This window comes from Musa acuminata, chromosome BXJ1-11 (genome assembly GCF_036884655.1).
Source record: "Musa acuminata AAA Group cultivar baxijiao chromosome BXJ1-11, Cavendish_Baxijiao_AAA, whole genome shotgun sequence".
Classification (NCBI taxonomy): Eukaryota; Viridiplantae; Streptophyta; class Magnoliopsida; order Zingiberales; family Musaceae; genus Musa; species Musa acuminata.
The window spans coordinates 11,603,507-11,675,595 of NC_088337.1; the positions used below are offsets into that span (position 1 = coordinate 11,603,507).

General features: G+C 39.9%; 2 protein-coding genes and 1 long non-coding RNA gene across 7 annotated transcripts; 1 reads left to right on the forward strand and 2 right to left on the reverse strand.

Moving 5' to 3' along the window:
• Positions 1-1,680: 1,680 nt before the first annotated feature.
• Positions 1,681-49,066, reverse strand: LOC135597211 (uncharacterized). Of its 3 annotated transcripts, none has more exons than XM_065089859.1 (12): positions 48,853-49,066; positions 48,706-48,768; positions 48,280-48,414; positions 47,331-47,433; positions 46,016-46,086; positions 45,838-45,942; positions 13,925-13,958; positions 5,658-5,758; positions 4,505-4,564; positions 4,172-4,369; positions 3,985-4,077; positions 1,681-1,988 (listed from the first exon to the last, which is right to left on the reverse strand). In XM_065089859.1, the coding sequence occupies exons 1-11, from the start codon at positions 48,970-48,972 to the stop codon at positions 3,988-3,990; spliced, it is 1,080 nt and encodes a 359-aa protein (XP_064945931.1). In that variant the 5' UTR covers positions 48,973-49,066; the 3' UTR covers positions 1,681-1,988; positions 3,985-3,987. The 3 variants fall into 3 exon arrangements, with proteins under 3 accessions (XP_064945931.1, XP_064945930.1, XP_064945932.1); XM_065089858.1 differs by lacking the exon at positions 1,681-1,988 and adding an exon at positions 2,075-2,853; XM_065089860.1 differs by lacking the exons at positions 1,681-1,988; positions 4,505-4,564 and adding an exon at positions 2,075-2,853.
• A 1,751-nt stretch (positions 49,067-50,817) lies between these two features.
• On the forward strand, positions 50,818-55,522 carry LOC103972782 (protein CHUP1, chloroplastic). 3 transcript variants are annotated; one of them, XM_009387143.3, is made up of 10 exons: positions 50,818-50,953; positions 51,032-51,178; positions 51,261-51,331; positions 51,410-52,177; positions 52,946-54,283; positions 54,360-54,491; positions 54,565-54,746; positions 54,828-54,939; positions 55,048-55,191; positions 55,307-55,522. In XM_009387143.3, exons 2-10 carry the CDS (start codon positions 51,082-51,084, stop codon positions 55,403-55,405), a joined length of 2,943 nt encoding a protein of 980 aa, XP_009385418.2. In that variant the 5' UTR covers positions 50,818-50,953; positions 51,032-51,081; the 3' UTR covers positions 55,406-55,522. The 3 variants fall into 3 exon arrangements, with proteins under 3 accessions (XP_009385418.2, XP_064945933.1, XP_009385419.2); XM_065089861.1 differs by lacking the exon at positions 50,818-50,953 and having other exon boundaries at positions 50,965-51,178; XM_009387144.2 differs by lacking the exon at positions 50,818-50,953 and having other exon boundaries at positions 50,965-51,178; positions 51,413-52,177.
• Positions 55,307-60,223, reverse strand: LOC135597212 (uncharacterized). The gene is made up of 3 exons (XR_010481155.1): positions 59,907-60,223; positions 56,141-58,914; positions 55,307-56,069 (listed from the first exon to the last, which is right to left on the reverse strand). It is a non-coding gene; the product is annotated as an uncharacterized LOC135597212 (long non-coding RNA).
• Positions 60,224-72,089: the final 11,866 nt, after the last annotated feature.

A 72,089-nucleotide genomic window follows, 5' to 3' on the forward strand; every position in this document is an offset into this window, starting at 1 on the left:
TGTGAATCATTCTGAGATGTTGCTAAATTCTTTCTTCTCAACTTTTTATTCAACAAACTGCTTGTTACTTGACTCATAGTGACAACACCATCTGGCGTAGAATTACTGAGGGAAACCACCAGTGTCTCCCAACTTTCTAGTAATGAACTGAGAAGTAACAATGTCTGCAACTCATCATCAATAGACATTTTCATAGAGGATAACTGGTTAGTAATACTCTGCATTTCATTCAAATGCTCAGTAATAGAAACACCCTCTCTATATTTTAGGTTTACAAGTTTTCTAATAAAAAAAGCTTTGTTACTAGCTGTTTTTCTTTCATAGAGACCTTCCAATTTTTTCCAAAGAGAATATGTATAACTTTCAGTAGAAACATGGTGAAAGACACTATCATCAAGCCACTATCGAATAAACCCAACTGTTTTTCGATCTAACCTCTTTCACTCATCATCTGTCATAGTTGTGGGTTTTGCACTATCCCCCTGCAAAGGTCCATACAAATCATTGCAATACAAGATATCTTCCATTCTTGGTTTCTATATCATCCAATTGTTTCCATTTAAACTAATCATGCAAGAAACATTACTGGCCTCTATGTTCAAATACAAATATTAAATCACCACAACCCTGCTCTGATACCAGCTGATGGGATATAAAGAGAAATAAACTTTTATATATGAATAAATACTAGTAAGCTATAATACGCAACGGAATTAAATGGAATCACAATCAAATATAACACCAAGATATACGTGGAAAACCCCTCTAATGTGAAGGGTAAAAACCATAAGGCAAACTAGAAATAATCCACTATAAAAATAATGAATATACAAATCTCAATCTTTTGCCCAAAACCCTAGCAACAATCACAAGAGAATAACTGTGATACAAGGATCACGTCACTGTGTTCAAAATTTAAATCTTCCTTAATTCTCCCCAAGTAATTGAGAACTGTCTCTCTGTATTATCCTTATTTTCTTCCATTTCTTTCTCCTTAGATTTCTGTCTTTTTCTCCTCCATTTTGCTGCTGCCAAAATGTGTCATGCTGCCCTCGTTGTTGCTCTTTTGTGCTTATTTTTATAGCCACCACACCCCCCTTTTAATATGAATTAGGATTAGATTAAGAGAGGGTAAGCTCTGGGCTGATAAAGCCTACCTTGGACTGAATGTGGGCAACATATATGACTAGTTAATGTTTAATATAGTTGTTTCTTACGCTTCACAAAAACGGACTCAACCAGGCACAAACCTATAGCTCACTCGTGTCAGATGGATGGATGAAGAAACATGTAACTCGAATGTTCAACTTACAAGAAATAGCGTGGGGATTTCCGGGCAAGAGAACGTTCACATTCAACAAGATTGTTCTGATGCTCAAGTTATTCGATCGTCGAATAATCAGAGTCTAAATCTACCTTAGGAGCTCGTGTCATGATAGGGTCTTTCTTGCGCACATACTGCAAGCTTTACCAGTAAATAACAATTATTTGATATTATCATCGTATGGTCCAAGGTTGATGTATCAAGTCTACTTGCTCATACATTGACTAGGAGAAGTTCACATTCCTCCTCCACCACTGGACGAAGAAATGTCACATCGATTTGCTCGGAGATGAAGTGAGAAGAACATACACATGTTGAGAAGTAAATGTCTACGCAAGATGACAACCATAATAAATTTCCCGTTATTTCATCGCTCGGATCCATGATAGCCACTTCTTACACAATTGACATCAAGACTTAGCTATTCTCTTGTGTTCATCAACAAATAAAATCTTGCGTCTTGTTTTGCTTCTTTATATTTCAAACAAAAGATGAATGGTCTTCTAAACTTCCTCTACCATGAAACTTGTGGAAAGGTTTGTCATGTTTACTTATGACAAGAGTTGGTTTCCTTCTTTATATCTGAAACAAGAGATAAATGTAAACTTCCACTACCATGAAACTTCTGGAATGCTTGTCATGTTTAGTGTCCCATGGTGTCGACCTACAAAAGAAGGGATGTAATAGAGAGAGCAACTGAAGGCAGTTAAGAAGCAAGCATAAGAGCATTCAGTCTATAGCAACCATCAGTTTCTTATAATCTCATGTTATATAGAATATTCTAGCAATGTATTAGGCCACTCTTTTTCTTGAATCATGTTCTTGTTGTTCCTCACAGAATTGTGGTTAAATTAGGTAACATAATTAAGATTGAAGAAGACTTTATTCTAAACAATAAACATGGGATGGGGGAGAGTTTTCCACCTGCTCTGGTAAATTGTAGTTTTCCTTTTTGCAGAAAGCAAAAAACGAAAACATAGCAGACACCAAATGTGGAACTAATCATGGTAAAAACACCCACATGAAGAATTTGCCTCCAATCTCAAGTTCTCCAGGGGTTTGGCCTCATGGAGCAGAGAATTGATTGCATGAACTGTGGGCAGGTGTTGAAGGTGCCAAGATAAGTGTGGCTTCTCATCCCAAGAGAACAACCATATTGCCTGTCTTCTCTTTCTGTAAGAATGATGGTAGGGAGTCCACAAATCATTATAACAAACTTCAATCAGTTCCATATTCTTACTTAGCACATGAAGGGGCCCAAGTTATGCTTGATCCAAAACAAGATGAGGAAAAGTCATCGAGGCTTCCCGCAACGTCGTCTCATTTCTTCTTCCCGCAAAGTCGTCGAGGCTCCACACGGATGAGGAAAAGTCGTCGCCTCAGACAAGGAGAAGGCAACATCTCATCTACGACGCCTGGCGGTAGAGGGCGACGACGGATCGATATCGTTGAGGGAGAGCGACGCCGAATCTCCATATTTTCCCTTTTCTTCTCCTTCTCCCTCTTCTTCCTTCTCCCTCGGTTAATACCTACGAGACAACGACGATCTCACTAATCAATTTCGTGTGGTAATAAGACGAAAACAATCCCAATCGACGGTATCACCAAGTAGCGAGCGGTCCGTATACTAGTCTACTGGCGAATCAATACGTACCGCTAGATACGAGCGATATGATTCGAAATTAAAAATCTTGAATGGAACAACCAATAGAAGATGGAAAACCAAACTACCATTAAAGATAAGATCTATATTTGATGTGTGCTTGTGAGCATATCTAATAAGGTTTTTAGTTTCAGGTATAGGCATACCATGTGTCAATGTACCAGTGCACGACGAGTTCAAAAAAAAACTGAAAAGAAACTGAAAAATTATAAAGTTACTATCTGATACAAGTCCTATACCGAGCGATGCAAATGCTGCACTGAGTGTATTGAACAGTAGAAGTCCCGTATCAGTTGGTACATGTCCTGTACAGAGCATACTATTTGGTTTATCCTGATTTACATGTCAGGAAGCTGTCAAACTGATAAAATCCTCCTATACCAAACCAGAGCGAACGGTTTTGTAAACCTTGACATACAACACCAAAATGAACTTGTTGTTTATACAAAATGCAGATAAAAATTTAGAGCAGGTAGACTGATAGTAGTTTCAAATTTAAAAGTAAAAGAGACCCTTGTGCTGGAAAGTCGTACCAATGTTGTGAACATTGAAGTGCTGAATAGATGTGAAGATCATAGAACAAGAGTATAACAGTTTTTTTTTCTTTTTTGTTTCAGCAACATAGAAAACATTGGTCCATCAAAAAGAAGAGAATTTGAAACATCGGATATCAAAAGCACAAGAACCATCGATAACATCTAAAAAAACTCCAGCTCTGCAGTCATGGAGGTTGAACTTTCTTCAGTAAAAGAATATGGAAGAGATGAATGAAATTTTGTTCAGATATGAAGCCTTCAACGAAGCCTCAAGCAAGGTTATTTTAACAAGCTAGGGACAATAACAAATTGGAACTTGGATATGAGGTCAGGCCATGTCATGAGAAGAGCTGCACATTTCTAATTTCTGACCAATGAAAACAACTGAAAATGCAGTTGGCCAACGGAAATAAAGAAAAAGTGAGAAACTTTTGCATGTAATAGCAAAGTTTTGGAATAACCTCCTACAGTAGCTTCAGCTTCTGACCCCGCAAGCCATTCCAAAAATCACGAGCGCTCATTGCCTTCTTTCCTGGAGGCTGGAGCTCCAGTATCTGGTAAAGTTAACAGCAAAAGGATCATCAGATAATGGTTTACCAAACAAAGGTTCAAATGTGAAGTGTGAACGTGTAATAGAGAGAGAGAGACCTCAAGCCAAGAATGTCCGGCACATGGAACCAACAATGCACTTCCAACAAAAGTTATCTCATCTCTGCTTTCCTTTGAGCCAGAAGCATCAGAAACCCTTGTGGTGATGATTTTTATCTCAAGATCATTGGGATGACCATTCATGTCAATGACTTGAAATTTGGCCCGAGTTCCTGGCCACCCTGCAAATGCCCGTACCTGGAGAAGTGTATCGTAGTCACTAATACAGATGTACTGAAACTCATCATATTTACCTTGCCATGTTTACCTGTGAATGAAATCCATGAGAAGTGGATTCATAATCACTTATAAATATGTACACATCAACTTTACCTTGTTATGTATCACTTTAGCTTCTTGGTCAAATGATAGCCATGATTCATCATTGCTTAACTATAAAAAGGAAATAAAGGATGAGGTATCACTGTGTGTAATGTAAGGACATTCTAAAATTACTAACTTCAATAGAGATACCTCAGCAAAGGTATTAAACAGAAACTAAAGAGTTAAGCCTTCAATTAATATCAAGCTTGACTATTTATTATATCAAAAGAGAGCCAAAAACTAATGTCAAACAGCTTTTGCATTTTTATTTCTTAAACTTCATAAATAACCAACCAAAGCTTTTTGAAAATTTATTTCAGATGATCTGAAGATAATATAAGGTAACCTAGATCTTTATAAAAATTAATTTATGGTTGCCAGCACAAAGTTGGTTTACTTGCTTCAGCATACTGGGTAGTATCAACAGCTACTATCTATAACAGTTCCTTATACATTTATCTTTTAGCCTCTTCGTGGCTTGTTTGACTCTTTGACCTAATTGTATCTAACATAGAACCATGTTAACCAAGATGGATGATGATATCCACTTTTCGTGTCTTCTTCTTTATTTCATTCAAATACTTTCATCTCTTACCAATTATCCCCCTCAATTAAGCTTTCTGAACCTTAGATTCACTTATGGGAGCCTTCCTTACAGTCTTCTTTTTGCTGACAAAGCACCTTCAAACTTCTGACATTGCAGTTTTTGCATCTAAAAATGTCACAGTTTGGTATTTGTATTGGTCATAATCTGCTGCAGCTTTTGCATGTAATAATTCAGGAAAATGTCACTTTTATAAATTTGTATATCAACATTGATTTTAACACCAAGATTTGTATCTGAATGTATATATGGCTCCATAGATTTGCTGCACCTCCTCTATATTCAAATTATTGACCATGATGTTTACCCATCAACAGGGTTTTCTGATGTGCTATTTATCAGAAAAATTTTCTTCCCTGGAAACATCATTGATGAATATTACATGCAGATCCAAGCCTAATAAGCTGACCCAAAATGAACCTTTTGAAACAAAATCAACTTTCCATTTCCTATTCCAAAGGCTTGCTAAAAATCAACCAAAAATCAAATCTGAAACAAAATAAAAAAAAAGCAATTTGATTGCTTAAGCCATCAACTTTCATTTCCACCCTTCATTACCTTTGGAGCCATAGTAGCTTTAGTGTGATCTTGTGGTTGTGCTTTCAATCTTGCAGTTCCATCAAATATAGATGGAAGTTTGCGAAGAAGAATTGTTGAACCTATAAAAGCCAAGAAAATGCAAATGCCTTAAAATGTTGAAAAGGAATTACCAAGTTTGTAGAACTTAAATGCAAGCTGTTAAGCTTTCATGTGGTTTTTCATACTATGACTCGGTAGAAGTGCATCTATGCAAGAGAGAAGTTAAGATACAAGATTTAGTGTCACAAAACCAACTAAAACACAAAAGAAATTTGGATTTTAATCTGTTAGTAACAGCTTAAACATAATAATTTATGAAAGGAGACATTACAGACAAGAAATATAAAGCATGCTAGGACCTTTTCTTGTTGTCATTGAAGACTCCTTGCATGCATATTGTAGTGTTTGGGACTTATGGACAAAGATCCAATATTTTAGAGATAACAAAGCAGATCGTGTATAAAATAATAATAAATTACGGATCAATATAGAGTTTGACTTTAAGGTAGATGATGTCTCATCAGAACAACTATTGAAAAAAGGAACTGCTACTCAATCAGACATGATAAAGCATCTAAAACAAATTAAATAAGCAATGTTAACAGGACAAAGAAATAAGAAATGAAAAAATGGACAGGAAAGACGAGAGAGCATTTGAAGTTTTGCTATGTAGTGCAATCAACAATATCAGCGCAAGAGAAAGATAGTTACATTTAAAGAAAGCTATTATTAGTTTAGAAATTAGGCTATTCTAGACTCAAATGGCATCCCAGAACAATAAATCAGACACCATTTGGTAATATACCATTGACAGCTATTTTTTACATTTAAGATTTTAAGGCTCAAGGCCTTGAAATGCAGGATTTAAGGTTTGTCTCACAGGGATAAAGAAAAGGCAGGCTTCTCTCGAAGATTCTCAGTCCAAGACAACAAGAAACCAGACAGTGGGTATGCCTCTTTCCTACTCTACTTGGTTCCCCTTTTTTTAGAGGGTACTGAGTAGCATAGTACTGGTCAGTGCTAGTACCTATGATATTTGAATTATCCGATCACCCTATTGGACTCGTGTTCACACAATTGTACATGGGTGTTGGTAGGGGGAATGTATTGAACTCAGAAAAAATAGGCTGGGCTCAGATTATTTAAACTGGAATCAGCTAGTCCAGTGAAGAAGAGATGGAGAAGCTTCCATCCTGTTGATGCTAACCACCAGTTGCTTGTTATGCTGAGAGAGACCAAGAGAAAAGATGGGTATGAATACCCTTGATCTAGGATTTCATAACTAGATGGATCCTCTATTCCTCTGCACTAAATTACACCTTACGAGTACACATGAGGCATTAGCTGGTAAATAAAAGAAAGAGAAGAAAAGAAGATAGAAAGATTTTAGTTTTAATAACTTGTTTAGCTTTAGAAGATACAATAGACATGAGGCTGCTCTGTAAACGCACTAGAAAGAAGGAATATGAAATTTCTACATTTGCAAACAATTAGATATATTCCTGATAGAAGATAAAATGACAGAAAATTGTTCTAGTTGTAATAGATGTGTTCAAACAAAACCTATAAGTGTCATGAATAAATGAGATGAGTTGATTAAGACATGTTGAGAGAGATAGAGGTAAATTGAAAAAGAAAAAGAAAACAATAAGAATGTAATGAAAAAGAAAACAATAAGATAAAACGTCGGTTTCGTAAAATCTTCATACGATTTAAACCGATCTCGGAAGGTGTTTAACTTTAAAACGTTTGCAAGAATGTAATGAGCAAAGTAAGTAAATCAGTTTACAATATGAGAATTAAAAGTAGAACAAGAATGCAAACCGATTTATAGTGGTTCAGTTGTCATGACCTACATCCACTCCACTGATTCCTCTTCCGTCGAAGCCACCGGCATCCACTATCGGTCTTCCTTCAATAGGCGAAGACCAACCACCTTTTACACCCCTCTTCTCGTTTTCACAGGTTTAGGAGACAACCTTTACAAGCACTCACTCCTCCTAAACAGAATTCTAAACTTAAACTAGAGGACGGGATCTCTCAAGTAATTGCAACAGCGTTTTCCCACTTTTAAGCTCTCTGTGCACCAGGGATGAGAGGGATATTTATAGGCCTCAAGTTGATTCAAACTTAGAGCCTAAAAATGTCTCATCCCGGGTTTCCCGAGTCCTAGCGGTACCACCGCCTGTGCTGGGAGGTACCATCGCCTACAGCACTGTCACTGGGCGATACCACCACCCAGTCCGGCGGTACCACCGCTTAGTAGACTATGTCTGGGCGATACCACCACCCAGATTGACGGTACCACCGCCTGACACAGTCTCGGAGACTGTGCCATGACGATGCCACCTGTTGGGTCACTATTTGGGCCTTTCATTGGGCCCAACACAATCCATACATGGGCCCAACTGGTCCTTAATTGGGTTGGCCCAATTCCAATCCTAATTATGTGCTAACTACGAAATTTAAGACATTTACTAAGCTAAACAAGTCCGTAAGTCTAGGTTTCTTCCTGCGAGCTTCCGGCGATCTTCCGGCGAACTTCCGACGATCTCTCGGCAATGTTCCAACGGACTCCCGGTAAGCTCCTGGACTTCACGATGATCTTCTTAGCGAGTTCCAACGAGTTTCTTTGGCAAGCTCCTGGACTTCTCGATCAATTCCGACAGAACTTCCGACGAATGTCCGGACTTCCAACGAACTCTCGAACTCCCAAGGAAATCTCGTTCTTGACTCCGGGACTTCATTTTGCTTTATGTCTTGCTATCGTAGTTAATCCTGCACACATAAAACCTACTTCGATCTAGACAATTATTATAAAGCAAATCAAGTGTTGTCCGGCATGTCATTGGTTTATCGGCGCTTCGTCCGAATCTTCGGCGTATCGCCCTCTCTTACGGCCTATTGCCCAATCGGCCAGTTGACCTCCGCAACTTCGATTTACTTAGCGTAATTTCCGCTCTTCTTGGCCCGATGCCCGAACTCATGGCCCAAAGCCTTCTGCAGATACGTCGACCGATCCTTCGGCTCGACGTCTAATCTTCTAACATATTTTTCTCCGGCCCAACATGATTCTTCCTGCTTTAATTGTCTCACCCTAATCGAAGCATCCTACGTCACTCAAAACGCAGATCAAATCATAAACACTATCAATTGGTTTCATTATCAAAATTCGAGATTCAACAATCTCTCCCTTTTTTATGATGACAACCAATTGATGACGGAGTTTAAACAAACTCCCCCTATCAATATGTCATATTGATAGAACTCTTGGATTCAAAAATCCAAGCAACATGTTATCATAAACTTATGCATAACATCATACTTCTCCCCCTTTGTCATCAACAAAAAAGAGAAATGCAACTATCAAGTTTTTAGACATACAAGTTCAAATCATTGTAAAATAAATATAATCTCCAATTTTATCTTCATGCAAGCTAGTAATTTTCTTCTCTTTTGAGAAGTGCAATTTTTTGCTTCCTTGGCAAAGCGCAAGCTAGCAAAATTTTACATCATTTTACATGAAAGCTAGCAAAAATTTTGAGTTTTGCAAGTTTGTAAATTTTGCTAGATGTACAAGTTAGTATGTTTTGCTTCTTGAGATAGGCAAGATATCACTTCTTAGTGATGTTCAAGATAGCAAGTTCTACATCATGCAAGCTAGTGAATTTTACAATATTTTAGAACATGCAAACTAGCAAATTTATATCATTTTAGATTATGCAAGCTAGCAATTTTACACATATGAAAGTTAGCAAAATTTTATATCTTTTAAGAAGCGAAAGATAGACTATTTTTACATCTTCTTGAAATGTGTAACTTAGCAAACATTATTTCTCTTGAGATTTACAAGATAGTACTTCTTGCTTTTCTTTTGAAATGAGCAGCAAGCTAGCAAGTTTGCCTCTTTTCATGATGTGCACGCTAGCAATTCTTTCTCCCCCTTTATCATTGGCAAAAAGAGGGGAATAATAATACAATAGTATAATTCATTTCCCTTTACTACAATCTTCAAATCGTGACAAGGATAAATAACAAAGATGAAAAATCAAGTCATAAATGTCAAAACAATTTTTCATCATGAATATTTTATCATTGCATGCACAAATCATCATTCATAATTACATCAATTTTCCAATCATTATTTCAATCATAAAAAATAAGAGATCAAGTCCAAACTTCGAGAAATCAAGATCATGACCTAAAAAATGTATAAAAATAATTTATGCATTTGGGAGCTATAACATGCCTAAGTTTATCATTCAAGCTAGCAAATTTGATTCTCTTGAGATGCTAGCTATTTTCTTTCCCCCTTTTATCATTGTAAATAAGAAAAAAAAAGGGAAGAACATAATGGTGTAAATGTTTAAGTCATCATAAAAATACAAAGGTGTCACATGAAAATCATGACATGAAAGATATTAATATCAAATCATAAATATCACAAGGCATGATTTATTTCAACAAATCTCTTCCTTTTATAAATGGCAAAAAGAAACATAGGAGATCAAATGATATAATATCTTGATTCATGCATAAGAAATCTCAAGTTATAAATCTCTTAAAATCAAGATAAAGCTCATTCAAATTCAAATCGTTAAATCATCAAAATTACTTTTAAGATATTCAAAATAACATAAACAATTTTATCAATCTCTTAGTGAAAAATCGATAAGATAGAGAAAAAAAAAATTTCAAGAAAAATGCTTTTCTCTTTTTAGTTGTTTCAATTCATGTGATTTATTTTATAGAAGTATGTCTTTTTCATTTATGCCAAATAAAAACATGCATCAACGTTTAAAACCGAAAAGGAATTTTCATTACGGCAAAGATCGATAATCCATAAATCATAAAAATTATCATGCATAATTTCGAAATATAAACTTATTAAGCATGATCATTATACATCACTACTTTGGGCATGAAATCAAAACATGGTTTCAAGTTTTCAAGGTATAACATTCATAATTTCAAATTATAAACTCATTAAGCATGATATCATTAAACATGATTTCATAAAGTATTTTCAATCAAAATCAAAAATCATCAATTTAGATACACATTATTTTTTCTTAAAAACATACATAGGATTAGATTTAAATCTAATATTTTGTCGTATTTTCATAAAGCATGCAATTATCATTCTCATTTTCAAAATTAGCTAGAAAAGGAAAAGCATGATCCCCTTTTATTTATTTATTTATATTTTATATTTTATATACTAATTTAAAAGCAACATATGAAATGCATCAAGTAATTTCAAAATAAACTAAGGGGGTTTTGTTTGAGTATTTTACCTCATTGTCGAGAGTCACCAAAGCGAAGTTTGTTGTTTCGTCTTCATCGGTTTACTCCTCTTCTTCGGAGGTACTCGTTTCGTCCTAAAGTGCTTTCTTCTTCTTGCGTTCATAGCAAGTAGTTGCATTCTTTTTAAGTTTGTTTTTATTCTTTGATTCTTGTTTTAAGAGTTTTTTAAGATTTATTGTGAGAAGTTCAAGGTCATCATCATCATCACTTGAGTCATCACTCGAGTGGTATTCTATTGTTCGAAGTGTCAAATCCTTCCTGTTCTTTGGAAGGTGGTTCTCATGTTCGTCAAGTGCATCATGAGTTATTTCATAGGTCATGAAGGACCCGATAAATTCTTCAAGTGAAAATTTATTTAAATCCTTTATTCTTGTATTGCTGTTACTTTTGATTCCCAATTTTTAGAAAGAGATATTAAGATCTTATTAACGAGTTCAAAATTCGAAAAACTTTTACCAAGAGCTTTTAAACCATTGACGATATCCGTAAAATGAGTGTACATGTCAACAACGGTTTCGCTTGGCTTCATTCGAAAAAGTTCAAAATCATGCATTAACAGATTGACTTTAGACTCTTTAACTATATTCGTGCCTTCGTGTGTGATTTCAAGAGTGTGTCAAATATCAAAAGTCATTTCACACATAGAAATTCGATTAAATTCATTTTTGTCTAAAGTGCAAAATAAGACATTCATAGCCTTTGCATTTAAAGAAAAAGTCTTCTTCTCCAACTTATTCCAATCGTTCATTGGAAGAGAAGAATTTTGAAAACTAAATTTGTTTATATTCCATAAATCGAGATTCAACAAAGAAAGAAAACTCTCATTCGAGTTTTTCAATATTTGAAGTCCGTCTCATTGAACATGAGAGAACGAATGAGAGAGTGACCCTTTTAAAAACCGAAAAGAGTCATTTCTCTTTAGGTGTTAAACCAAACGAGAAAAACATGGCTCTGATACCAATTGTTAAGAACGAGTCGGCACTAACAGGGGGGGTGAATTAGTGAAGCGGTAAAAACGTCGGTTTCATAAAATCTTCGTACGATTAAAATCGATCTCGGAAGGTGTTTAACTTTAAAACGTTTGCAAGAATGTAACGAGCAAAGTAAATCAATTTGCAATATGAGAATTAAAAACAAAACAAGAATGCAAACCGATTTATAGTGGTTCGGTCGTCGTGACCTACATCCACTCCACTGATTCCTCTTCCGTCGAAGCCACCGACATCCACTATCAGTCTTCCTTCAATAGGCGAAGACCAACCACCTTTTACACCTCTCTTCCCCTTTTCACAAGTTTAGGAGACAACCTTTACAAGCACTCACTCCTCCTAAACAAAATTCTAAACTTAGACTAGAGGAGGGTATCTCTCAAGTGATTGCAACAGCGTTTTCCCACTTTTAAGCTCTCTATGCTTGTGTAAGTTAACCAGGGATGAGAGGGATATTTATAGGCCTCAAGTTGATTCAAACTTGGAACCTAAAACTGTCTCATCCCGGGTTTCCCAGGTCCTAGCGGTACCACCGCCTGCAGCACTGTCGCTGGGCAGTACCATCGCCTAGGAGACTATGTCTGAGCGGTACCACCGCCCAGACTGGTGATACCACCGCCTGACACAGTCTCGGAGACTGTGCCACGACGGTGCCACCTGTTGGGTCATTGTTTGGGCCTTTCATTGGGCCCAACACAGTCCATACATGAGCCCAACTGGTCCCTAATTGAGTTGGCCCAATTCCAATCCTAATTATGTGCTAACTACGAAATTTAAGACATTTACTAAGCTAAACAAGTCCGTAAGTCTAGGTTTCTTCCAGCGAGCTTCCGACAATCTTTCGGCGAACTTCCGACGATCTCTCGGCAATGTTCCAGCGGACTCCCGGCAAGCTCCTAGACTTCACGACGATCTTCTTGGCGAGTTCCAACAAGCTTTTTTGGCAAGCTCCTGGACTTCTCGGTCAATTCCAGCAGAACTTCCGACGAACTCTCGAACTCCCAAGGAAATCGCGTTCTTGACTCCGGGACTTCATTTTGCTTTATGTCTTTCTATCGTAGTTAATCCTGTACATATAAAACCTACTTCAATCTAGACAATTATTACAAAGCAAATCAAGTTTTGTCCGGCATGTCATTGGTTTATCGGCGCTTCGTCCGAATCTTCGGCGCATCGCCCTCTCTTGCAGCCTATTGCTCAATCAACCAGTTGACCTCCGCAACTCCAATTTACTTGGCACAATTTTCACTCTTCTTGGCCTGATGCCCGAACTCATGGCTCGAAGCCTTCTGCCAATATGTCGACCGATCCTTCGGCTCGACGTCCAATCTTCTGACATGTTTTTCTCCGGCCCTACATGATTCTTCCTGTTTTAATTGTCTCACCCTGATCGAAGCATCCTGCGTCACTCAAAACGCAAATCAAATCATAAACACTATCAATTGGTTTCATCATCAAAATCCGAGATTCAACAATTTAAAATAAAAATATCTGGCTAAATCATGTAGATACAATTGGCTCGTACAAATGTTGATTAAAGAAGACATAGTTAACTTATACTTCTTACTCTTTATCCTTTGTATTAAACAACAAATGTGGTTCACGAATTCGTACTAGTACCTTCCATTTTCTTTAACATTAAATCGTCATCATTCTTTATTATGTTTAGTTATTAAACAAATGTAGTTTGGGATCGATAAGTTAGTGATGCTGCTTAATTACCATGAGTTCATGTTCTCTAAATGCAATTAAAACTCAAGAAGCCATTGCATCCTGATTTTCCAATTTCAGGATTTGCCAAATCGATGAGCTTGCATGCCATGACCATACAATAACACCGGATCTTCCAGACAAAGCAATTTTAATACGATAGAGTACAGAAATAACCAAAAGAAAGAAGTTCATATTAAATTCTGAAATGGAAAAAAAAGTTAGGGCAGACATGTGTACCTATGTTAAATAACGTTGCAAGTAACTCTGGTGCCTACAGTCAAGACAAAATAACTTTGATTGAAATTTTGAAAAATTTCCATAAGAACTTCGACACTAGATACCCAATCAACATGATCTTGAATATAAATCTAAAGTATCTGAAACATGCATGTCATTAAATAATAATATTATGAACCAGCAGTGTTTCTGTGCATTGGTCCAATCAATTTTACAGATTGAAATAAAATATTATTCTGTTTTTCTTCCCAAGAATTTCTTCCTTAAATTGGATTTGTTATATCTCATAAATATAATGTTTCTTTTTTTTATAGACATGATGCCAACTTCCATATCATCTAAACACTTCTCCCCTAAATTCACATTGCCATCAACGACTACTGTTTATATACCTCATGTGAGAATTAAATTGACCGACTTTGACACCTAGCTTAATTCAACTTCTTAAAGGATTCACATGACAATTTAATCATCTCTTAACAGCTGTGCATAACTTTTGCTCTCCAATAACTCTTATATAGTATAAAAAGCTTGCATGATAACAGTCTTGTAGCAAGTCAGACCTACAGCATAAAAATGCACAAGATGGTAGAATGGATCATAGTATTATTTATTAGGATTTACAAGCACAAGCTTTATTATTTTATTTTAATCAACAGTTGCTTTTACTGAATCAGAAACTGCTTGTCATACTAGAATTATATTTGAGCAATAGGTTCCTTTTGAAACTAGCATTTCATTTGAGCAATAATGTCTTTCAACTTAATAAGACTATGCAAGTGCAAAACATTTGAGCAATAATTTCTTTAACTTAACGAATAATGACCCTTTGAGCTATAATTTCATATGACCCTTCTTATTTGAAAATACATCATTATTGTTAAGTTCTTCCTTTGAACATTGTCAAGGTCAATACTAAGAAGTCATGAGAAAAAAAATTTTGTTTATACCATGATCTTTTGTAAATCAAAGATCCCTAACTTCATAAACATTTGACTCAAACTGAAGTCATTGCTCATGGTTACTACCATAATCCACAGTAAAATGAAATCTGTACTCTCATAAGCCTTTGGCTCAAACTGTAGTCCTCCCTCATAACCCTTATATCTTTTGCACCTGCTATATTATCCAAATTAATCACAATGATGTTCTCAAATTGGTAAGATGCAACAACAGCACATCCCCAAGATAACAATATGTTAATTCACCACATACCAATTTAAATAAACCTCCTATGATAAATGATCATGACTTAAATTTGGCTGGCACATGCCATGCCAGTAACATGCTAGCTTAGTATAGCATTCTTCACATCAAGGTTTAAAATTTCGTACCGTACCAGTGTATCAAGCTTTGCTATGTATAGTACATCGTACCAAGTGGTACGCCAGGGTGTACCAAGCGGTACGCCTATATATCACATATTACAATACCGAATGATACCGTCTTGTCACGGACATAGCTAGAATTGCCTGAGTCGTGAGGCACCCTTGGGGCAAAGTCACGGACTTAGCTGGAGTTGCCTAAGTCGTAAAGCACCCTTGCGCCAACTCCTCGGACGTAGCTGATATTGCGTAAGTCATGAGACACTTTTGCAACATATACGTCCGTAAAGGGTCAGCTTAATTGCAACCTCGTACAAGTCCCAAAGGACCTGTAAAACAAAAAGATGATTAGTTTGAAAACGAGCGACGGACAAGTCCCGACGTCTCGCGAAGAGGGAAGCTTTACAAGCAATTCAGCGAGCACCTTGAGTGCAAGAGAGAAAAGAGAGGAAGGAGAAAACAGGGACTATAGAGGGTTGCACGAACAGTTGCAAGTCCGCAAACAAAGGTAAGTTCCCATTAAGTTAACGTGCGAACTTGTGAAGATTGTTTAACGCCCAACACTACCCCGAAGCCCCATTACCCCTGGTGCCACCCGGGGGTTTCCAGGGTGCTGAGATGGCTAACGTTTTGCGTGAGGGTGCGGTCTACAGAAAACAGGTCATGGAACGCGAAAACTAAGCCATTTTGGGGCAGTTTGGCCCGACGCGACGAGCGATCGCATTGCAGCACTACCTATCGTTGCTTACATTTTTCAAGCAAAACCAACGGTTCGTTGAACAAAGTTGTTGCGGGTGCGTGATGACCGTTCGTGACAATCTCCCTCACTTACTATCGATGCCCTCATCGACGCTTGTTGATAGTTTTTTATGACTACTGCTTCATGTCGTAGGGCATCTTCGAGCTCCCAACTGGCTTCGGTTCGGGGAAGCTTTCGCCACTTCACCAAGTACTCGATCTGCTCAACTCCATTTGGTAGCTTTATCTTGCGATCCGCTAAAATGGTTTCAACTCACTTCTCGTAGGAGGCTCTGGTTGGGGGTAGCCGAGTTGGAACACTTCGGGAAGCATCTTGCGGATCTGAATGAGAGACTTTTAAATTGCTAGCGTGAAAAACATTATGAATTTTGAGCCATGCCAGTAGTTGCAACTTATAGGAGATGTTGCCCACCCTACTGATAATTGGGAAGGGTCATTCATACTTGCGCACCAATCCTTTGTGTACTTTGTGCCTAAAGAATTGGAGTGATGCTGGTTGGAGCTTCACCAACACCAAATCGCCGACTTTGAACTCTTGCAGTCGCCTTTCTAAGTCTGCCCACTTCTTCAATTTTTTGGTCGCCTTCTCTAAGTAAGCCCACGCAATATCTGCATTTCGGTGCCATTATTTTGCAAAGTGATATGTTGATGGACTACTCCCAGTATACCCGATAGCCAAGGTGTGAGGAGTCGACGGTTGTCCTATAATGATCTCGAAGGGGCTCTTGTTGGACGTAGAGCTCCGCTACAAGTTGTAGGAGAATTGGACTATGTCCAACAGCTTCACCCAATCTCGTTGGTTGGCACTCACGTAGTGCCGAAGATATTGCTCAAGGAGCGGGTTTATCCTTTTAGTTTGGCCATCCGTTTGGGGGTTGAGGCTTGTGGAGAAGTATAACTTAGACCCCAATAATTTAAATAGCTCGGTCCAGAATCGTCCCAAGAACCGAGCGTCTCGATCACTAATGATATTATGCGAGACTCCCCAATACTTTACCACATTCTTCACCATCAGTTTGGCCGCCTCCTCTACTGAATAGTGTAGAGGTGCAGCAATGAAAGTTGCATATTTTGAAAATCGATCGACCACCACGAGTATCGATCCGAGTCCCCCTACTACCGACAAGCTCGATATGAAGTCCAAGGAAATGCTCTCCCACGGCCTTTCTGATACGGGCAACAGCTCCAAAACTCCCACTAGCTTCCGCTGCTCCACCTTATCTAGTTGGCAAGTAAGGCATATTCGAACATATTCCTCCACATCGGTCCCCATCTTCGGCCAATAGAAGACCCTCTCCATGAGAGCCAATGTTCGATGAATGCCCGGATGTCCTGCCCAAAGGGAATCGTGACACTCTCTCAAGAGTTCACGCAAGGAACATAAACTGTATTCCCTTTTGTGTAGACGAGTCCCTCCTGGACCCGAAATCGTCGTGTCTTGTCTTCTTTGATTAGGTGCATCAGGGTTTTTGCTTGGGGATCACTGTACAGTCCATCTCTGATCCTGGAAAGGAAGTTGCAGTGCAGCTGACTTGCTTGGCCTCCGCCCTCCAACTGCATGGCATTCACCCACTCTACTTTCTGGCTCAATGCATCGGCTACGACATTTGCTCTTCCGGGCTTGTACTCTATTGTCATATCAAATTCAGCTAGGAAGTCCTACTATCGTGCTTGCTTTGGGAAGAGTTTCTTTGAGTTTGGAAGCAACTTAAAGCGAAGTTCTCCGTCCTCAGCACAAATCGTGATCTGAGAAGGTAGTGCCGCCAAACTCATAGACATTAGACTACCATTGTCATCTCCTTCTCATGCACTGGATACCGCCGCTCGGTCTCGTTGAGCTTGCGGCTCTCGTAGGCCACCGGGTGACCCTCCTGTATGAGTACTCCCCCAATAATGAAGTCTGAAGCATCTGTATGGACTTCAAAGGGCTCCCCATAGTCCGACAATTTGAGCATCAGTTTTTCTAACACAACCTTTAGATCTTGGAATGTCGCTTCATATTTGTTGAACCATCTCTAATGTTGCTCCTTCAATAGCTCTGTCAGTGGAGCTGCGCGCTTTGAATACCCAACTATGAAGCACTAATAGTAGTTGACGAAACCAAGGAAGGATCTCAGCTCCAGCACCTTTAGAGTTCGTCATTCCACAACAGCTTGCACCTTTGATTTTGTCCATCCGAATAGAACCATCACTGATTCGATGCCCCAAAAATAAGATTTTCGCCTAAGTAGCACTTCTCCCTTTTCAAGAACAAAGTGTTCTCCATAAGAACCTTGAAAATTGTCTGAAGGTGCTTGATATGCTTCTCGAGCGTTTGGTTGTAGACGACAATATCGTCTAAGTAGACGACCACAAACTTGTCTAAATACTCCTTAAATAATTGATTCATAAGAGTGCAAAATGTAGCCTGAGCGTTGGTTAAGCCGAAAGGCATCACCAAGAACTTAAACGCTCCATACCTGGTCACGCAAGTAGTCTTCGCTTCGTCACCTTCAGCAATGCACACCTGCCAATACCCCGACCGAAGGTCGAGTTTAGATAAATATTTTGCTTTGCCTAGTTGGTCGAACAAGTCCACGATGAGCGGGATGGGATACTTGTTCTTCACCGTCACATTGTTGAGGGCTCAATAGTCGACGCATAGTCGGAGGCTCCCATCTTGTTTCTTTTGGAAGAGAACTAGAGCTCCGAATTGTCACGCACTTAGCTGGTTTTGCCTAAGTAGTGCGGCACCCTTGCATGTCCGTCCGCAAAGGTCAGCCTCCCCGAAACCTCCTATGATCCCTTAGACCTACAAAAGAGAAAACAGGTTAAAGAAAGTGTCTCACTCGGGATCGACAAGCAATCATTTCAGTAAACACTTCATAACTAATGCAAATTACAAACAGACTTCACAAGCTCTGAATGGTCGCACAACAAAGGATCCAAAATAGTTCACTACATATCGAAATCCCCGCAAATGCCCACATGACACAACCTTTGTTTGCAGCCACCAAAACCAAAGAAAATGGGGTTGTTAAGCCTATTGCCAACCCTTTACATGCTGTGCAAAGCATGAACAAAATTGAAAGACACGGACATACATGAGCATTACATCAAACACCTCATTTATAGTTTTGTCCGTGACATCTCCCACACTTATTCCTTCGATGTCCTCGTCGAAGCCTTTGCAGACGCTGCATCTCCTCGCCTTTGCTGAGTCTTCAATCTTCTGCTCTAGTTGCAATGCGCCTCTTGGCTCCCAACTGGACTCCGCCGTTGTTGTTGAGTAGTCGAACTTTGATCCGCCATGCTGCTTCAACTCGCCAATGACTTTGACTCTGGTGTAGGGTCGACTGAGTTATGTTGATCCCTATTGTTTCCTGCGGATCCCTCAAATGAAGGAAAAGACCATCCTTAGTACACGCTAGCCTCTCAAATGCTTCATGCCGCTTGAACTAGGTGGATGCTTGTTGGAGCTTTAACGAGCATCGCTTCGCAGACTTTAAAGTTTTTGGGTCCTTCCTCCATAAAATTTGCCCATCGATTCTTCTTCCACTTAGTCGTCACTTCCAAGTAGGTTCGCATCACTTCCACTTTCGATTAGCATTCTGTTGGGAAATGAAGCGAATAATCTACTCTCAGTAGCATTGATCACCATTGGTGAGGATTTGACAACTATTGTCTTTCATTCGGTTTCTTCGAAGGGCCTTTGAACCTGTGCGGAGCTCTTTTATTGGATAGATAAGAGATTTGGGGTTCTCGGTTTCGCCCATTCTCTTAAGAGTTGAGAAGGCAAAGGTTACTTGACTTCGCCTACTCTTTGCTCACACTTCTGAAGCACTCAAAGTGTTTACACTCCTTGCGTTGAATTAGCTACTGTGATTCACCTTCTCAATGCCATCGAACTTCTAGAATGCAAAAGTTTTCACCCTAACTTGGAGCAAGTCTCTAATAGTTTTGGTCGCATCTGAGATTGTACCGTCTTCTCCATCATCTTTGCCGCCTACTTTGAGTTGTAAAGGTACAGCACCGCGTACTATCTACTTCGTTCCTTGGTTGAGCACTCTTGTATCGACCCGAGTCCTTCACTTTCGACTATCTTGATAAGAAATTCGTTGACACCGGTCTTATGAAGTTCCCTAGTCTCTGCCCTTCAACCTTGTCTCGGTACTTAAAGTTTGCCTCTGCATTCTCCACCTTCTCGGCCCCTTTCACGACTAAGCGCTCTCCCTCCATGAGAGCAAGAGATTGATGACTTCACGGAAGTCCCGCCTTTGCGGTACCATGGCGCTGTCATGCCCATGGCCCTACTATCCGTCACCTCGCATCTGCGTCCCTTTCTTCGCAATCAGTAGATATGCCTCTGTAGCACTATGGCACTTCTCCGAGTCTACCTTCAATTTAACTGATGCTTGGTTTTGGGTAGCTAAGTCCCTCTAGACTCATCGTCGCTTCCTCACCCCTATCGACCCCCTGCTTCAACACCTCTGTGTTCTCTAAGTAATTCCCCTTGGTCGATGGAAAGACAGACTGCAACTCTTATACATGGCCTCCGCCATCATGTTGCAGGGTTCGCACCGATTCTGTTCTCCTTAGCTTCCTTGGTGGCAACGTTCACTTACTCGGCCTTGTCCTCTAACTTGCTAAGCTCCCTTAAGCGAATATGAGCTCTGAAGCAGTCTAACTCTCCAGCTGCTCTGATCATACCTCTGTATGATCAAATTCCCCCATGGGACTCGCTGGTTTTTTAGGTAGCTATGTCCCTCTGGACTCGTCATCGCTTCCTCGCCCCTTTCGACCCCCTACTTCAACAACTCTACGTTCTCCGAGCAGTTCCCCTTAGTCGATAGAAAGACAGACTATAACTCCCATGCATGGCCTCCGCCATCATGTTGCAGGGTTCGCACCGATTCTGTTCTCCTTAGCTTCCTTGGCAGCAACGTTCGCTTACTCGACCTTGTCCTTTGACTTGTCGGGCTCCCTTAAGCGAATATGAGATCTAGAGCAGTCCAACTCTCCAACCGCTCCGTTTATACCTCTGCATGATCAAGTCTCCCCCCATTGGACTCACTGGTACTTGCATTCGATATTCTCCCACGGTGGTACACAACCCATATGCCGATAACCAAGGCTTTTATCCAATGTAAAATTTGATGCACGCACGGAAGACACGCCTCTACGATACCATGGCATGCACTCCTTGAATTCATAGCTTTTCTTACCGTCGTGTTGTTTACCAAAGTGGAGCTCCTAGTAGCTCCCGATCATACCTCTGTATGATCTAGTCTCTAGCGGGACTAGTTTCGTGTGTATCGCATTGCCACGAACTGTTCCACCATGATCCGCTGCACCATGTCGCCTCTTGATGACATCTCTATTACATTATGATCCTTGTGGGATGAACTCATATTGTGATTCCTTCATGTGTGGCCTCTACCAACACATCGCAGGGTCTCTTCCACTTTCGATTGTATTTGCTCCTTTAGCAATCGACCTTCGTCCACCCGCTCTCGAGTCACACCCAGACGAAGCACCGCTTTAGGACAATCATCGCCTAGTAGCTCCCGAAATCTACCGACTTCACTGAAAATAATACACTATTGTCTGGATCTTGGGCCTCTGCCCCCACCAACACAATCTCCGCTGTGCACCGTTTCCTTCATGACAACTTGAATGGCAGCACTGTAGCATATTCTTCAATAGCACCCACCTCTGCGTCCTCTTGCCCCGTGTCAAGGCCTTCCAAAGCCAACTTCGCCTCCGCAAGTTGAGTAGCCTTAGTTCCTCCGTCAAATGCTTCTCCGAAATAAGGTGCATGTGCCTCGAAGCTCCCTTCATCCTTGGCACCATGCAGGATGAGTCTGCTCCATTAGAATGAGGGACTCATGGAACGACATGATCCCACTCTTGTCTTTGCAAGAGTTCATGTCCTTGACCTTTGTCCAAAGAAAGCTTCGTGCCTCCGCTCCATGTTCCATCTTCTATGGCAACTCCCTTAATGCGGCTTGGGTCCTTCACCACGTTGCACCCAAGTTGCTCCGCTCCTCGATTAGCATTGAGCTGATGGTGGCCCTCGCGCCCACCATTCCACGGGTCAGCCCTCCATTAAGTTTGATCTCCATAACGGCTCTAAGTGTGCCTTCAATTTGTGTTGCCTCGAGTTACTCCCCTACTTGATCTCGCAATACATCCATCAATGCATTACCTCCTGCAAGATCATGCGATAACTCCTTACCACTCACTCGGTTCGTTGAGCTTTGTGGGGTTGTTGTCTTGAGGTACTCCTCAACATGTGCGGTCCGTTGCACATGATTCTCTCTCTGGAGAACCGGGACTTATCCCTCCAAGGTATCTGTCCCATTGAAGCAACTTCTCTCTTCACATCCTTTCCTCTGGAAGTTTCGAAGACCACCATCCCCTTGGACTACTCCGTCTTGTTGAACAAACTGTGCATTGTTCTGCCCCTGCAAATGCACTTACTAGATTGGGACTCCTCGCCAATACAACCCTTGCTGCACCTCTCAAGACCTAGCAATATGCTGAACTCACTACATACTTAAGCTTCATACGGATATATCCTTCTCATGCCGAAGAGAAAGTTTCAATACTCCATGGCACCGAGTTTCGGTCGCCTTAGGATGGCCACGAACATTTCATCGTTCGCATACAAGCCCTTGCATGAGTACCGAATTCTTCGAGTTAGCAATTCCCCTCACCTCTATAAGCTTTGCATAACTCTTTCGGTCGATGAATAACCTATTCCACCTTGCATGGTCTTATCCTTTACCAAGCACCTCGCTTGCCTTGAGCACTATCATGTATGTTTGCCAACGTCAAGCCATAGCTCGAACTCAGCCATCCCAACTTTTGTGCGCTACGCATTCTTCACAGCTTACTTGTCCTCGTGGTGCCTCTTGTGTGAAGGGTTGGCCATTCCTCTGAATGCCAATCTCAGATGCCCACTCCTCTAAGCGACTCCTTTTCCCTACATCTCCATGCTCGTTTCCCCCGAATGGTCGAGCATACTGGCTGCCTTCAACGCAACCCCGCTAGGTCTCCCACGTTTGCATGCCAAGTGTTTCTATGTGTGCTTGTCCCGCTCTGATATCATATGTCACACACTTAGCTAGTCTTGCCTAAGTCGTGCAGCACCCTTGCGTGTCCGTCCGTATAGGTCAACCTCCTCGAAACCTCCTATGGTCCCTTAAGACCTACAAAAGATAAAACGGGTTAGAGAAAGCGACTTACTCGGGATCCACAAGCCATCATTTCAATAAACACTTCATAACCAATGCAAATTACAAACAGACTTCATAAGCTCTGAACGGTCGTACAACAAATGGTCTAAAATGATCCACTACAGACCAAAATCCCCACAAGTACCCACATGACACAACCTTTGTTTGCAAGCCTAATACGACCACCAAAACCAAAGAAAATGGGGTAGCTAAGCCTACTACCAACCCTTTACATACTGTGCAATGCATGAACAAAACCGAAAGACACGGACATACATGAGCATTACATCAAACACCCCGTTTACAGTTTTGTCCGTGACAAAATGGTGCTTTGGAACTGCGGATAAGACCACCACTTAGCAGTTCATCTAACTGCTTTTTGAGCTCTGCCAACTCTGGAGGGGACATGCGGTATGGTGGTCTCGCTGGAGGCTTCACTCCCGGCTTCAACTCAATATGATGATCCACGCCTTTACGTGGCGGTAGAGTTTTCGACAACTCAAGTGGCATAACATCTATGAACTCCTTCAGAACGTTCACCACCATAGTAGGTTCATGAATGGCCTCCCCATCAAGTGGCTTTAGCTTTACAGTAGTTATGAATGTTAATTCACCTTTTAGTACCCCTTTCTTCAATTGTAATGTCGATATTTTTTAGGGGTCCTTAGTTCCTCTCCGGAGATGGGAACCACACAGGGGTCGTCACCTCGCATCATATATAGGGAGTTTAGGAACGGCATTGGCACCAACTTCGCCGCGTGCATGAACTCCATTCCGAGAATCACTTAGAAGTCATCCAGTGGCACCGCCATCATGTTTGTGCTCCCGTTCCATGTTTCAATCTTGATAGGGACTCCCTTTGCCAGCTCGGAGATCCTGTTGGCCTCCGAATTCACCGCCTTCATCCGACTTGGGTTCTTCTCCAAGATCAGCCCAAGTCACTTTGCTTCTCGGTCGGCAATAAAGTTATTGGTAGCACCCTGTCCACCATTGCACGGGTTGTTTGGCCATTGAGCTTAATGTCCACGTAATCAGCTCGCTACTCCCCGCTTTCTATGGCTTTGCCTTCAAGTTCTCCCCCACTTGACCCTGCAATGCATTCAACAAACGCATTGCTCCCATCCGAGGACCTTACGACTCCTCATCGTCGCAGCTGGATTCTGAACTATTTGAACTGAGGGCGACAGCCTTTGATACCAGGGGGTAATGCAGAATGGATTTCGGAAGAAAGTCGATATTAGGAAAGGAACGAACTCACAATAAAACTTTAAGAAGATCGAAAAGAAAGCTCACCACCAAGTTTAAAATCACAAAGGGATACAAAAAGATCACCTCCCCATAAATAATAAACAAGGATACAGAACTAAAAACAAAAGACTCACCACTCAAGGACACATCCAAGAGATACAGAGTTTAAAAGAGCACTCCAAGAGAGCTTCTGCCAATATCATCAATTTCTAAAGTTTTTTCTAACCCCTAAACACCAAAATAAGTACTAATGCATAAAACAACCCTTCATGCATAGGAAATTTCGAAATTAAGTGTTTTACAACTCGTAACTAACTTCTTTAATGCATTCCTTGGTCATGAATAAAAGCACCTTGAAACAGCTGTAACTTTATTCAAAGAATGTGCTCATGAGCTGTCATATCTGAGTGGGCTAAGTTGAAAACTATGAGGCAACATTGTGGGCTGAAAATATACCATAGCATCAACAAGGTCCATACGAGTATATTGTAGCAAATTAGGCACTCCTATGTCAATCTCCTCTGTTTGAAAAACACTTGTCCTCAAGTCCTTATTTGTTTCGTCAACATGATTATGAAAAGGACTTAAATCAGTCACATTAATTGTTGGGGACACTCCGTAATCTTCAGGTAGCTCGATCTCATAAGTATTTTTGTCAATTCTCTTAAGCACCTTGAATGGATCATCAACCTTTGGTTTCAATTTTCCAAATTTGCCCGATTAAAACCTCTCCCTCCTTAGATGAATCCAGACCAAATCAACTGCATTAAACTCCACATGTTTTCTATGTTTGTTGGCAGCTTGCATGTACCTCTCATTTTGCATTTCTATGGTTACTTTAACACCCTCATGTAGCTTCTTTATCTGCTTAAATCTCTTATCAACATCTTCACTAAATTGCTTAGTTGTCGAATAAGAGACCAAGTCCAAAGGACCAGTAGGATTAGCACCATAAACAACCTCAAAATGACTCTTACCAATACTATAATGCATGGAATGATTATAGGCAAACTCAATTTGTGGAAGAATGAGATCTCATTGCTTAATGTTCTTGCCAATATAGCTCCTAAGTTTCCCAAGCTTCTGTTCGTTACCTCAGTTTGTCCATCGGTTTCTGGATGATACGAGCTGCTGAAATTCAAATAAGTGTCCAGTTTCCTCCAAAGAGTTCTCTAAAAATGACTAAGAAATTTAGAGTCTCGATCAAACACCATAGTTCTTGGAATACCATGCAATTTAATAATTTTCTTAAAACATAAATCAGCAATATAAGATGCATCATTTAATTTATTGTAGGGAACAAAGTGATATATTTTTGAAAATCTGTCAACAACAACCATATAGAATCCTTGTTCCTTTGAGTTATTGGCAGTCTCAAAACGAAATCAAGACTCACATCCTCCCATTGAGCATTTGGCACTAGTAATGGAGCGTACAAACCAGAATTTTGACTTCTTGTTTTTGACAAATGACACACTCGACATTGCTTTACATGTCTCTCAACATCTTTGAACATCTTAGGCTAATAGAAATTTGATTGAACAAGAGCTAGAGTCTTGTCCCAACCGAAATATCCTCCTAAAACACCTCCATGAGCTTCAGCTAGAATTACTTGTCTCAAAGAACAAGATGGAACACACAATGCATTAGCTCGAAAAAGAAAACCATCAAAGATAGAAAATTATTGAAAGGAACCTGATTTGCAATTATGTCATATTGAGCCAAAATCCACATCATTCTCATAAAGATCTTTGAATGTCTCAAATCCAACCACTTTAACTTCCATTGCTGATAATAAAAAATGCTTTCTGCTCAATGCATCAACAACTACGTTTTGAACACTAGATTTGTGCTTGATTGTAAAATTATAAGATTGCAAGAACTCTACCCAAGCTGCATACCTCTTGTTTAGCTTATGTTGGTGATTAATGAACTTTAATATCTTATGATCAGAATATAGTACAAATGGTTTGGTAAGAAGATACCAACTCCAATGAGATAAAGCTCGATAAGCATAAAACTCCTTGTCATTAGTAGAATATTTTCTTCTTGTATCATTCAGCTTCTCGCTAAAAAAAAGCAATAGGCTTTCCATCTTGACTCAAAACAGCACCAATTCTCATATTAGATGCATCACATTTAACTTCAAACACCTTATCAAAATTAGGAAGTACTAAGATAGGAGCTTCGATCACTTTTCTTTTCAAAAGCTCAAGAGCATCATTAGCCTCACTAGTCTATTTAAATTTATCACATTTCAAGCATTCGGTGATTGGAGCGACAATAGAGCTAAAACCCTTAATGAATCTTCTGTAAAAGGAAGTTAAGTTATGGAAACTCCTCACATCAGGCAATGAAGCAAGTGTTGGCCAATTGAGAATAGCTTCTGCCTTACTTTGATATTCCATTTTCTGAAACAACATACCCCAAAAACACCACACAATGACTAAAAAAATCACACTTTTTTTATATTAGCATAAAGCTTTTGTTGTCTTAAAATAAAAAATATCTCTTTAAGATGATTTATATGCTCCTCTTCGCTCTTGCTGTACACCAATATATCGTCAAAGTAAACCACAATAAAAGTCTCAATGCAAGGCTTAAGTATGTGATTCATAAATCTCATAAAAGTGATATGAGCAATAGATAGCCCAAATAGTATAACCAACCATTCATATAAGTCTTCTCTAGTTTTAAATGTTGTTTTTCACTCATCTTCAGGCCTCATTCTTATTTGGTGATAGCCACTCCTCAAATCAATTTTAGAGAAAATAGAAGCACCACACAATTGATTAAGTAAATCATATAACCTTGGAATGGGAAAACGATAATCCACTGTAATTTTGTTGATGGTGCGGCTGTCTACACACATTCTCCAAGAACCATCCTTTTTAGGCACCAACAAGGCTGGAACCATACAAGGACTCGTGCTCTCCCGAATTAACCCTTTTTTTACCAATTCATCCACTTGCCTTTGAAGTTCTTCATGCTCCTTAGGACTCATTCTGTAGGCTGCCTTGTTAGGTAGAATAGCTCCCGGAATAAGATCAATATGATGTTGGATGCCTCTTAAAGGTGGAAGGCCATGTGGAATCTCTTTTGGTACATCATCTTGAAACTCCTCCAGGATTAGTTTCATGATTGTTGGTGTCTCCTTGTGTTGTTCGTTCTCCTCTACTACCACTAGAGTTAAAACATGACAACCCTTATCTAATTCACCTTTGCATTTACCATAGGACATAAAAGCACTAACTTCCTTCTTTGGTGCACTGATTTCAGAAGATTACAATGGAGCTAAAATAATCTTCTTTTCATTCACCTTAAAAGAATAAGTATGTTTGTAGCCATCATACAACACTCTTCTATCATAATACCAAGGTCTACCCAACAGCAAATGACAAGCATCCATAGGAGCAACATCACACCATACTTCATCTTTATAATACTAGTCAATAGAAAACGAAACTAAACATCTTTTAATTACCTTAATGTCATTTCCTTTTTGCAGCCAACATAATTCGTAAGGATGTCGATGAGGGATTGTGTCCAACTTTAGCTTCTGCACCATCTCCAAAGATACCACATTCTCAAAGCTGCCACTATCGATGATCACCAAGCACACCTTGTCATGAGAAGTGCATTTAATGTGAAACACATTCTTTCTCACCCAACTTTCATCCTCAACCATATAGGATACTTGTAAGCTATGTTGCAATACAATACAAACCATGATTAGCATAAGTAACCTCTTCCTCATCATCATCGTATTTTTGTTCGTCGTCGGCTTCATCTTCTCCTCCATCATCATGATCTTCAACCAAAGTAACAATTCTTCTATTTGGAGAATCTAAAGCAATATATCCAAAACTGACATTTGAAGCATTTTCGGCCACTTGGGGTAGAAAAATTAGGTGTTGTTTTACTGCCAACAGATTTTTCACCCTTGTCTTGCACCTTTGACATCACCTTGCTTTGGACAATAGGCTTGGAACTTCCTTCTTTTGTATAGTCTTCTTTTGAACCATACCGAGAACTCTTTTCAAACTTCTATTGCTTTTCAACTTTTAATGTCAACTTGCTCACATCATTTAAAGACCAATATGGCTACAGTTGAACTACTTTAGCAATCTCATACTTTAGACCTCCTAAGTATCTTGCAATGGTTTGCTCTTCTGATTCCACAAGCTCTCCTTTTAACATGAGATTATCGAATTCTGTTGTGTACTCCTCCACACTAAGATTGTTTTGCTTGAAATCATGGATTTTGAGAAAGATCTCTTGCCTATAATTATCAGGTAAATATTTTCTCTTCAACTCCCTTTTCATTTTCTCTCATGTCACGATCTTATTCTTCCCCTCACGTTCTCTTTGTTTCTTCAGATTTTCCCACCAAAATGATGCATTTCGTTTGAGTTTGAGTGCCACAAGTTTTACCTTCTTTTGTTCTGGTGGTTCATGAAAATCGAAAATTCTTTCTACTGTATTAAGCCAATCAATAAATTCATCAACATTTATTTTACCTTCAAACTATGGAATATCCAATCTTGGGTTGTGTTTGTTCTACCACTCGTCTTGGACTCCATGTCTTGCCCGAAATCTTCTCGACTCCCTTGGATGCAAAGGTCTATCATCATCAGAAGTAAACTCATGGTCATCAATTTCATGCTGGTTGTTTCTATTTCGAAGTTCTTCAATTATTTCATTTTTTTCTTGTAGACTATGTAGCAATTTTCGTAGCTGCAGCCTCAACGACTCAACATCATTTTCATGGCCACTATCTTCACCAACTATATCTTTTCCATTCCATCTTACCATGATCTCTAAGCTTTAGCTCTGATACCAAACTGATATCGGGGGGTAATGCAGAATGGATTTCGGAAGAAAGCCGATAGTGAAAAGAAACAAACTCATAATAAAACTTTAATAAGATTGAAAAGAAAGCTCACTACCAAATTTAAAATCACAAAGGGATACAGAAAGATCACCACCCCAAGGATAATAAACAAAAATACAGAACTAAAAACAAAAAACTCACTACTTAAGGATGCATCCATACAGAGTTTAAGAGAGCACTCCAAGAGACCTTCTGCCAATATCATCAGTTTCTAAAGTTCTTTCTAACCCCTAAACACCAAAATAAGTACTAGTGCATGAAACAACCTTTCATAGGGAATTTTGAAATTAAATGTTTTATAGTTGGTAACTAACTTTTTTAATGCATTCCTTGGTCATAAAGTAAAGCAACTTAAAATAGCTGTAACTTTATCCAAAGAATGTGCTCATGAGCGGTCATACTTAAGTGGGCTGAGTTGAAAACTATGAGGTAACATTGTGAGCTGAAAAATATACCATAGCATCAACAAGGTCCATATGAGTAGATTGTAGTAAATTAGGCAATCCGGGGTCAGCCTTGCCCTTGTCTGATTTAGGGGGATAAATTGAAGTTGTTAAGGCATTGAGTCTATGTTTCTATAGGCACTCCCTCATCATGTGCGGCCCTCCACACAATAAGCATCCGCCAAGTTTTGGGGCCTTGCCTTTTGAGCTTGGCCCTTTATAGGAACTCTTCTTCCTTTGCTTACCCTCAGGCTCCTTCCCTCGAGAATATTTTGGAGGGTGATTTCCTGAAGATTATTTTCGTTTCCCTGAGTCCTCCGAGGAAACAAAGTCAGTGAGCATTCCTGTGGCCGCAACTGCCCTGATCACATCAGTGACATTCCTTCGATGCAGTTCCTATTGAGCCCATGGCTTCAGGCCATCGAAGAAGCTAAACAGCTTATCCTTCTCGGACATGTCCTGTATGTCCAGCATTAGTGCAGAAAATTACTTCATGTAATCTCGAATAAAAGTATGTTAGAACCCTTGCAGATTCTAAACTTAGGGTTGATCTCTTTAGGGGATCGGCCTCCTTGGAACTCTTTAGGGGTTCCTCCCTCCAAGTTGTTGCTCAAAGTCTGCAGAAAAGATTCATCTATTGCTTATCAAAAGAGGAGGAATACATGGCTATTTATAGGGCTTCTAAACCCTAACTCCTAATAGAACTCCTACTCAAGACTCCTACTTCTAATCAACTCCAAATAGGACTCTTACTCAAGACTCTTATTCCTTTACAACTTCTAATTATTCTCTAAGAAACAACCTCCTAACCCTAACCGGCCTCTTCACCTCTTTAATAGGGGTCGGCTTAGGTAGGTTTTACATGAATGCCCCTCTCTATTAGGACTCTCCTAGCTAGAGTCCTAACAGTCCCGCCCTCTTTAAATTAGACTTGTCTTTGAGGCTAAGATTCCATAAACTCTGGGAATTTAATCTTCAAGTCGTCATAGTTCTCCCAAGTGACACCTTCTGCTGGTAAGTTCGCCCACTGTATTAGCGCTTCAGTAGTGGGTCATCGTCGTCGGGTCACGATCCGTCGATCAATAATGGCTCTCGACTAGGTCTGGAGTTCTCCTTAGGTAGTCATATTTGGTGGATGGCTTTGGGTTGTCTCCAAGCACCTGTTCACCACTTCCGTCTGGCCATCGATTTGTGGGTGATACGCCGTACTCCTTTTTCAATTTAGTGCCCTACATCTGGAATAACTCTGTCCAAAATCTGCTCGTGAAGATGCAAGTAGAATTTGGCACAAGCACAATGCATCCCTTATAGCGCAATTCTTTTGAATCTCAACTGTAATAAGCCACGAAGCTTGGTGCTTCCTCCAATTTTGTTATGATCTTACTAGTCTCCGGATCTTCTTGTCATTCCATCTTAATATCCTCAAGGAAGTCGCTAGTCGGAAGTGAAACGACCGAAAATTCAGCTTGCTCGGGTAGCCGCGAAAGCGTATCTGCAACAACATTCTCTTTCGTCTTTTTGTAAGTTATTTCATAATCATATCCAAGAAGCTTTCTTATCCATTTTTGCCGCTCGGGGGAAGATATATTCTGCTTCAAGAAATATTTTAGGCTTTTATGGTCGGCCTTGATTTGAAAGCGTCGCCCGATAACACTTGTCACCACATGCACAATCGCGAGCATTTCCTTGTCGTAAATAAGCATCTTGAGATAGGAAAGAGATAACGCCTTACTGGTGAGGGGGCGGCCATCTTGCATTAGTACAGCACCAATTCTAATACCGAGAAGGGTAAAATGCAGAATGGATTTCGAAAGAAAACCGATGTAATAGTTTCTCAGATAGAAAATGTCATAGTATACAAAGAACGAATTCTTGAAGAAAAGTCGCAGTACAGTTGTATTTGCTAGAATGAGTGTTTTGAATAGAAAAAAACACGAACTCACGATAAAACTTAAAGAATATCAAAAAATAATTCACCACCAAGTTAAAATCACAAAGGGATATAGAAATTCACCACCCCAAGGATTACAACCGAGGATACAGAACAGAAATCAAAAGACTCACCACTCAAGGATGCATCCAAGAGATACAGAGTTTAAGGGAGTTCTCCAAGAGAGCTTCTACCAAGATATTATCAGTTTCTAAAGTTCTTTCTAAGTCCTAAACACCAAAATAAATACTAGTGCATGAAACAACCCTTCATGCATAGGGAATTTCGAAATTATGTGTTTACAACTGCTAACCAACTCCTTTAATGCATTCCTTGGTCACGAAGACATGTTCACAGCTGCTAACCAACTCCTTTAATGCATTCTTTTGTCATGAAGAAAAGTACCTTGAAACAGCTTTAACTTTGTGCAGGGAATATGCTGATGAACTGTCATATTTGAGTGGACTGAGTTAAAAATTATGAGGCATCATTGTTGGCTGAAAAAAATACTATATCATAATCAAGGAAGTCGCTAGTCGGAAGTGAAACGATCGAAAATTCAGCTTGCTCGGGTAGCCACGAAAGTGTATCTACAACAACATTCTCTTTCGCCTTTTTGTAAATTATTTCATAATCATATCCAAAAAGCTTTATTATCCATTTTTGCCGCTCGGGGGAAGATATCTTCTGCTCCAAAAAATATTTTAGGCTTTAATGGTCGGCCTTGATTTAAAAGCGTCGCCCGATCAAGCACGGTCTCCACTTGGCCACCGCATGCACAATCGCGAGCATTTCCTTGTCGTAAATAAGCATCTTGAGATGGGAAGGAGATAACGTCTTACTGGTATAAGTGAGGGGGCGGCCATCTTGTATTAGTACAACACCAATTCTGATACCGGGGAGGGTAAAATGTAGAATGGATTTCGAAAGAAAACCAATGCAACGGTTTCTCAGATAGAAAATGTCACAGTATACAAAGAACGAACTCTTGAAGAAAAGTCGCAATACAATTGTATTTGCTGGAATGAGTGTTTTAAATAGAAAAAGCACGAACTCACGATAAAACTTAAAGAATATCAAAAAATAGTTCACCACCAAGTTAAAATCACAAAGGGATAAAGAAATTCACCACCCCAAGGATTATAAACGAGGATACAAAACAGAAATCAAAAGACTCACCACTCAAGGACGCATCCAAGAGATACAGAGTTTAAGGGAGTTCTCCAAAAGAGCTTCTGTCAAGATATTATTAGTTTCTAAAGTTCTTTCTAAGTCCTAAACACCAAAATAAATACTAGTGCATGAAACAACCATTCATGCATAGGAAATTTCGAAATTAAGTGTTTACAACTGCTAACCAACTCCTTTAATGCATTCCTTGATCATTAAGGCATGTTCACAGCTGCTAACCAACTCTTTTAATGCATTCCTTTGTCATGAAGAAAAGCACCTTGAAACAGCTTTAACTTTGTGTAGGGAATATGCCGATGAGCTATCATATTTGAGTGGGCTGAGTTAAAGATTATGAGGCATCATTGTTGGCTGAAAAAAATATCATATCTTAATCAAGGTTCATATGATCAGATTGTACTAAATTAGACACTCTCATGTCAATCTCTCTAGGTTGAAAAAGACTTGTCCTCAAGTCCTTGTTTGATTCATCATCATGATTATAAAAAGGACTTAAATCATTCATATTAAATGTTGGGGATACTCCGTAATCTTCAAGTAGCTCAATTTCATAAGAATTTTTTACAATTCTCTTAAGCACCTTGAATGGACCATCAGCCTTTGGTTTTAGTTTTTCAAATTTGCCCGGTGGAAACCTCTCCTTCCTTAGATGAATCCAGACCAAATCACCTGCATTAAACTCCACATGTTTTCTGTGTTTGTTGGCAACATGCATGTACTTCTCATTTTGCTTCTCAATGGTTGCTTTCACACCCTCATGCAGCTTCTTTATCTGCTTAGCTCTTTCATCAACATCTCCACTAAATTGCTTTGTTATAGAATGAGAGATTAAGTCCAAACGACTAACAGGATTAGCACCATAAACAACCTCAAAAGGACTCTTACCGATACTATGATGGACAGAACGATTCTAGGCAAACTCAATTTGTGGAAGAATGACATCCCACTGCTTAATATTATTACCAACATAGCTTCTAAGCAAATTTCTCAAGCTTCTGTTAATTACCTCAGTTTGCCCATCGGTTTGTGGATGATGAGAGCTGCTGAAATTCAAAGAAGTACCCAGCTTCCTCCAAAGAGTTCTCCAAAAATGACTAACAAATTTTGAATCTTGATCAGACACCATAGTTCTTAGAATACCATGCAATTTAACAATCTCCTTAAAATACAAATCAGCAATATAAGATGCATCATTCGATTTATTGTAAGGAACAAAGTGAGACATTTTTTAAAATATGTCAACAACAACCATGATAGAATCCTTGTTCCTTTGAGTTCTTGGCAATCCCAAAACGAAATCAAGACTCACTTCCTCCCATGGAGCATTTGGCACAGGCAATGGAGTGTACAATCTAGAATTTTGACTTCTTGTTTTTGCCAAATGACACACTCGACATTGCTTTACATGTCTTTCCACATCTCTAAACATCTTAGGCCAATAGAAGTTTAATTGAATAAGAGCTAAAGTCTTATCTCTACCGAAATGTCCACCCAAAACACCACCATGAGCTTCAGTTAGAATTACTTGTCTCAAAGAACAAGATGGAACACATAAAGCATTAGCTCGAAAAAGAAAACCATCAAGGATAAAAAATTATTGAAAGGAACCTGATTTGCAATTTTGCCATATTGAGCCGAAATCCACATCATTCTCATAGAGATCTTTGAACGTCTCAAATCCAACAACTTTGACTTCCATTGTTGATAATAAAGAATGCTTTCTGCTCAATGCGTCAGCAACCACATTTTGAACACTAAATTTGTACTTATTTGTAAAGTTATAAGATTGCAAAAACTCCACCCAAGCTGCATGCCTCTTGTTTAGCTTGTGTTGGTGATTTATGAACTTTAATGCTTCATGATCTGAATATAGCACAAATGGCTTGGCATGAAGGTACTGACTCCAATGAGATAAAGCTCGATATATGGCATAGAACTCCTTATCATAGGTAGAATATTTCCTTCTTGTATCATTCAGCTTCTCACTAAAAAATGCAATCGACTTTCCGTCTTGACTTAAAACAGCACTAATTCCCACATTAGATGCATCACATTCAATCTCAAACATATTGTCAAAATTTGGTAGAACTAAAATAGGAGCTTCGGTCATCTTTCTTTTTAAAAGCTTAAAAACATCATTAGCCTCATTAGTCTATTTGAATTTATCACATTTCAGACATTCGGTGATTGGAGCGACAATAGAGCTGAAATTCTTGATGAATCTTTTGTAAAAAGAAGTTAAGCCATGGAAACTCCTCACATCATGCAATGAAGTAGGTGTTGGCCAATTGAGAATAGCTTTTACCTTACTTTGATCCATCATGATTCCATCTTTTGAAACAACATACCCTAAAACCACAACACTAGATGTAAAGAAATCACACTTCATTAGATTAGCATAAAGCTTTTGCTGCCTCAAAATAAGAAAGATTTCTTTCAAATGATTCATATGCTCCTCTTTGCTCTTACTATACATCAATATATCATCAAAGTAAACTACAACAAATATTCCAATGCATAGGTTAAGTATGTGATTCATAAATCTCATGAAAGTGCTACGAGCATTAGATAGCCCAAATGGCATAACCAACCATTCATATAAGCCTTCTCTAGTTTTAAATGATGTTTTCCACTCATCTCCGAGATTCATTCTTATTTGGTGATAGTCATTCCTCAAATCAATTTTAGAGAAAATAAAAGCACCACATAATTGATCAAGTAAATCATCTAACCTTGGAATAGGAAAACGATAGTCCACTGTGATTTTGTTGATGGTGCGGCTGTCCACGCACATTCTCCAAGAACCATCCTTCTTAGGCACCAACAAGGTGGGAACTGCACAAGGACTCATGCTCTCCCGTATTAACCCATTTTTCACTAATTCATCAACTTGCCTTTGAAGTTCTTCATGTTCCTTGGAACTCATTCTGTACGCAGCCTTGTTAGATAGAACAGCCCTCGGAAAAAGATCAATGTAATGTTGAATGTCTCTCAAAGGTAGAAGGCCATGTGGAATCTCTTCCGGTATAACATCTTGAAATTCCTCTATGATTGGTTGCATGATTTCCGGTGTCTCCTTATGTTGTTCGTTCTCCTCTACTACCATTAGGGCCAAAACATGACCACCCTTGTCTAATTCACATTTGCATTCATTATAAGACATAAAAGCACTAACTTCCTTCTTTGGTGCACTGATTTCGAAAGGTTGTAATGGAGCTAAGATAATCTTCTTTTCATTCACCTTAAAAGAATAAGTATGTTTATAACCATCATACAACACCCTTCTATCATAATGCCAAGGTCTTTCCAACAGCAAATGACAAGCATCCATAGGAGCAACATCACACCACACTTTGTCTTTATAATACTTGCCAATAGAAAATGAAGCAAAACATCTTTTAGTTACCTTAATGTCATTTTCCTTTTGCAACCAACATAATTGATATGGATGTGGATGAGGGATTGTGTCCAACTTCAGCTTCTACACCATCTCCAAAGAAACCACGTTCTCAAAACTGCCGCTGTTGATGATCACCAAGCACACCTTAACAAGAGAAGTGCATTTAGTGTGAAACACATTTTTTTGCACCCAACTTTCATCATCGGCCACATAAGACACTTGCAAGCTACGTTGCAATACAATAGACAAACCATGATCTGCATAAGTAACCTCTTCCTCATCTTCATCATATTTTGGTTCGTCGTCAGCTTCGTCTTCTCCTCCGTCACTATGATCTTCAACCAAAGTTACAATCCTCCTATTTGGACAATTTGAAGCAATATGCCCAAAACCATGACATTTGAAGCATTTTCGGTCACTTGGGGTAGAAGAATTAGGTGTTTTTTTGCTGCCAGCAGATTCTTCACCCTTTTCTTGCACCTTCGATATCACCTTGCTTTGGACAGTAGGCTTGGAACTTCCTCCTTTTGTATAGCCTTTTTTTGAGCCGTACCGAGAACTCTTTTCAAACTTCTGTTGCTTTTCAACTTTTAATGCTAGCTTGCTCACATAATTTAAAGACCAATATGGCTGCGGTTGAACAACTTTAGCAATCTCATACTTCAGACATCCTAAGTATCTTGCAATGGTTTACTCTTCCGATTCCACAAACTCTCTTTTTAATATCAGATTATCAAATTCTGCAGTGTACTCCTCCATACTAAGATCTTTTTGCTTGAAATCATAGATTTTGAGAAATATCTCCTGCCTATAACTGTGAGGTAAATATTTTCTCTTTAGCTCCCTTTTCATTTTTTTCCATGTCACGATTGTACTCTTCCCCTCACGTTCTCTTTGTTTTTTCATATTTTTCCATCAAAAAGATGCATTCCATCTGAGTTTAAGTGCCACAAGTTTGACCTTCTTTTGTTCTGGTGGTTCATGAAAATCAAAAATTCTTTCTACTATATTAAGCCAATCGATAAAGTCATCAACATTTATTTTACCTTCAAACTCTGGAATCTCCAATCTTGGGTTATATTTATTCTGCCACTCGTCTTGGATTTCATTTCTTGTTTGACATCTTCTCGACTCCCTTAGGAGAGGAGATGTATCTTCATCAGAAGTATATTCATAGACATCATTTTCATGCTGGTTTTGTCTACTTTGAAGTTCTTCGATTATTTCATTTTTTTCTTATAGACTACGCAGCAATCTTCGTAGCTGTAGTCTCAACGACTCAGCATCATTTTCATGGTCGCTACCTTCTCCAACTATATCTTTTCCATTCCGCCTTGGCATGATCTCTACCCTTTAGCTCTGATACCAAACTGATACCGGGGAGGGTAAAATGCAGAATGGATTTCGAAAGAAAACCAATGCAATAGTTTCTCAGATAGAAAATGTCATAGTATACTAAGAACGAACGAACTCTTGAAAAAAAGTCGCAGTATAGTTATATTTGCTGGAATGAGTGTTTTGAATAGAAAAAAGCACGAACTCACGATAAAACTTAAAGAATATCAAAAAATAGTTCACCACCAAGTTAAAATCACAAAGGGATACAAAAATTCACCATCCCAAGGATTATAAACGAGGATACAGAACAGAAATCAAAAGACTCACCACTCAAGGACGCATCCAAGAGATACAGAGTTTAAGGGAGTTCTCCAAGAGAGCTTCTGCCAAGATATTATCAATTTCTAAAGTTCTTTCTAGGTCTTAAACAACAAAATAAATACTAATGCATGAAACAACCCTTCATGCATAGGAAATTTCAAAATTAAGTGTTTACAACTGCTAACCAACTCCTTTAATGCATTCCTTGGTCATGAAGATATGTTCACAACTGCTAACCAACTCCTTTAATGCATTCCTTTGTCATGAAGGAAAGCACCTTGAAACAGTTTTAACTTTGTACAGGGAATATACTGATGAACTATCATATTTAAGTGGGCTGAGTTAAAGATTATGAGGCATCATTGTTGGCTGAAAAAAATACCATATCATAATCAAGGATCATATGATCATATTGTAGTAAATTAGACACTCCCGTGTCAAATTCCAACTCCAGAGGCACCAGCTTCAATAACAAAAATCTTGTCGAAGTCGGGCGCTGTTGTCATTGCGGCTTTAAGTTCGTCTAAGGCGGTAGTGGCTTTGTCCAACCATTGGAAAGCATCTTTTTCTAGCAAGGAAGTAAGTGGTGCACTGATCTTTCTATAGTTTTTCACGAACTTACGGTAGTAGCCTGTTAAACCCAGAAAGCCATGTGGCAATTTTATGTTCCTCGGGGTCGGTCAGTTCTGCATTGCTTCAATTATGAAGGGGTCCACTGCCACACCTTCTTCTGATATAATATGCCCAAGATATTCCACCTTCTGTTAAAGAAAGCAAAAATTCGTAGTGGTCGTTGTGTGTTTGAAATGTGGTTTTCGGAATGTCTTCTTCACACACTCGTATTTGATGATACCTGGATCGAAGGTCCAGCTTTGTGAAGATTCGTGTTCCCTTCCATCTAGCAATTCATATACTACTGGAATAGTGTATTTGTCCTTGACGGTGATGTCATTTAAAGCTCGGTAGTCGATGCACATCCGCCAAGTTTCATCCTTCTTGCGTACAAGTAGCACCGGTGAGGAATAGGGGCTGCATCTTGACCGAACCACCCTGTTTCAAGCATCTCCTTTACGATCTTTTCAATTTCATCCTTCTGGAGGTGAGGATATCGGTACGACTGAGTGTTCGCTGGTGGCTTGCCTGGAAGGATTGGAATCCGATAGTCATGTTGCCGCGTAGGAGGAAGACCGCGCGACTCAGCAAAAATGTCGGCAAATTCAGCAAGCAATTGGGCAAGATTTTGATCTTCAATTTCTATTTTCTTCCCCTCTAGTTGATGCTGGAGATGCATCAAAAAGCCACCATTTACCTTGTGCAAAACTTTCTCCATTCGTTGGGTCGAAACGGTGGTTACGTTGCTTCCGCACTTTCCGCGTAGGATGATTTGTTTGCCTTTGCAGTAGAATTTCATAATTAATTTGGAGAAGTTCCAAGAGACATCATCTAGCGTCGTCAGTCGTTCTATGTCAAGCACGGCCTCATAGTCACCAATTGGTAGGAGGCAGAAGTCGATGATAATTTCTTGGTCTTGCAGTAATAGTTTCACCTGCGGACATCTTTGGTCGCACTTTAGGATTCTTCCGTCGATGACCTTTACGTCGAACTTGCTGCAACCTTCGATGTGGAGCGCCATCCGAGCAGCAAGCTTACTATTTATGAAGTTATTAGTGCTGCCCGTGTCGATGAGAACGGTGATCGGTTGTTGTTTGAGAAGGCCTCCAACTTTCATCGTTTGCGGGTTTGAGTAGCCGGCTAGTGCGTGTACCGTAACGTCGATCGGTTGTGGATCTTCTTCCGCATCTTCTTCTTCATGTTCAAGGCTCTCTTCTAGATGTTCAATGACCTCTTCTTCTACTGGTTCAATCATAAGAAGTCTCCCTTTTCTACAACGATGCTTGCGGCTCCACGGCTCGTCGTAGTGCCAACATAACCCCTTCGCAGATCGCTCCCGAAGCTCTTCTATTGTCAACCTTTTTAGTGCAGGGACTTGGTTGACAGTAGGGGGGGCTGAGGGCTTTAGTATTGCTAGTCGAGGAGCAACCCTAGTAATCCGGGCTTCATGGTTCGATCGCTCCTCTTGAAATCGTGCGAAAGAGATGGCTGCCATAAGCGTGTACGGTTGTCGCGCTTTAACTTCTCCCCGAATCTCCGGCTTCAAGCCCTCAATGAAGATCCCCAATAGCTATTTTTCATACCAATCATGAGTTTGATTAGATAACCTTTCAAACCTGGTTTAGTACTCCTGAATGGTGGAGGTTTGTCAGATCTTTGCTAGTTGTCCGTTAGTGTTCTCGTAATCGGTTGGTCCGAAGCGGATCAGCAGTCCTTCTTTGAATTGTTACCATGAGAGGACTCCATGAGTGTGTTTAAACCAGTCAAACCACTGTATGACATCCCCTTCAAAATGTATAGCCGCAATTTCCACCATAAATGCGTCCGTGGTTTTATGGTACCGAAAATATCGCTCTGCGCGCGAGATCCAACCAATCAGGTCTCCTTCCCATCTAGGGAAGTCCACCCTCATGCGTGGATAGTTGGGGTTGGTCATAGAGCCTCCCCTCTCTTGGAAGTCATCTCTTCGGGCTTAGTGCGATTAGGCAGAGCTCTCTCCTTGATATGATTTCTTCGGGCTTGGTGGTTGGCCCAATTTGAGTTCGGTAAAGAGCGTCTGAATCTTATCCTCCATTCGCACCTCGAAGGCTTCGAATTTAGTAATGATTGCCTCCTCAAATGCCATAGTATATGTCTCCAAATCTGTGATGTTAAGATCTCTCTTTTGTTGTCGGGTTAAAGGCATGTATAGGTTGAGAGAAGTGATGGTCGAAAGGGTTGGTGGATTGGTGGATGTAGGCAACGGTTTAGGCTTGTTTTGTGGTTGTTTTTGGTGTAGTTTGAGGGTGTGGTTTGGTGGAGTTTTAGGGCTACGATGATAGTGGATGAAGGTTAGGGAAAAAAGTTTTAGATCTATGGTAGATGACAGCAAAGGTTTGATAAAAATCAGTGGAAGTTGCTGCAGGTATGTGTTGTCTTGTAAGAGCAGAATTGTCGTCGAAAAAATAACGGTTTCTCGATGAAATTTTCAAAAAAAACCGAGAGATTTAAGGAGGGAATTTACAGCAAAATCTCAGTTTATATGACAGCAAGGATGACCAATTTAATCAAGAAAATTTCGGCAGTATAACGACAGGGAAATTGGTGCAAGTTGCGATAGCAGAATTCTCGTCGAAAAATTTTAGCGGTTTGCGATGAAAATTTACAGCAACACAAGAACGTTTTTAGAGATGAATTCCTTAATAGATCAATCTTAGATGGAAGCCAAGATGATCTATGAAGTGTATAAGAAATTTCGTTCAAAATGGATTGTAAATAGATTGGTTAAGGCAACAATATGCGGCTGCAATTTTCTGCGGCACAGATTTTCAAGTATAGCAGATTGGACGTAAAAGATCAGTAGTTTATATTGAGAATTTTTCGACGAAACCAAAGAGAAATCCGCTGTTAGGAAATGTCAAAGCTGTCATAAAAAATTTTGTAGGGATTTGGACAGAAAAAACACAGTAGCAAGATCAAACAGATTGTGCTATGCGGTTGGAATTCTGCAATGTATCTTTCGTCGTAGAAATGAAAACTTTGTGACAAAAAGTTTATACAGTAATATAGGAACAATTTTTTTTTTTCGAATAAGGATAACTAAATTGCAGCAGCAATAAGGTAGGAAACCAGAACCTGTTGCAATTCACGAGGAGATCAAAGGATGATCCGCGATGGTGGAGATGACGGCGGAATTCGGCAACGATCTTTTAAGCAATTATGGGAATTGCTTTGGGCAACTGTGGAGGGTTGATGGATGGATGTGGAAGGGCAACGAGACGCCAAGAATACTGCTCTGATACCAGGTGATAGAACCCTTGCAGATTCTAAATTTGGGGTTGATCTCTTTAGAGGATCGGCCTCCTTGGAACTCTTTAGGGGTTGCTCCCTCCAAGTTGCTGCTCAAAGTCTGCAGAAAAGATTCATCTATTGCTTATCAAAAGAGAAGGAATATATGGCTATTTATAGGGCTTCTAAACCCTAACTCCTAGTAGGACTTCTACTCAAGACTTCTACTTCTAACTAACTCCTAATATGACTCCTACTCAAGACTCATATTCCTTTACAACTCATAATTCTTCTCTAAGAAACAACCTCCTAACCCTAGCCGGCCTCTTCACCTCTTTAATAGGGGTCGGCTTACATAGGTTTTACATGAATGCCCCTCTCTATTAGGACTCTCCTAGCTAGAGTCCTAACAAAGTACTTTGGCGGAATTATCTCAGCTTCCTCCTTGCGACGAACTCTGTGTTCTCAGGTAGGAACTGAGTTCTCAACTCCAGCTTCAAGTCCTCCCTTGTGTCCACTCGACACCAATCTTGTTGGATCTCCTCCCAACAGGTTCGCCACCAAAGTTTTGCATTCCCATTCGGATATATAGTTGTTATTAAAACTTTGGTATCTTCATAATCGAGCCTTGTAGCTCGAAAGTACTGTTCTATGTCAAACAAGAAATTCTCGAGCTCCTTTGTGTCCCTAGCACCTCCATAGCAATGAGGCTCAGGTGCCCTCAAGTTTTGTGGCGACGCAATGTGAGTGTTGCTCCCTCCCGCATTTAGTGCCCTTGTGAGCATTGTCACTCTAGAAGTGAGTTCTACCACGACTTCGTGCAGATGTTGCACAGTGTCTTTAGTGTCTTCCGTCAATCGATCGACTTGGGACTCGACCTTGTCGATTCGAGATTTCGCTTCTTGCGAGCTCTCCACCCCAAGAAGCCTTCTTTGGCCTTAGTAGAGTTCTTCCAAGCTAGCTTTAAGAACATCCAGGCAGATTTCCACTGCCGTGAGTCTCTCCTCGTGGCTCGTTTTCCCGGTTGGCGCTCCAAATTGCGCCTCTTCCGCTCGCAGAGAGTAGTCAACTTCTCGCTCGTCATGTTCGCTACCACACTCCTCCAGAGCGGCTCCAACAACATGAGAGCGAGTTTGCACTTGCAGCCCACCTACGACTGCTTGGGGCAATGGTCAAGCTTGCCCCGTCTTACTCGATTTGTCACGATGCTTTGACATGGCGAGATTGCGATGTTTCTTCGTTGTTTGCTCGAATTGCTTGCCCGCTATGATACCACAATGTCACGGACTTAGCTGGAATTGCCTAAGTCGTGAGACACCCTTACGACAAAGTCACGAACTTAGCTGGAGTTGCCTAAGTCGTGAAGCACCCTTGCGCCAACTCCTCGGACTTAGCTGGGATTGCCTAAGTCATGAGGTACCCTTACGACATATGCGTCCGCAAAGGGTCAGCCTAGTTGCAACCTCGTACAAGTCCCGAAGGACCTATAAAACAAAATGTTGATTAGTTTGAAAACGAGCGACGGACAAGTCCCGACGTCTCGCGAAGAGGGAAGCTTTACAAGCAATTCAGCGAGCACCTTGAGAGCAAGAGAGAAAAGAGAGGAAGGAGAAAACAAGGACTTTAGAGGGTTAAACGAACAGTTGCAAGTCCGCAAACAACTGCTCACCGGGTGTCGGGCACGAAGACAAGTTCCCGTCAAGTTAACGTGTGAACTTATGAAGATTGTTCAACGCCCGACACTACCCCGAAGCCCATCCCCTCTGGTGCCACCCGAGGGGTTCCAGAGTGATGAGATGGCTGACGTTTTGCGTGAGGCTGCGGTCTGCAGAAAACAAGCTGTGACACGCGAAAACGGAGCCATTTTGGAGCAGTTTGGCCCGACACGATGAGCGATCGCACTACAGCGCTGCGAACTGTCATTGCTTACATTTTTCAAGTAAAAACACAAAACCAAGGCAAAACATGCACCATGTATCTGTACAAGCATGCAAAAGCAACGAACGGTTTGTTGAACAAAGTTGTTGCGGGTGCGCAATGATCGTTCATGACAGTCTGGTAGCGGGCGGTCCACGTACCAGTCTGTTGTGCCTATATATCAAATATTACAATACCGAATGATACCGCCCGGTATACCGTTGATCTAGCCCCATATCGAACGATACGAGGTTGTATCTAGCAGTAGTGGTCGATATTTCGACCGTTACCGACCTATTCGGTAACAGTCGATTTCGATCGTCGCCGCCCGCCACTAGGCGGTATCAGTCTAGCTGCAACGAGGGAAGAAGAAGCGTCGAGGGAGAAGAGGGAGAAGGCGCTCGAAGAATAGGGAGAATCGGGAGAACCTCGATGCTTTCCGATCCGGCGCCACCCGCCCTCGACGATCCCAATCCAGGAGGTAACGAAAAGGCGACAGCTCGACTTCTTCTTTGCCAAAGGTCAGAGATGTCTGCGACCTTCAATGTCTTCGTCGAATGCCATAGATGAGGAGAAGACACATTCTTCTCCTCGTCTAACTCAACAAGGAGAAGAAAAGGAGGTGACATCATGGAGGCAATGTACGCCTCCTTTTTTATATTATTTTTATATTTTATATAATAATTTTTATATTTTAATATATACGTACCGAGCGATACACTCGTACCATACTGTATCGAAGAAAGCTCAATATGCCAGTACGGTACAAAATTACGAACCTTGCTCTCTCTATATATATATAATATAAAAATTAATATATAAAAAAATAAAAAATATATATATATATTATTAAAAATATTTTTTAAAAAAAGGCGTACACGGCCTCGACGGCATGGCCTCCTCCTCTTCTCCTCGTCGCCTTGTCTGCGGCATTCGACGAAGAAGGCGGCGAAGACGTCGATGGCCGCAAACGAGGCGATGAAGGAGACCACCTCTTCCACTACTCTAGCCGCCTCCTACCCTTATCCCCGTGCCTCCAGATCCTCATCTTTACAACTCTCCTTGTCGTTACCTCTTGGATTGGGATCGTCGAGGGAGGGCGACGACGAATGAGATCGAGAAAGGGCATGGAAACAAGTTCGCGTCGAGGTTCTCCCAATTCTCCCTCTTCATCAAACGCCCTCTCCTTCTTCCTTCTTCGACACTTCTCCCTCAGCCTTTCTGCAGCCAAGTCGTATCGGGCGGATCGCCCGGTAGCGGGCAGTACAATTCGAAATCGCAAACCTTGCTTCACATGACTATAGATCCTTGTGGTATATCCAGCATAAATGAAAGCTCAAATCAATGAGTGTCTCGTTGTGGTACTAGCCATACAGAGGTTACATACTAGAGCACCTGGGTACACAATAGATTTCCATCATCAAAGGTCATGGACATCTCTGTTTCCTTGAGTCACTCACTTATTGACAAGAAGAGAAAGAGAGAGAACCTATTTAACAAACCATTTAACTCTCTTCTTATATCTTTAGGATTTCAAAGAAAACGCAAAAAATAAATAAGAGCATGAGGTTCCTGCCACCATAATGTTTAGAGAGGTTCAAAAGCCTTAACCTATGTTTCTGCATTTCCCCTTAAAATTTATCAAGACGGAAACCCAAGTATAGCTAAGTCACAAGTTCTTGAATTAAGTTAATTAACCAAGAACATGGTGTCTGCATCCTTAAAATATGGTGATGATCTAATGACAACTGCAAATTACAATCTGTTATGACTTAAAGGACAACCTACGTTGTTGCACTAGTTTGCCTATCACTGAAAAATTATCTTGAATTAAGTTAATTAACCAAGAACATGGTGTCTGCATCATTAAAATATGGTGATGATCTAATGACAACTGCAAATTACAATCTGTTATGACTTAAAGGACAACCTAGGTTGTTGCACTAGTTCGCCTATCACTGAAAAAGTATCCAACTCCCAAAGAGGTCTTAAGAAAATTAAGACACCAACTGTGCAACTTAGATGACACATTTCAAAGAATATAGTACCTTAATAATGTCATCAACCACCACTCTTTCATAAGCAATGACTGGTCCAGAGTCCAATTCTCGAACAGTATATGCAAGTGATACTCCTGTTTCAGCGATACCATCCTGTCCGGACAATGAACATATTGGTACATGCAAAAATAAATGACAGCCAAAATCACATAGGGGACTAGTTAACCTGCAATGCTCTTTGAACAGGAGCAGCACCACGATAAAGGGGTAGCAGACTTGGGTGTATATTAACAGTACCTAACAAGTAAAACAGAAATCCATGAACATGAAAGTCAAAGACATCTAATCTTTAAGCACCTACCTAATTAGATTTCAAGAAGCAAAGGTACAGTAGAGGAAAGTGAACTCAAGCTAATTCTTTCCTTTTCATGAATGATAACTTCTAAAACTTTTGGTAAAAGAAGAATCTGCAGTTTTATTTATACCTATTTTAGAAGAACAACAGAATAAAACAGAAGGAGAACCTTTTATCCATACAGCCAAAATGTGGTATTTCTATCCATGAACTCATGCACAAGTCAAATGCTTTACTCTTCAATCATACTACTTCAATATCAAACAATATACAAAACATGAAGTATATAATTATAGAATTTTAAAAACTCCCAATATTTCACATTCTTGCAATTCGCATGTATAGCCATGCAAAACAGGTTCTCATATAACTGCTATGTATGGATTTGAGCCATTAACAAATAAAATCAGATAGATACATTATACCAGAAATGCACCCTAGATCCTCAGGCAGCTACCTACCTAACATTCAATTCAGCAGATCAAAACAGAAGTACCAACTTATATATGGTTGTGGATAAGCATTTTTTAAAATACTGGTCATTATGGTGCATACCAACCAGTGTTTACCTCTCTCCTGTGTCAATTCCACCACTCCCAAATCAAAGCATAGTCCTCTGATCTGTCACACTACCTTAAATTATATGTCCTCCTCACTTCCCAGTTCTTATTTCTATTCTATTCTGCTTCGCCACTTTGCTTGCTACTACTGCTGCTTTGTAGCTATATCATTTGTCATTGTCTCTGCTACTGCTATATATAGAGAAAATATATATATTTGTTTGGATACTGCTATGTGCTGCTTCTATTGCTGCTCCACTGTAATATCTATTGAAGCAATACTGCTTCCACTAATATGAAGGCATTTTGGCTTGTTGTTATATTACTTCAACTAATATTACTACTTTTATAATTACTTGAAAATGCATAGTTTCTGGTTCTCAAATACAACTTAAAGACAACAGGCACACGCTCATGGAAAAGAAAGGTATATAAATTCACACACCATTATAAATTCACCACTTTCTATCAATGTTAAGTAACAAGAGATAGATCAATTATTCAATTTCAAATTCATAAATTTAGAATAAACTTGCAGGCATCATGAATATCACTAGACATTGGAAATATTCTTAAGAATATAAACTGAAACTCCACCCAATTCGTGACTCAAACTATTTGCGTACCACATGGTGGAATCTCCAGAAATTTGTTAGGTAATATATTTCCGTATGCTGCAGTAACACAAAGTTCAGGATTTAGAGCCCTTAAATCAGACAAGAAAGTCTCCTGCAGGAACGACAAAACTGTAAAGGACCTTCCATGTATACTATTCTTTTGTCATATGTAAATGTATGCATTTGGATTTGACAGCAGATAATTCAAACAATGATAAAATATTAAAGCACCACTTTCTAATACAGACAATGAAACACATCTAAAATGTAAATAGGTAAATCCATGTATAAAAGAAGTCCATTTAATATCATAACTCTGAAGAATCATAATGGAATGACAATTTTATTTAATATGAAAGTGAAGGAAATTGGTGCATGACTAAATTTATCTGCACATATTCAAAATGAAATTGGTGCATTCTCATCAAACATTAAATACAGTAAAATATTCCTATCTCAAATGCATGACTGTGAAAAGCACCGGATTTGATATCAACACTATGTTGATTTACTTATTTTTCAATAGTCAAACAAATGATTGAGATGATTGTGGATTAAAAATGACTAAAATGATAAACCAAGATGGCCAAATGGGTTTACCAAATATTCAAGAAAAATATTACAGAATGATATATTCAGTTAAAATGATCAGATAAAATCTTTTACTTCCCAGTTTATATCTATGATAAGATATACCTGGGCAAAAATGCCCCTTTCAGCAAACATGTCCATGGTCCAACACAGTTTCTAATAGATTTGCCAAAAGCCATGATAGTTAAGGATCAGACAGTCAAACCAAAAAGTATTTCAAAATAAGGCAATGTCACGTGCATTATGCACAGAAGCACAAACACATGTATCGAAGTCAGTCCTAGACTGAGATAGCCAGACATGCAAATGACATAGCATGGATATTCTTTGCAACAGAACACAAACAATCATTCCAATCAGCCAATACCTCCCCAGCTCGTTCAGGTGTGAGTATGCGGTCTTGAGGGAATCCTCTGTCTATGGCATGTTGCGCGACAGGGGACGGCATCAACTTCCTCCCTCTACCCCTTCCAGACGGTGGTTGGGTGACAATTGCTGCGAGCTAAAAAAAAGGTTGTTTATCAATGATATTATCAACTAAAAAAAACCACTTTGAACAAAATTACAAATCGGCACTAAAAGGGGCATCTCTGAGAAGTTCAGAATCAAGAACTTCTGAGATTGGATCAAACAAACAATATTCAATACCATATTCGAGCACTACAACCAAACTGCACTAACAATAACCAGCTAAAATACCAAATGTGGCTACTTGGAAAGTCTGAACACAAGGAAATCACTACAGAGGTAATATACATTAATAGGTCGGGACTTGTTCGGGATTATCAAATACCTGAAAGATCGAATTGGGAGCTTGAGACGAGTCGAGTAACGCATCAAGAACGGAAGCAGACACCTGCGCAGCAGTAGATGCCAGTCAAACGAGATGCAAGCTATAGAATCCAAAGAAAGAAAAAAGAAGGCGTGAGCGGGAGGAGACCTGTGGGGAGCCCAGGAAGACGAGGTTCCTCTTGGTGGTGGTGACGGTGAAGGCGGCGGCGGCCTCAAGAGCGCTACAACAGCAGCAGAAGCGGCGAAGAGTGAGCGGAGGAGGCAGCATATCGATTCGCGTTTCTCACTTCTCTTCTCGCCCGTTGTTTACCCGTCGGTCGGATCGGGGTTTTGCAGGGAGGTAGAGAGAGGGTCATGGGATATGATTCTAAAGCTTCTAGATTAGTGGTGGAAGGTACTATTCCTATTTCTGAAAAAATGTAAATATTTTTTTGACCATGTGTCTCATCTATGATTTGATTCGTAATATTTTACTTATCACATGGGCATTTAACCTAAACCACTGGATTATATGCTATATGTAAATACGGCTATTGGGGATTGTTTGATAACAAACTCGATCTGGTCATCACCGTTACATCATTCATATCGATCGACATATCGGATACGGTATATTATCTGCTACATATTTACTATCCACTTCGGTGTACTTTTACAGGCTTGATACTGTATGTATTATATAATTGAACATAGCAATTGAATAGTACGATTCTTAATATATGTTGTATCACTTATATATTTTATTGACGGAGCTAAGAGAATATTTAGGTCAACAATTTGTCTCAAATTTCAAAATATTTAAGAAAAATCACTCTATGTTATTAAAATGTTTTAAATGACTAAAAAATCTTAAATTCGTAAACGAAAATATACATGGAGATATAGCAGAGAATAACGAAGAGAATATATATGAACTCTATTTGTACTTAGTCTGTTTTCTTTTAGTCTAACATGTGTTTCTTTGATTATATTGGACTGGAATTTTCATTTGAGGAATACAACGTTGTTTTCTTTGTTTTGTTGGACCGATATTTCTTCAGTTATACTGAATTTAAGATAATTTTATCTCTTTTGAGATATCTGAATAAGTTTATATATTATTACATAAGTCATAGATTTCACGTTGCACATATTAATGTCATGTTATTTGATGTAACAGAAGTTTATTTTATTTTTCTGAAAAAAATAACCAAAATAATTTTGTCGTGTAAAAAAAAAAAGGTTTTGCATCATAACCCTAATTGTGAAATGAGAAGATCAACTTCCGATAATGTGAGATCTACAAGATTGAATGTACATTTTCTTAATATCTACTGATTCGATATGGTCTTAGAATTGGACTATATATCTCATTAGGCTAAACCCTCCTAACTTAATTAGAAATATAATTTTGGACATGTGCAGAGTATAATTGAATTGATTATGTCTTAAAAAGAATTTGATAAGCATATTATTATTAAGATTGGATTAAATAATTTGGATCAGTGATTCATACTAAATAAATTTAATAAATAAATTATTTTATTATGATTAAATAATTTTATTAGGTTCGTCGACTGGGTATTAAATATAATATTATTAGGGTCATTGACTCGATATTAAAAGACTTGAGTAATATGAAGTCTCTAATAAGCTAAACCTCACGAAGCACTACTACGTAAGAATTTGATTATAGAAAGATCAATACCTCCAAATTTAATCAAAACATGAGTAGTGTGTAAATACCCCAAATTTTATCAGGGAGTGAGTAAAACTACTTATAAGGGATTAATGGGTATATCATTAATTGGAATTTAAGGATTTATCAATCAACCCATGAGATTGGTTCATTACTCTCTCTCTCTCTCTCTCTCTCTCTCAAACTAGTAACTGGCTGAGAATTAAAAGACAATTCCGACCTTTTATCACCTGCACAACTGTTCTATCTAACCGTGTGAAGGGGAACAGCCCACCTCCTCCATGCTTTTGTATAAGAAGCACCTATAGCCAAACAGTGCATCAAAGGCCTATCAAAACAGCGCATGATGGATTTTAACCTCCATCAAATATATTCTTTGTCTGTTCCCCAACTCTCTCTCCTTGGAAAAGCAATTCTCATGTCACACGCATCTGTGACCTTGAAGTAAATCTGGATAGAGAAAGGTAGCCACATGAACTGGTGGTGCTCCCTTGCTCCAACATGATGACTTCTGGTTGGCTATCCATCTGAACCGCTTCTATTTATCAGATATGTGCTGGTCGTTGGCTTGGTAAGAGCACATAGCTCTTCTTCTTCTTCTTCTTCTCATATTCAACTGAGTCTGGTCTGATGATTGCTGTATTAGCAGGCTGTGAGGAGGTGATGAATGAAGGAGAGGACTTCAGATAAGGATTCTTCATGCTTGCTAGACTTAGCTTCCTGGTTGCTGCCTCCGTTGCAGCGTATGCAGTCAAGCAGGCTAACACATCCAGACCTCCTCGCCTGAAGCCATCAGGTAGTACGTGCATCACCTGTGTTTTGATGGCCTATCATGAGAACTAACAATCTTGGACAACTGCCATGAACTGTGAGTTCAGAGAAAGCTGAGGAGACCACAAAGCATGACTCAGAAGAAGGAGATTACGACGCTACCGATAGAAAGATTCATGTTAGTTAATTTCCTTCTTTTTCTTTCTTTGATAGCTTTCATCTTCTTTTTGATGGTAGCATACTGTTCTTGCTGTAGCAGCATGAGGAGGAGGAGGAAGAAGAAGAGGAAGAGAAGGTTAAAACGATCAGCAGCGTGATAAGCCCGGCGCCGATCGCTCTTCCTCTCCATGACCTGGAAGATGAAGAGATCCTGCCAGAATTCGAAGACCTTCTATCTGGAGAGGTTGAGCTGCCATTAACCAGTGACAAATTCGACGTCAAGGATCGATCCCAGTACGACATCGACATGGAAATCAATGCCTCCGAGCTGGAGAGGCTTCGCAGACTGGTGAAGGAGTTGGAGGAGCGAGAGGTGAAGCTGGAAGGCGAATTGCTGGAGTACTACGGCCTCAAGGAGCAAGAATCGGACGTGGTCGAGCTGCAGAAGCAGTTCAAGATCAAGACAGTAGAGATCGACATGCTCAACATCACCATCAACTCTCTGCAAGCCGAGAGGAAGAAGCTCCAAGACGAGGTCGCGCAGGGCGTCTCGGCAAAGAAGGAACTGGAGGTGGCGAGGAGCAAGATCAGGGAACTGCAGCGGCAGATTCAGCAGGCTGCAAGCCAGACCAAGGGGCAGCTGCTGCTGCTGAAGCAGCAGGTGACCAGCCTCCAGGCGAAGGAGGAGGAGGCTGCGAAGAAGGAGGTGGAAGTGGAGAAGAGGCTCAAGGCTGTGAAGGATTTGGAGGTGGAGGTTCTGGAACTGAGGAGGAAGAACAAGGAACTGCAACATGAGAAGAGGGAGCTGGTCGTGAAGCTGGATGCAGCTGAAGCCAAAGCGGCTGCTCTTTCCAACATGACAGAGGTATGTTGGATTCAATGCTGGCTTCAAAAGATTGCTCTTTGTGCTCCTTCTTGTGTTCATGAGATGGAAGAAACGTTGTGGCTGTAGGAGTGCCATGCCTGTGGCTATGCTTTATCCACATTCTATGTTTTGCTACGACAAACTTATCTTGGATTTGTCTTTTGTAAGTGGGTCCTGGAACTATTATTTATACTTTCTGCTATTGATAAAGTTCAAAATCTTTACAATGAGCAAATAATAATGCAGGTGGCTGGTGTTGAAAGGTTATGATTTGTTAGGTTTGAAAAGCATCTTTTTATTTCTTAATTAGAATCAGGCTTTTTGGAGGAAATATATACAAATATAAAAAATATTTCTATATAAATGAAAGAAATATTTGAAAATTAAAGATTGGATGCTCTATAAAATAATTTAGGCATGTCAAGTTTTGTGTAGGAGGAGGATTTATATATCTGATTTAGAGAGACTAAAAGAGAAAATTATTATTATTATTTTTTTTATAAAATGGTGTATAGAAAGTTTGTGCTTGGATTCAGGTTATCTAGAAGTTTTTTTATTAAATGGAGTCATATTAAAATACGCCAAAAACAAATCTTACATAATTATTCATGTTTAATTGTTGATTCTCTTGATTGTTCTTTTGATCTCAAAGTTTTATGAGTTGATATCACACTAGTATTTCTCAAAAGAAAGATTTATCAGAAGCAGATTATTTCAAGTCATGATATCCTCCTCAAACTATGATCATGTTGCCTCTTGCATGTGCAGACCGAACTGGTGGCTCAGGCCAGGCAGGAGATTAATAATCTAAGGCATGCGAATGAAGATTTATCCAAGCAAGTAGAAGGCCTACAGATGAACAGGTTCAGTGAAGTGGAGGAGTTGGTCTACCTGAGGTGGGTCAATGCATGCCTGAGGTACGAGCTCCGGAACCACCAAACACCTTCCGGCAAAGTCTCAGCTCGAGATCTCAACAAGAGCCTCAGCCCCAAGTCTCAGGAGAAAGCCAAGCGGCTGCTGATGGAGTACGCCGGATCGGAGCGCGGACAAGGCGACACTGACATGGAGAGCGTCTCTTCCATGCCTTCTTCTCCGGGAAGTGAAGACTTCGACAACGCCTCGGTGGACAGCTTCTCCAGTAGGCTCAGCTCCGTGAGCAAGAAGCAAGGTCTGATCCAGAAGCTGAGGAGGTGGGGGAAGAGCAAGGATGACGCTAGCGTCTCCTCCTCCCCGACGCGCTCGCTGGGCGACCGCTCCCCGATGAGGAGCAGCCAGAGATCGAGAGGGCCATTGGAGACGCTCATGCTCAGAAACGCCGGAGATGGCGTCGCCATCACCACCTACGGGAAGAAGGAGCAGGACCCGAATGAGTTCTTGGAGGAAGCCAATCTTCCGCGCATTAGGACGCAGGTCTCCTCGGATGAGCAGCTGAACAATGTCGCTGCGTCCTTCCACTTGATGTCCAAGTCGGTGGAGGGAGTGGCTGAAGAGAAGTATCCTGCGTTCAAAGATCGGCATAAGCTGGCAATGGAAAGAGAGAAGCAAATCAAGGAGAAAGCCGAGCAAGCTCGAGCAGAACGTTTCAGCCACAACTCGGCTCTGAATCCATGCACAGAGTCGAGGACGAAGGCAGCATTGCCTCCAAAGCTTGCCCTGATAAAGGAGAAGGTACCTGCAGCCACTGAACCAGGTGAGCAACCTAACGGCAGCAAAATCGATAGCTCAGTGGTGAGCAAGATGCAGCTTGCACAGATCGAGAAGAGGGCGCCGAGGGTGCCCCGACCGCCTCCGAAGCCATCATCTGGTGGTGGTGCTCCGAGCTCCACCAACAGTTCAAGTGGTGTGCCACCACCTCCACCGTTGCCACCACGTCCTGGCGCGCCGCCTCCTCCACCGCGGCCTCCTCCTCCCCCCGGTGGGCTATCGAAGACGCCCGGCGGCGACAAGGTCCATCGAGCACCTGAACTGGTTGAGTTCTACCAGTCTCTCATGAAACGCGAGGCCAAGAAGGAGCCATCAACAGTTTTCGCCACTGCATCCAACGTAGCAGATGCCAGGAACAACATGCTGGGCGAGATCGCCAACCGATCAACGTTCCTGTTGGCTGTAAGCACATCGATTCCCTTCGCTACTCACATCATCTGTTGGACTCAATGACGAGATCTACTTGGTGCTGATGCAGGTGAAAGCTGATGTCGAGACACAGGGCGACTTTGTTGAATCCTTGGCCGCCGAGGTCAGAGCTGCAAGGTTCACCAACATCGAGGATCTTGTTGCGTTCGTCAACTGGCTAGATGAAGAACTCTCCTTCTTGGTAGGCAACAGCCACTGAGCTCAAATACCTGACGCTGTTCATCTTCTGTTGTCATGATCGATTGGATTCGCAGGTGGACGAGCGAGCCGTTCTGAAGCACTTCGACTGGCCAGAGAGCAAAGCTGATGCTCTGAGAGAAGCAGCTTTCGAGTACCAAGACCTGATGAAGTTGGAGAAACAGGTTTCGTCCTTCGAAGACGACCCCAAACTGCCCTGCGAGGCTGCTGTCAAGAAGATGTACTCTCTGCTCGAGAAGTAAGTACATCGGGGTATGCAGAGTGGTTTAGGTGATACTTTTGGGCCGCCTTCTCAGAGCTTGTGACCTTGATGTTGCAGAATGGAGCAAAGTGTGTATGCACTGCTGCGAACTCGAGACATGGCAATTGCTCGTTACAGGGAGTTCGGGATTCCAACTGATTGGCTGCTGGACTCTGGTGTGGTGGGCAAGGTAGTGAACCATATAAAGATTAATCTAACAACATACTTTGTGCTTCAATTATGATCTTGAAGAGCTGGAAATAAGAATAAGCTCAAAGACATACGGATGTTTTGGCAGATCAAACTGTCAACAGTTCAGCTGGCAAGGAAGTACATGAAGAGGGTTTCTTCAGAGCTTGATGCTCTCAGTGGCAGCGACAAAGAGCCAAACAGAGAGTTTTTGGTTCTGCAAGGTGTAAGATTTGCATTCCGGGTCCATCAGGTAAAGTTCTCATGCTTGTCTCATGATAAAAACGTCAACTAGAAGAGCTGATAATTCACAAGGTAAAACACACCTGTTTCTTTCATGTCATGACCCATTTTGTGTGAACTTGCAGTTTGCTGGAGGATTTGATGCAGAAAGCATGCGTGCTTTTGAAGAACTCAGAAGCAGGGTCAACAAGCAAACAGAAGTGGCTGAGAAGTCTGATGCTTGAGGGGAGTTTTACATGTCTCTACTTTGTTGACTTCTCGTGCTGTAATATTATTCTGGAGATAATGATCTGAACAATGTCAATGGTCACTAAGAAAAACAAACATGATATTAAGGTCTATTTGTTTATGTAAATCACCAGTTCAGTCAATACATACTACAAAAACCTTCACAAAAAAGGAATTATCTACAGGATTATACTTGTTGCAATTGCAATTAAAGAAACAGCCATAAGCTGATATTGTTACTGATTCACAGAAAAATCATCTATGGGGAAGTACAATGCCGAGAAGTGGTTCTTTGAGCTCAACTCCACCTTCAAGTCGAGGACATAAACAAGAACCATCACATAACTATCTCAGGTTCAAGTTGATCAATTAAGATAGGACGGTATAAACAATAAGCAAAAGTTTTTATTTCTTGGTAGGATTTGAGGCTATCAAGATTTAAAATTTTAACTAGTTGAGATAATCAATATTATACCCAACCAATCTTCCATAAAACAAGTCCATATTATGACTGGAAACAAAGCACAAGGAATATAAATACTGAAAATTTATGCTTAATACTTCAAGAGACAAGGAGCACATTAACGTTAGACATCAAAATGTTACCTTGGTAAAGAAAGACGACGAACAAAAATCCATCATGGTTATTCCAGTTACATGCTGCAAACATCAACAGATATCAAACTACAACAGACACTCTTATGTAAACAAAATTTTGCAGTGGGTTTCACCTTCAAGCTTCATGCTGTGCACATATGCAGGCCAGCAAAATGATGAGGTACTAGGACTTTGTCATTAACAAGAATTTGTTCCACAAAATCAACATGAATATTGAATAGACTGGAAGTGACAGTGCTGATTCATATCAAACAAACTATCAGAGAACAGATAAGAATTGCTGCCAGAAGTGCATGCAATTTAATGTTATGTTAACAAATACAAGCTGAGGCTGAATGCAACAAGGATCTGCTCCCTTCTCGATATGAATAAGTCCTGCGTTATCCTACTATACAGGCTGTAGATGGTACAAGATCAGTTATGATAGTGATGAATCTTTAATAATACAAGTGGGGATCTAAAACCTACATGCACAAGCCACATTTTATTGAAGGAGATCAATGAATCAGTCTGTTCCAGTATCTTGGATATGACTTACCAAACCATGACAGAGAGATGCAACTTGTTGAAAATCTATAGAATAGGAATATCAAAATAGTAAATGAAGCAAAAAATAGTGGTCAAAACTCAAAAGGAACTTTGAACTAATATTTCCCATAACCAGTCTGAACTCAGAACTTAAAATTTAATCTAAAATCAGCAGTTCACTGAAATGCAAATAATCAATCATCAGATAGGTTAATTCATTTAGTATACAAGACATACAAATTCATTTGTCCTGTTGGATTAGCAAAGAAAGAAGCGACTTGAAAAACTGAGCATAGGGACATCAAGAATAAACAAAGGGAAGTGTCAAAAGCTAAACTAGAGAACCATAAGTGATGTGAGCAACGATAAACTGGTCCATCAACTTCATACACAATAACTTCAACTGGTGTCACTTTCAAGTGCATCTAACTGCAGTATACTTAGATTGCTAACATAATCACCATCTACATACTTGCTTAATCATAAAGCATGATCTATTCTATTAAAGCAAGCCTATCATATAAGGAGCCACATTAAAGTTACCAAGGGCGCAAGGAGTACTAAGGAGCTAAAAGCTCTACTGAAGACTAACTGCGATGCACGAGGGATGACACATGATGCATGAGGCACAAGGCAAATACCTTAGAAAAGTGACGGGTATTTGTTGTCATGTTTTATATAAAGGTAGTGTCAATCAATAAGAAGATTTACTACCCCTAAATAGTATTATCCAGTGTAAAAGCAGCTGCAGAAAACAGTCGTGTAAGAAGTGAAATAAGAAGAAAAAAAGGGAGGCGACAGTTAGAGAGTAAGTTAAAACTTTTAAAACAGCAGTAGTATAAAACTAAGAAGGAGGGACAACTAAACAAATGCTTACCATCACAGAAGCAAAGGAAAAAAGAAGAAAAGTGAAAAGGCAAAAACAGAAGTCAATTGAAAAAGGAAGAAAAAAGAAAAGAAAGAAAGGCAGAAACACAGAGAGATAAATAAAAATATGAAAATCAGTGACACAAACCACAACTAGAATAACAAAATATGAAGTGAAATTTGTATGTTTCGTATTACCGTTGGCTATAAACTTGTTTAATGCTAATCAGTTCCTACCAGTCTCTGTCATAGTCATGTCTTTTCATACCCACCATATTAAACATTTTGCACCATGATGGCAATTTGTAAATGTTAATGTGGACACTCAAATATAATCTCAATCATACTTCTTTTGTGAAAAAGAACTTACACTAAGAATTTCCATCTCGACATCCAGCATGTTTGATGCTTTCAACAATCAAGACTGTTTTATTCTCTGTATCTACATGTAATTGTATTGGACATTAATCCTCAAATAGATAGAGTAAAGATCTCTTAGCACAAACCTTAGCTAATATTTTGGAAAGAACTAAATAAATAAAACAAATATTCCATCATGCATAGTCTCGACAAAAATGGGGAGCATTTGACTACACAAATACTTACAGAATTGCTTTAAGTTTAGTATGATCTATGACGAACCAGATATTGGGTCATATGGCACAAACATGAGGATACAATCTAAATAAGGTAAGAACTCAAATCAAGGATCAAGAATTAAACGAAAGAAATTTTCAGGAAGTAGACGAGAAAAGCACCAACATAGAGACAAGCACAATTTGTATTGGATAGGTGTATTGGACATTATTTGACTTGTTATAACCCCAAAACTGGAACCATGGAGATCTTTAATTAAGAAGTCAAAACTTACAATACACATAGATTTGAAGTCAAAGTTCACATTACATATGAAATTTAGAAACTGAAGATATACCATGATTTACAAGTGACACATAATGTAGTAGACAAATTGAGTATCTTATTGTATTGTCTGTTTGGATATATATTTAATAAAATAATAAACTACCCAACTAGATTCAGATATTTGAGGCTTCTTAACACGACTTCAAAAACTTCATGTTCCAATAATTTTCCAATAAAACATAATCTATTAAAGTCATGTTTCCCTTATCTGTCATAAATCTCCTTTTAGTAACTTTGTCATATGCTCATATTATGCAACATTGATTAGCATATTAAATTGCAAGTAAAATGTGCACAGACAGGATGATTTGCTTGCCTTGGGCCATACTTCCTTTGAGCATTAATAGTTGACAATGTTAGGGCTCTGCATGAAATGAGTTTGGTCTTGAATAAATATATACTGGAAGGCCAAGCTATTTGATTGAGTACTACGAACAATAGGAATTCAGCGACCTAGTGAATTATGTCTAGAGCCTGCACATCTTGCTTAGTGCTAAAGAAGAGCAGTTTTCTGCTGATGGAAAATCCCCTTTCTTCCCAATGCAATTGCCCAAGCATAACCAAGCATCTGCAAGAGATGGATTCAAAATAATGTGAAGCACACAACACAAATTTTACACAAAGCCTGACTTTTTAATTCATTATATCAACATGAAAATCTTCATTATTGCATAAAGCTTTCAACAAATGAGCTGCTGCTTCTTTTCTGTAGTCAGGAAAGACATCTAGTATTTTTCCCTTCAAATATTCATATTTTGTGGCTTGTGCAATGGTGACTTCCTCTTGTGTGTGTGATTTGAAGGAATGAAAGACATTATTATCAAAATGAAAATGGCATGCTGATCCAAATAGATGATAAAGCTTTCACTAAAACGCATTAGTAAATAATCACCTAAGATTTTTTTTTTCATGAGGAAGTCATATAGGAAAACAGAATTCCACAGACAATATTTTCCCATATGACCATATAGAACTACCACAATCATTGTAACATATTTCCAGATATACAAGGCAGGACCATGTGTTAAAATATGCACTGTAGTTAGTAGTCATGTTGGTTTCCTGTCGTTCCCTTCATAAAACCAGGTAGAAGAATTACATCAACATAATAATACTATTTACCAAAATATGATAAGTTTCACATGCCAAATAAATCATTATTCAGGACTTACCCTCACAATGACAGCTGTCCAGAATGAGAAACTTGTGGACTAATAATCTTCATGTTCTTGAAGTACATATATGTCTAAAGATTACTACTTAATAATTTAACAACTTCTAGTCTAAAAACTTAAGTTCGAAGTTAAATTGAAATGTATTAAAATGTGACAATCTGCTTATATATTTCCCATTGCTCTTGTTACTGACACCTGCAGATTAAGAGCTGGTCCTGTGCGTCTTCACACACGTTATCAATACTAGGAAAAGTTCAATAAAGAAATCTTTCAAGCAAATCGCACCTAAGATCTTAATTACTAAAGTGGCAGTATGGACTAGAAGTGGATCATGTACAACATTCATGGCAATCTGTTAAATAGCAACCTCAAAACATTGATTTACCTCCATTTCAAGCGTGAAATTTCCAATTGTTCATTGAAACCGACACGAACGAGAATAGATCGACGTAGAGCGATGGGAGAAGGGTTATCATAGTCGAATAGAGTGAATCGACGAGGGCGAGAGCCGCGTCGGCTAGGGTCTTCAGCTTGGAGGTCTTCTCCTTCGGGTCTCGAAGTAAATAGGTGTCACGGAGGCGGTAGAGCTAGTCGGCCAGCGCCCAGGATCTTGCGGTCGCTTCTGTCTCTTTGCTCCCTGCCAGCGTCGTCTCTTCGGAACGGCCGAGAGCGAGAGCGGAACGAACGCAACGGACAACCCGCCTAAATAGTGATCTTCTAAAATACTTCTGCCGATTTGCCCTTCTACATATAATTTTTTCCCCATGCGACCTCTAGAATCGGATTTTTTTAAAAAGATATATTATCAAAATATTTACCAGCTAGGTTAATTAATATTTTTTAAATAATTTAATTCTTATGATTATTTTTTAAGAAAAATCTGATTTTCAAATAGTATCACTTGTTTTTTAAATTATCTATAAAATTTTATATTTTTAAAATGAAAAAAATATATTGATTGATATGCTTTCATTTTTTATTTTTTTGTGAAAATTTGAGTAGACCAATTAAATTGGTTCCATCAGATTTTTGTTATTTGAAGTCAAAGTTGACTGGTATATAACTTATCCCTTTTTGGAACAAATCTCAACCATAATTTCTTCGTTGATTGTTTGAATCTACTAGTCATAGATACCCTATAAGTCACTCACGTGAGTGATGATATATGTGACATGATATATATTTTTATTATATTATTTGATATTTTATCATTTTATATTACTTGTTACATATATGCACATATATATTGTGATGTTCACTATAAGTCACTCACATGAGTGACGTTACATATGACATGATATATTTTTTTCATTATATTATTTGATATTTTATCACTTTATATTACTTGTTACATATATGCATATATATATTGTGATGTTTATGGATCGGTGCAATGAGAATCGGATCGTAATGAGAACACGATAATGAGATTGATTCACCTTTAAACATAGACCCTAAATAATCCTAGTCATAGATTACTCAAGAAGAACATCGAGATAACCGGACAGACTGGTGTGTTGTAAACCCGTCCTTATGATGGAGGCAGTTAGTCTCATAGTTGCTCGTGTGGGGACATTATAGCTACAGTGCAAGTGCAAGTGCTCATTGGAGAATGAGTTCACTGATTGATCCACTTACGGAATGCTAGATAGTTAATGATACATCATTGTTAGATAGTGATTCCGTTATCCCAATGATGTACCTGGTCCTTAGACTTGAGACACCAATGATGTCATGTATGAGAACTTCACTCTTTGATACCGAACTTATAAGCATGAACGTTCCAGATCTAGCACAGTCGGTCATCGGGAGTGACATCCAACCTTACGAGGGCTATTGAGTATCGATAGAGGATCATCCACTCTCGGTGTCATGAGAAGAATATCTCAAGTGTTCTTGCACATACAAACCCTTGGCTAGGGTCATTCGGATTGAGAGAGAAAGAGTTCTCCAAAAGAATCTGATTAGAGTGAGACTCGAGTAGAAACTATATGGGTCTGACAACACCATGCCCAGTATACGATCTCTAGGATATTAGATGGATGAGGTATAGAGAAATCTGGGGGGCGATGTCACATGCACAGTAGAAAAATATTAAAATAAAATCTTCAAAATTTCCAAAGATGTGTTCGTCATCGTGCGAAGATTGGTGCGTAAAATTCATAAAACTTAAAAGTCACGTGTGAGATAGATTGTGTTACCTAGGGAGATCGTATATCCCTAAATTCTTATAGATTTGTAGGAGAGGATGAATGAAGTTAAACACCCTCCTCTCTAGCGGTGATCCACATAATAGGGCTGCGACGATGCTCCTCAAATCTCTAGACCTGCTATCTGAGGAGGAGAAGGGGAGGAGAATAGGAGATGATAACCCAGAGATGCTCTAGCCTATGAACATTTAGTTCCCTCATATTTATAAAGATCCCTTGTCAACTTAACCCTAATGGATCCTACCTTATTGGGTATTGGATCTCCATCCAACTACCCAAGCCTTTTAAATCAGTATATCTCTATCTAATAATCTCTTAATAGCCCTTATCAGATCTCATCCATAGGATCCAATAATTCATGAGCTTATTGGATATCTAATAAGATAAGGGCTCTGACGGATATCTCATATTCGAACCTCTACTCATTGCAATGCTAACCATATATGTGTGACTCTCTAGGTCCAATATCGAGCTGACCGTAAGTCATACTTATCATAACTCCTTCTAGTTTAGTGAATTATTATCTCTATAATAATTCACTCGACTCATCGACTGCGAACGTACTAGGCCACTACATCGTAGTTCCTAAACAATATAGGGGAATCCAATCCATTAAACATGTCTATCCTCAGTTATCGTATATCTATAGTCTCTTATCCATCTAATATCCTAAAGATTGTATACTATATATGGTGTTGTCAGACCATACGATTTCTACTCAAGTCTCGCTCTAATCAGATTCTCCCAAAGAACTCTTTCTCTCTCAATCCGAATGACCTTAGCTAAGGATTTGTCTGAGCAAGAATATATAGGATATTCCTTTTATGACACCGAGAGTGGATGATCCTCTATCAACACTCAATGGCCCTCGTAAGGTTGGCTACTACTCTCGATTGTTAGAATCAATATGACACTAAGAGGGGGGTGAATTAGTGCAACGATAAAAATGATGGTTGTGATTCTAAATCTTTTCGAGTTGATAAAAATGTAATGAAGAAATTGTATCAAGAAGATGTCGACATGAAGTAAATATACAATGCAGAGTGCAGCTAAGTAATGAAAGTAAGCAGTAAGGAAAGAACACACTAGATTTATAGTGGTTCAATCGTTGTGACCTACATTCACTTTTGATTCCTCCTATGTCAAGGTCATCAGCATCCACCAATGGTCTTCCTTAAATGGATGAAGACCAACCACCCTCTTATAATACTTTTTCATTTTCACAGGTTTAGGAGAAAACTCTTACAAGCCTCGTACCTCACTTGAATGATCACAAGACTTAGAAAGGGAAAAGGAGGACACTTAGTACTTTTACAACACTTTCACACCCCAACACTTCAAGATTTTTGTTCACACTTTGTTACTCTTTTATGCAGGAAAGAGTGGGATATTTATAGGCCCCGATGACTTCAAAAATGGAGCCAAAAAGTGTCTCATCTCATGTTTCTATGGTAGTGGCGGTACTACCGTATGACACTCTGACACTAGACAGTACCACCGCCCAGTCTGACGGTACTATATCTTGATAGAGCCTCGAAGACTGGGCTCTGGTAGTACCATCGCTTGACAACCATTTTATGGCCGACGGTGCCACCGCCCAGACCACTTATGAGGTTGGGCCTTAGGCGGTTCCGCCGCCAGCGATACCATCGCTTGACTGGGCTCCAAGTCACATTTGGGCCATTAGTCCAGCCTAGGTCACTCAATTGGCCCCTAATTGAGTTAATGAGATTTCCTCCCAATCCTAACTCAATCTAAGTTCTAACTATGACAATTAATGCATTAACTAAGTAATCTTTGTCTGGTATGTCAATTGTTCTTCTGGCAAAATCTTGACTAACTTTCGGTGAACTCTCGGTAAGCTTTTGGCGAACTCTAGATGAATTATTGGTGAACTCCCGATGAACTCTTAGCAAACTCTAGACGAACTATCGGTGAGCTCTTGTGAACTCTTAGTGAGCTTCTAACATATTATCCAAATCTTTGATATATCGTCCGATCTTTGACTCTGGCCCAACATCTGTTTTATACCTTATTCATTATCGTAGTTAATCATGCAACACTCTTCTCAACATATGGATTAGATCAATAATTTATCAATTGATTTCATCATCAAAATCCAAGATTCAACAATCTTTTCTTTTTTTTATGATGACAATCAATTGATGACGGAGTTAAGCTTAACTCTCCCTATCTATATGCTATATTGAGATAAAAGTAAACTTGAATTCAAAAGGAATCATGACCTTTGAATTCAAGTGAAATAATTTCGATCACTATGATCGAATGTAATAAATCAAATCAAAATTTTCATATGTTGTGCATCATTATAGTTTCAAATTATCAAAAATGTAACATGCACAATTTCAAAACATTATATTTCATCATCACTTCATGCATGATACTAAAAATAAATCAACATCATTTTGGGCATAACACACATGATACTAAAGTATTCATGATACCAAAATCAACATCATTTGGACATACCTTACATGATGCTAAAGCATTCATGATACCAAAATTAACATTATTTTGGACATAACATACATAATGCTAATACATTAAAATTTTAAGCATTTATCACTTCATGCATGATACCAAAATTAAATTAACATTTTGGTCATGATACCATTAATTTATCATTTCTCTTCCTTTGTCATCAAAAAAAAAAAAGAATCATCCAATAATTTATATAAATATTTTAAATTATTCAAGTAAGTTTTACACTAATTTATGCAAGCTAGCAAATTTGTGAAATGAGAAGTTAAGCTTGTAAGATAACTTCTATTGTTTTTTGAAATGGGCAAGCTAGCATTATTGCTTTAGATATGCATATACTTTTTGGTTCTTCTTGAGATGTGTAAGTTTCTTTCTTCCTTTTATCAGAAAAATAAAAAAAAGAGGAAAAGAAGAAGAGAGGAATTCATTCATCATAAGAAACATCAAGTTATAAGAACCAAATTCATGAAAAATAAGTCTCATTGAATCAAGCTTCTACTATAGCAAAGAGAAAGGATTCATCAAAAAGATTAAAATGTGCATACCAAATCTCTTTTTTTGTAAATAGAAAGAAGAATAATTCATAGGAATTGATTATTGCATAAAAGATCAAGTTATTAATCCAAAGATGTATGAATCAAGGCTCTTCCTTCGCAAATAGAAGGAGGAATTGTTTGGAAATCTTGGGGGCGACATCATATGCGCAGCGGAAGAATAAGAAAACAAAATCCCCGATTCCCAAAGAGATGTTCGTCGTCGTGCGAAGATTGGTACGCAAAATCTGCGAAACTTAAAACTGCGTATAGAGTAGATTGTGTTACCTAGGGAGATCGTATATCTCTGTTTCCTTGCAGATCCTTAGGAGAGGGTGAAGGAGGTCAAGCATCCTCCTCTCTAGTGGTGATCCACATAGCAGGGTTGCAACGACGCTCCTCAAAACTCCAGGCCTGCTCTGAGGTGGAGAGGGAGAGGAGAATAGGAAAGGCAAGCAAAGACTCTAGCCTATGAGGCTCTGAATTCCTCCTATTTATAGAGGTCCCCTATCAAAACCCTAATGGGTCCTCCCCTAGTGGGTATTGGATCTGCATCCAATAAGACAAGGGCTCCGTCGGATATCTCATATCTGAACCTCTACTCATCGCAATGCCTACCATATGTGTATGACCCTCTAGGCCCAATATCGAGATGGCCGTGAGTCATACCCGTCAGAACTCCTTCTAACTCAGTGAATTATTATCTCTGTAATAATTCACTTGACTCATCGACTACGGACGTACTAGGCCACTACGCCGTAGTCCCCAGACGATACAGGGGAATCCAATCCATTGGACCTGTCTGTCCTCAGTTACCGTGTACCTATAGTCCCTCATCCATCTAATATCCCAGAGACCGTATATCGAGCATGGTGCTGTCAGACCCATACGGTTTCTACTCGAGTCTCGCTCTAATCGGATTCTCCCGGAGAACTCTTTCTCTCTCAACCCGAATGACCCTGGCTAGGGATTTGTCTGAGCAAGAACACATGGGATATTCCTCTCATGACGCCAAGAGTGGATGATCCTCTATCGACACTTAATAGCCCTCGTAAGGTCGACTACCACTCCCAATGACCAGCTGTACTAGATCTGGGACAGCCAAACCTATAAGTCTGGTATCAAAGAGTGGAGCACTCATACAGGATATCCTTGGTGTCTCAAGTCTAAGGACCAGATACACCACTAGGACTACGGAATCGTTGTTTGACAATAAAGCATCATTAATCATCCAGCATTCCGTAAGCGTATCAATCTGTGAACGCATTCTCCAATGAGCACCTGTACTGTATCCCTATTGTCCCTACATTAGCAGCTATGAGACCAGCTACATCCATCATATGGATGGGTATACAACACACCAGTATGTCCGATTATCACGATGTCCCTCTCGAGTAACCTATGACCGGGATTATTTAGGATATGTGTTTAAAGGTGAATCGATCTCATTATCGTGATCTCATCACGATCCGATTCCCATTGCACAAATCCAAGGACATCACAATATATATGCAAATATGCAATAGTTATAAAGTGATATACGCCAAAATATAATAAGCAAAAAGATTCTGTATCAAGTCACACGTGCCATCACTCACGTGATTGGCTTGCTAGGCACCTATGACTAGCAATCTCCCACTTGACCTAAAGCCAATCACCTATGTGTCTGATCCCCATCAGACCCCTGTGACGCTCAAAGACAATCTGAGACAACGACTTTGTTAGTGGATCTACAATGTTATCTTCGGATGGAACTCTTTCCACTACTACATCTCCTCGGGTTACGATCTCTTTGATAAGGTGGAACCTCCTCAGAACACTTCTAATAAGACCCGTTGTTGTCGCAATATAAGGAGATCGGCTCCTCGCTACCCGACACGACTCCCAAATCTGTGATGAACTTCTTCACCCAGACTCCCTCCTTTGCTGCATCTGATGCAGCAATGTACTCCGCCTATGTGGTCGAGTCAGCAGTAGTATCTTGCTTGGAACTCTTCCAGCATACTGCTCCTCCATTCAAGGTGTACACATACCCTGAATTCGACTTGCTATCATCGATATCAGACTGAAAACTTGAGTCAGTGTAGCCTTCAACCTTAAGGCTATTACCTCCATATACTAGTAAAAGATTCTTAGTCCTTCTCAAGTACTTAAGGATACACTTTACAATTTTCTAGTGCTCCAAGCCTGGATCCGCCTGATACCTGCTCGTGACACTCAGAGCATGCGCTATATCAGGCCTAGTACATAGCATGACATATATGATAGACCCTATTGCTGAGACATAAGATATCATATTCATGTTCGCCCTTTCTTCTAGAGTCTTTGGGGACATACTCGTAGAAAGCGATATCCCATGTCTCATCGGTATGAGACCTCTCTTGGAATTTTCCATGCCAAACCTTTTGACAATGGTTTCTATGTACTTGGACTGGGACAAGCTAGGCATCCTTTTGGATCTATCTCTATAGATTCTAATCCCCAAGATATAGGATGCTTCCCCTAAGTCCTTTATGGAGAAGTGTCTAGATAACCAAGCCTTTACTGTGGATAGCATTCCTACATCGTTCCCAATGATGAGGATGTCATCCACATATAACACCAAAAAGGTAATAGCGCTTCCACTTACCTTTCTGTACACACAAGGCTCATCTTCGTTCTTAACGAAGTCATAAGATCTGATTGCCTCATCAAATCTTATGTTCCAACTTCGGGAAGCTTGCTTTAGTCTATAAATGGATCTAAGCAACCTACACACCTTATCTGGGCAGTTCTTGGACACGAATCCCTCAGGTTGTATCATATACACCTCCTCCTCGAGGTTCCCATTGAGGAATGCGGTTTTCACATCCATCTACCAGATCTCATAATCATAGTGTGCTGCAATAGCCAATAGAATTCTGATGGATTTTAGCATTGCTACGGGTGAGAAGGTTTCGTCGTAGTTAACACCTTGCCTTTGACGATACCCCTTAGCCACTAGCCTTGCTTTATAGGTCTCTACCTTTCCATCTACTCCTATCTTTTTCTTAAAGATCCACTTGCAACCGATGGGTACAATACCTTCGGGCGCATCAACTAGGTTCCAAACCTTATTAGAGTACATAGAATCCATCTCAGAATTCATGGCTTCTTGCCACTTCCCGGAGTCTATACTCATAATAGCCTCCTCGTAGGTTTGAGGATCAATATCCTCAACATCCTCTCCTCTAATATGTCCCACATATCTCTCAGGAGGATGGGATACTCTATCAGACCTGCGTAAAGTTCAAACTTGTTTATTAGGTACTTGAACAAACTCGGGCTGTAGAGTGGTGCTTGAGCTTGGTTCTCCAACCTCGCTCAACTCTATCATGCTCCCACTATCTTCGCCAAGAATGTGTTCCTTCTTAAGGAACACTGCTCTCTTAGCTACAAAGATCTTTTGGTCCTCGAGATGATAGAAATAATACCCACCAGTTTCCTTGGGGTATCCCACAAATTTGCATCGCTCTGTCCTCGCTCTGTCCTTGATTCTAACTTATCGGGATTGTGTCTTTTAACATGGGCAGGACAGCCCCAAATCTTAACAATCTTAAGATCAGGCTTCTTCCCTTTCCATATCTCATATAGTGTAGACACTATCGACTTAGTTGGAACTCTGTTCATAAGGTAACCTGCGGTTTCTAGGGCATATCCCTAGAATAAAATGGGTAGGTCACCGAAACTCATCATGGACCGTACCATGTCTAATAGCGTACGATTTCTCCTTTCAGAGACACCATTGAGCTGAGGTGTATAAGGAGGTGTCCATTGGGATAATATCCCATGGTCCTTGAGGAACTGAGTAAACTCTATACTTAAGTACTCACCTCCTCGATCTGATCGAAGAGTTTTGATACTCTTTCCAGTCTGGTTCTCCACCTCATTCTTATACTCTCTGAATTTCTCAAAGGCCTCGGACTTGTACTTCATTAAGTACACATATCCATACCTTGAGAAATCATCAGTAAATGTAATGAAGTAGGAGTAACCACCAATGGCATGAGTTGACATGGGTCCACATACATCACTATGTATGAGTTCCAACAACTCAGTGGCTCTCTCTCCAGTTCCACTAAATGGAGAGTTGGTCAGTTTTCCACGAATGCAAGGCTCATAAGTTGCATATGACACATAGTCGAATGGATCTAGATATCCATCATTTAGTAACTTTTGAATCCTTCTTTCATGGATGTGACCTAGCATACAATGCCGCAGGTATGCACTGTTCAACTCATCTCGTTTCCTTTTGGACACTTACATTCATGATATGTGGAGTAGTGTCTTGCATAAACAAACCTTTATGCAATATTCCTCTCGTCAATCTCCCCTCGGCTTTGCTAGAATTTACAATAAATTGTAGATGTAATGAGCAATACTGGTATCCAATACCAATGCACTATCACAAAAAATCTGCCAATTGGAGATTAATCATGAATGTACCTGAAGCTTCTCCAAGCTTCTATTTCGCCCTTTCTACAAGGTACTCTTTATAGTTCCTCTTCCAGTGCCCATTTTTACCACAGTGGAAGCACTGGCCTTTGTCCTTTGCTGGGTCTTTCTTAGCAACCTTTGTTTTACCTGGTTTGCCCTTGCCCTTTCCCTTCTTAAGGGACCTTTCTGTTTTCCTTTTCTTTTTGGTCTCACCAGTGTAGAGAACTAGCTTCTCTTTCTTAATAGTACTCTCTGCCTCCCTCAACATATTGAGGAGCTCTGGGAGAGTCACCTCAAGCTTGTTCATATTAAAATTCATTATGAACTGTGAAAAGGAATCTGGTAGGGACTGAAGCACAATGTCCACACACAAGTTATCCTCTAGGACCATTCATAGACCTGTGAGTTTCTCTATCCACTCAATCATCTTTAGGACATGGTTCTGAACCGGTGTCTCCTCAGTCATCCTAGCGCGGAAGAGGCTCTTGGATATCTCATATCGCTGAGTCCTTCCCTGTTTCTCAAACAATTTGCGGACATGTAGGAGAATGGATCTGGCATCCATCTTTTCATGTTGTCTCTATAACTCAGGAGTCATAGAGCCCAACATATAGCACTGAGCAAGAGTGGAGTCATCAATGTACTTCACGTAGCGAACGATCTCATCCTCGTTTGCCCCTTCTTCGGGCGTAGGCATTACTGTATCAAGGACGTATACGATTTTCTCCGCTGTGAGAACAATTCTCAAGTTACGGAGCCAATCCGTATAATTTGGACCAGTGAGGCGATTGACATCAAGTATGCCATGTAAGGGATTTGAAAGCGACATTTTCTGAAAATAAAGATGCAGCAGAAATGAATAACATGCATATTTTGCAAGAAATAAACTATCAAGATATGGACTTCTATCTTAATATACTCCCACTATTTTACTAACGAGTCACGCGACACCCTCAGCACGTGAAACGGAAGTCTCCGGCAGACTTCTAGTGGGGATCAGGATCCAATCAGCGTCTTAGTGTAACCTCGAGGGACTCGACCAATCACACTAAGCCTAAAAGGTAGGCAACTCTTGCCGATCACAACTCCTTGTGATTCCCGTCCTGTTCGGCCTCCGAATCACCATGGCCTCGAGGGACTCGACTAACCATGATGCTCGGTTAAGTCAACACATTCGTTACAAGATGAGTCTGATTTGATGATATACCCTCGAGGGACTCGACCAAGCATACCATGCCCTCAGGTCACCGGTGACATCTCTATGTCGTAAGCAAGATAGCGAATCGCGATATAGGTGAGTCTCGAGGGACTCGACCAACTCAACCTACACCGGGAATCGGTTCCTACTTATAACGATGGAAGGCCACGTGGGTCAATCTAATTGTCTCACGTTTACCGACTTAATATTATCGAGAGATGTTTCTATGATTTGGTCTCCTAATATGACATGTCACACATATACATATTTAATATATATCTACATCGCATGCAAATATATATACATATCTAGTATGTGTATAAGCAATCACACCAGATGATCATGGACCACAACCTAATATGATTAGGCCCGAGCCAATAGGCCTAATCACTCACATCAAGATCTATGTGTGCAACGGTGCATCTCCATGCCCTGTGATCGTCCATCTTGTCCTCGTCGGTTCCGTCGACATCTTGATGCATCTTCATGCATCACAATCGTCCGTCTCGTGGGTCCCGCTATCGCATCCACGCTCCCGCTGTGCCTCCTCATGTGATTACAACCTAATCATAGGCACGCAGGCCCGACAATAAACGAGAAATATAATGGAGGCACGCAAACCTCAATAATAATAATCACAAGTACACACATCACACGATCCATGATCATCCGTCCACACATCATACATCACATGTATAAATAATCATCATCATGTAGGACTACTAGATAATAATAAAAATAATAATCAACTAAACCTTTTAATTAAATAATATTTTTTGAAATTAGGGACATGTAGGGAATTTCTCAATTCCTAAGGGTATTTTCGTAATTTAGATAAAAGACAGAAACTAGAATTTCTTAAATTCACAAGGGTAAAATTGTCTTTTTACCCAAAACCCTAATTCCCTCTTACTGTTGCCGCCGTCGCCACACTGCTGACGGCGGCCTATGCGGCGGGGTGAGGGTGTTGCCCTCGCTTGCAGGTGGCACGCCCGTTGGCGACGTTGCCGCTGCAGGTGGGCGCCCCCGCGGGCGGTTCTGCCAGTGGGGCAACGCCCGCAGGCGGTGCTGTCCCACCGGGCGGCCGCCCCTATGGAGGGGGGGGGGTTTCGCCCGCGGGAGCAGCGGCGGCAGGCGCCGCTGCCCTGCGGCGTCTCACCCCGCGGGCAGAGGCGCCCGATCTGCCCGCGGGCTGCCAGCCCCGCCGGACGCAAGGTGAATCGATCTCATTATAGGGCTGCGACGATGCTCATTATCGTGTTTAAAGGTGAATCGATCTCATTATCGTGATCTCATCACGATCCGATTCCCATTGCACAAATCCAAGGACATCACAATATATATATATGCAAATATGTAATAGTTATAAAGTGATATACGCCAAAATATAATAAGCAAAAAGATTCCGTATCAAGTCACACGTGCCATCACTCACGTGATTGGCTTGCTGGGCACCTATGACTAGCAGGAATGACTCATGATCATCACATGAAAAATAAGGAATCAAGTTGTGAATACCAAAAGTCCATGAATCGAATCTTTTCTTTTGTAAATAGCAAGAGGAAGGATTTATAGGTAACGATCTCGATTTAAAAGGAAAATTCAAGTTATGAAAAAATGAGAAATTTAAAAAATTATAAAGGAATTCATGCATTCGAAAGATTTAACAT

Bases quoted from the DNA above. Each gene is read 5' to 3' on its own strand.
- LOC103972782 (XM_009387143.3), top strand. From the start codon at position 51,082: ATGCTTGCTAGACTTAGCTTCCTGGTTGCTGCCTCCGTTGCAGCGTAT. The intron at 51,332-51,409 runs GTTAGTTAATTT...TTCTTGCTGTAG, and splicing joins CTACCGATAGAAAGATTCAT to CAGCATGAGGAGGAGGAGGA. The intron at 52,178-52,945 runs GTATGTTGGATT...TTGCATGTGCAG, and splicing joins CTCTTTCCAACATGACAGAG to ACCGAACTGGTGGCTCAGGC.
- LOC135597211 (XM_065089859.1), bottom strand. From the start codon at position 48,972: ATGCTGCCTCCTCCGCTCACTCTTCGCCGCTTCTGCTGCTGTTGTAGC. The intron at 5,759-13,924 runs GTACACATGTCT...TGGCTTTTATAG, and splicing joins TGCAACGTTATTTAACATAG to GTTCAACAATTCTTCTTCGC. The intron at 4,370-4,504 runs GTAAAGTTGATG...ACACTTCTCCAG, and splicing joins CTAAAGTGATACATAACAAG to GTACGGGCATTTGCAGGGTG.